The sequence below is a fragment of the Urocitellus parryii genome, chromosome 4, assembly GCF_045843805.1.
Source record: "Urocitellus parryii isolate mUroPar1 chromosome 4, mUroPar1.hap1, whole genome shotgun sequence".
NCBI lineage: Eukaryota > Metazoa > Chordata > Mammalia > Rodentia > Sciuridae > Urocitellus > Urocitellus parryii.
This window is the reverse complement of record NC_135534.1, coordinates 211,053,031-211,121,432: the sequence shown is the minus strand read 5'-3', so window position 1 is coordinate 211,121,432 and position 68,402 is coordinate 211,053,031. Positions and strand designations below refer to the sequence as shown.

General features: G+C 58.4%; 2 protein-coding genes across 3 annotated transcripts; one reads left to right on the top strand and one right to left on the bottom strand.

The window, feature by feature from the left end:
• The first annotated feature begins 7,671 nt into the window (after positions 1-7,671).
• Positions 7,672-26,608, top strand: Entpd8 (ectonucleoside triphosphate diphosphohydrolase 8). Of its 2 annotated transcripts, none has more exons than XM_077798054.1 (10): positions 7,672-7,720; positions 23,232-23,377; positions 23,462-23,579; positions 24,095-24,245; positions 24,346-24,505; positions 24,596-24,823; positions 24,891-25,154; positions 25,338-25,448; positions 25,779-25,910; positions 26,011-26,608. In XM_077798054.1, the coding sequence occupies exons 2-10, from the start codon at positions 23,252-23,254 to the stop codon at positions 26,200-26,202; spliced, it is 1,482 nt and encodes a 493-aa protein (XP_077654180.1). In that variant the 5' UTR covers positions 7,672-7,720; positions 23,232-23,251; the 3' UTR covers positions 26,203-26,608. The 2 variants fall into 2 exon arrangements, with proteins under 2 accessions (XP_077654180.1, XP_026270960.1); XM_026415175.2 differs by lacking the exon at positions 7,672-7,720 and adding an exon at positions 20,241-20,534.
• A 32-nt stretch (positions 26,609-26,640) lies between these two features.
• On the bottom strand, positions 26,641-34,954 carry Noxa1 (NADPH oxidase activator 1). The gene is made up of 14 exons (XM_026415176.1): positions 34,778-34,954; positions 33,139-33,221; positions 32,356-32,464; positions 31,136-31,270; positions 30,810-30,917; positions 29,451-29,504; positions 29,152-29,195; positions 28,600-28,747; positions 27,909-27,954; positions 27,695-27,753; positions 27,424-27,578; positions 27,069-27,183; positions 26,869-26,983; positions 26,641-26,780 (listed from the first exon to the last, which is right to left on the bottom strand). Exons 1-14 carry the CDS (start codon positions 34,952-34,954, stop codon positions 26,641-26,643), a joined length of 1,488 nt encoding a protein of 495 aa, XP_026270961.1.
• Between the last annotated feature and the right edge of the window lie 33,448 nt (positions 34,955-68,402).

Genomic DNA, 68,402 nt, shown 5'->3' with positions numbered 1-68,402 from the left:
AGTGTACACCCTGGAGAGGGCAAGCCTGGGTGGTCTGGGGTCAGCTGGTGGCTAGAGCATCGAGGGCTTGCTGAAGCGTGAAGAGCCTGTGGATGTGATGATGGTAGATGGTGGAGGTGCTGCCCCAGCTCACCAGCATCTGGGGGCAAAGAGAGCAGGCGTGACAGCTGCTTCTGCATGTGGCAGCAGGGCCTGGGGGCCCAGTCCCATCCCAGCAGCTATTGGCAAGTGGGTGGGCTCCTCTCCCACCACTGTGCTTTCTGCTACCACTACTTCCTGACTTGAGGAGTGGGAAGAAACTGCAAGGTGCCAGAGGACTACCTACAAAGCTGTATGAGCACCCATTCACCACAGGCTTGTGTGTGTCAGCCTACCTTGGCCCGAGCAGTGGGTCTGAGCCATTCCCAGGTCCACCCTGTGGTGTACACGTGTGTCCAGAGCACTGTGTCCCAAAGACAAGGAAAGGAACTGACCCTGAGCCCTTGACCCTGAACATGACCACTGAGACTGAAAAGCTGAGATACCAGTGCTCTCACAGAGTAGAAGACCCAATCTCCTACATAATATTCAGAATACTACTACAAATCAGAATTGCTTGGCACCTAAAGAACAATGAAAATCTTGACTGATGGGAAAAGTCAACTGCAGACCCCAAGGGTGAAAAGACGGGCATGAAACATACCTGAGGATGGCAAGTTCAAGGCCAGCCTCAGCAACTTATCAGATTCCGTCTTAAAAAATAAATTTTAAAAAAAGAGCCAGGTGTGGTGATGCACACTTGGAATCAGAGCAAATTGGGAGGCTTAGGCAAGAGGATTGCAAGTTCAAGGCCAGCCTCAGCAATTTAGCCCTAGTTAAGACCATGTCTCAAAAGAAAAAGGCTGAGGATGTAGCTCAGTCATAAAGTGCCCCTGGGGGTTCAATCCCCAGTACAAATAAAGACTGGGGATGTGTGTAACTCAGTGGTACAACTTCCTGGGTTCAATCCCCAGTGCCAAAAATAAAAAAATAAAATCCTTCCTCCAGGCACAGTGGTGCACGCCTATAATCCCAGCCAATCAAAGACTGAGGCAGAAGGATGGCATATCCCAGGTCAGCCTTGGCAACTTAGCAAGACCCTGACTCAAAACAGAAAGGGCTGGGGCTCAGCAGCAGAGGCTTGCCTAGCATGTGTGAGGCCCTGGGTTCCATCCCCAGCACCACAAAGTAATAAAAATAAAGCAGCCCTCTCTGGAATACACACACCCATGCACATGCACACAGATGCACACCTAGGGGAGAGACTAAGGGACCTGGGCCGCCTCCTTAATACCAGTCACTGGGTTTATCCGCAGCACCACAAAAGGAGAAAAATTAAAACAAAAAAACTCAAACGAGCCATTAGAAAGTACCAGCAAAAATTCCAGAACTAAAAAGCACAATAGCCAAAATTGAAAAAACAAACAAAACCACCCAAAACCAAAAACCTCACTGGACAGTCTCGATGGTGCCCGTGGAGAGGGAGAAGCCAGAGCTAGACTAAGCAGAGCGTGAAGGCAGCGATGCGACGACAGTGCCCCCGGAGCCCCCCCACAAGCGATGGGGAGGCCGGGCACGGAGGTGGAGGTGTGGAGGCGGGGCACGGAGGTGTGGAGGCAGGGCACGGAGGTGTGGAGGCGGGGCACGGAGGTGTGGAGGCGGGGCACGGAGGTGTGGAGGCGGGGCACGGAGGTGTGGAGGCGGGGCACGGAGGTGTGGAGGCGGGGCACGGAGGTGTGGAGGCGGGGCACGGAGGTGTGGAGGCGGGGCACGGAGGTGTGGAGGCGGGGCACGGAGGTGTGGAGGCGGGGCACGGAGGTGTGGAGGCGGGGCACGGAGGTGTGGAGGCGGGGCACGGAGGTGGAGGCGGGGCACGGAGGTGGAGGCGGGGCGGGGAGGTGGGGAGGTGGGGCACGGAGGTGGGGAGGTGGGGCACGGAGGTGGGGAGCCGGGACACGGAGGTGGGGAGGTGGGGCACGGAGGTGGGGAGCCGGGACACGGAGGTGGGGAGGCGGGGCACGGAGGTGGAGGTGGGGCACGGAGGTGGGGATGTGGGGCACGGAGGTAGGGATGTGGGTAAGGAGGATGGTATTTGAAGAAATGAGACTGAAATATCCCAAGTTCAGTGAAAGCTATGAACCTCCAGATTCAAGACGCTAAGTGAACCCTCGCTCCAGCACAGAGCTGTCCAAGACAAGGACAAAGGAGGAGCCCCAGGGCTGCTGGGGAAAGCAGTCCTTCCTGCCCAGAACAGTCCTGTGCTGGCTCCTCCAAGACCTCTCTCCTCCTGTGTCTTCTTGTGGCCATCCCTGTGTGTGTGTCCTCTTTTCCCCTTAGAGGGTCTCTTGTCACATTGGCCCACAGGTGGAGGGCCTGGTTCCCAAGGCTGTCCTCCTCAACTTCAGGAGCTAGCCTCAAACCCAGATAAGTTTCCTGTGCCTTTGACAGTCAGCTACAAATCAGGGGCCCTGCAGTCCCTTTCAGGTTTGGTTAGCCTGCTGGAGGCACAGAGCTCAGGGAAGTTCTTACTTGTGCTCCAGGGCAATGATATCCTTATTATAAAGGCTTTACAAAGCGAAGACAGAAGGCACGGTGGGGGAAGGGTGCACAGCATCCAGGTCCTCTCTGGGCACCTACCCCTGAGGAGCTGCCACCTGTTTGGCTATCCTGAAGCTTTCTGAATCCTGTCCTTTGGGTTTTAGGGAGAAAGTCCAGTTTCCATGTTCTGAGTTGGGGAGGAAGTTATGAGCCAGGAACCATAAGCAAAATGATGTGAGATATATATATTAATCTCATAATATCATAGAGCACCCCTGGCTTCTGAGCACAGATTCCTCACAGCAACATGATATCCAATTCAAAACACTGAAGCATTACTAGAACCCCATCACTCACTAATAATTAGTCACATCTATCATTATACTGGATGAATATGCTCCCAGGTGAGGCCTCTCGGGTTTGCTGCCCTCCGTTTGATCTTGCTAAGTCTAAAAGCACAAATGTTCTCAGCAAACACAGCCACACCCTTTCCAGGTATCTGGCATAACTGAGCAAAGCAGCAATGGTGTCTGTTTTGGGGCCTCTTCCCAGGTACTAATGTAGTGTTGGAGTTTCCTTCATTCATAACTTGTTTACCCATTTCTTTACTCCTAGTAACTATCATCATTTTCTCTACGAATAGCAAACTTTTCCACCTTGGAGGTGGCGGTAGGTTTGGCCACTGTGCTGGTCTGCTAGTCTAGCAGGTGCCCCCTTCTTCCATTCCCACTCCAACAGGTGAGGCACTCAGGTGCAGAGCCCAAGGCTGTGTCTGCTGCCAGGGTTTCCAGCTCCAGCCACATCGTGGTGCCAGAGGGTGGTGCAGGCACCCACCCCAGGGGTCCAGAGGTAGCTGTGCAAGTTGGAGACCTCATCTGTCTCTCTCCACTTTCTGCACTTTCAGCTCCAAGACCTGGGTTCCAAGATGGCTGCAGCAGAAGGGGAAGAAGGGGAGTGTTAGCACAATTCCAGTGTGTTGCTGCCCTGCAAGGTGGCAGGGCCATGGGGCACCCTCCCTCGCAGCTCCCCAGACCCAGCAGGAGAACCTGGTGGGAAGGTAAGCACTTGCCTCGCTTTCCAGAGGAAAGAAAGACCTCCAGCTGGGCAGGTGCTCCACCTGTGTGGCAGAGAAGCTCAGGAGTACATGTGGGCTGTCTTGCGTGATGAGAGCGTGGGAGGCTTCGGTTCTTTTCAAAGGGACTTTGCCGGTGGTGAGCAGAGCAGCTGGTGAGCCCCACCCTTTCACTGGCCCCTTGTGGTCTGCTCTTCACTGGAGTGCACACAACCCTACCATCAGTCTCTGGAGTGTGTTCCCCTGGGCTTTTCTTAGTCTAAAAAACACACTATGCTAGCAGCATACCTGGGCATTGGTCACCTGGATTCACAAAGCTCTGATACCTGCTCTTTCAAAGAATTCAGGCCTGGAGGAAAGCAGGCCTGGGAGAGAAGGCAAGGGTGCACGTGGAGCTTCTGAGTCACAGCAGTTCCTCTTCCCTCCCTTCTGTGTTCCTTTGTCTTCTCTCCCCGTCAGTCTCCTCCCCTTTCCATGCCAGGTCCGCTTCTCCCCCAGTGAAACTCCATGAATGATTTCTCTGCTCACAGACCAAGAACTGCCGTAACTCAGAAACCCCATGAGCACCCTCGCTTCTCTCCCAGGCTGGCTCACAGTTGGCTGTGCCGCCAGCTCCTTGTCGTTGAGTCTCTCCAGGGGAAGTGTGTCCAAATGACACTCAACCATCCGAATCCGTGTGGTAGCTCCTGCCTGGCTTCTCTGTAGCACACCAAGCACCTTCGTTTTCCATGGGCAAGCCAAGCCAGGAGATGAGGCTGTCATGTCCCCAGGGCCGCTAGCTTCTGGCATACTGGCTGGCTCTGTGCAGGGCCTTCCCCTAGGGACTCTGCCTCCCAGCTCTCTGCTGCCTGGGTCTCTGCCACAGGCAGACAGCTGTGCTGCAAGGGCCAGGAGGAGCAGGTCTAGACCCAGCCATCTTGGTGCAGTCTCCCATGCCCACCCATCCCATCACCCACACAGCCACCTGAACTGAGCACGGTGGGGACACCAGGCACCCCCAAGCCTGAAAGGGAGCCCTTCAGAGGCATATGTGGGTTCTGTACCATGTGCCCCTCCCTGCCTCAGGGCTGGTTCCCCATGGCGTCCCTTCTCTAGGCCAGCTTTCATTGTCCTTCTGCCCCACCAGGAGTCTGCCTGACCATGTCCAGGAGTCTGAAAAGCTCACCTGGCATTTACCCTGTTCCCTGCACTGCTGTGTTTAGACCTTCAGTGAGAGTTGCCTCCCGCCAAGTGCACAGAACACTATCCACAACCCAGCATTCTAGGTGGGTCAGTCGAGGGCTGTTTATGGTGCACTTTCCAGGTGGGTAGAACGCACAGCCTCATGCTGCCCCAGAGTCAGTCCCAAAGGAAAGGGGCTCCCTGCTCCTGAGTCCTGGCAGCGGATCCTGTGTAAAATATTTCCACTTCATCATGGAGCTCTTCTGTGCAGTGCTGCCCCATTAACGTGTTTCCCTGATGTCCCCCAAGACCCCGTGGTGCCTCAGGATGCAAGATTAGCCCTTCTTCTCTGAGGCAGTTTCAATGCCCCACAGCAGGGCAGCTGGTGCCTTTGTGGGGAGTTCTCTAATCTAGCCTCCTCGTCTGTCTTTCAGGAGATGCACCCAAGCCTTTGCTGGAGCCCCAGTGGCCCTCCACCAAGGGCTGTCCAGTGGAGACCTGTCCAGGCAAGCACTGCAGCTCATGCTCTGCCCTGTGTCTCCCATCACCTCCCTGGTTCTATTACAAGTCCCATGAACATTTCTGGATGGGTAGGTCCACATGCCTTCCACTTTCCACTCCAGTGAGATTCGATAACTGCCATGATAGTCACTCCACGGGAAGCATGTTCAAGTACACCAGCTCTGCTGTAAGCTCTGCCTTGATTCCACCAGCTCCACCCTCCCGATAGGGCCTGGCTAGGACTCTGCTCCATCAATGTTCATTTAGGCACCTGACTCTTTGTAGTGTAGTGCTGGAGGTAGAACCCAGGGCCTCTTGCAGGCCAGGCAAACACTCCACTGCTGAGCTATGTCCCCAGCCCTTTTCATTTTATTTTGGGACAGGGTATTGCCAAGCTGCCCAGGTTGGCCTGGAACTCGTGAGCTGCTGGGATTACAGGTCCCTCCTGCTGATACCCTGCGTTTCCTTTAGTCAATTTCTCAGCAACCATGAACATTCCCTCCTCCTCCTCAGAGTCCTACTCTCTCCCGCCCTTCTCATTCTCTTGCTACTGACCTAATGTTCTGTCAGCATCTGCTAACTCCAGGAGCTGCCTGAGGCCCAGGTTCCACATGGCTCCTGGAACTGTCCCTGAGGGTGCAGCAGTAAATCAAAGAGCTCCCTGTGACCTGGGTCCTGGTCATGGGGGAGCCAGCCCACAGAGTGGCTCACAGTTGACCAAACTTTGAGACCAAACAGTCTGGACTAAAGTGTTTATTCAGCTGCTGCTGCCATTGGTCAGAGAAGGCCAGGCCTGGAAAAAAGGTCCCACGACGTCCCCAGCGACTGAGTGGCAGCGGGTGGTCTGCCGGGCCTGGGCCAAGCGAGCTCTGATGGAGACTTGGGAAGGAAGACGTGAGGTGTGTACCTGCCACCCTCATGGCTGTAGATGGGGACAGGAGGGCTGTTGTGAGCGGTTGCTCCGCCTCTGAGGTGAGGCTTCCAGGGTCTCAGCACCTGGAGGGGCTGTTGGTGGTGGCTTGACTTCCCTGGCCTCTTCCCCCATTGGCCATTTCTGACCCCAAACTGGGTTTGTGGATTCCAATTATAAACCAAGAGCTGACTGAGCAGTGAGGGGGTTTGCTCTTGGCCCCAGAAGGAGGAGAAGCTGGGAGAAATGATGGCGGGTCAGCTTCCCATGGGAACAGCCGGTGGGGGTCCTCCTGGGGGGTGGGGAGAACTGGGCTCTGGTGAGTGAGTAGGAGGAGTACGGGGATCTTCCCAGGAAGTGCCGGGTCCCTCCTGAAGAGAGGACCACCTTCCTTCAAGTCTTATGTGAGCTGGTGGTGGCCAGGGCTGGAATGGGTCAGGCCAGATGGTACTGGCAGGTGGGGGTTTCCCTAGGGCATCTACTACAACAGGGTGGTCACAAGTCCAGGTGAACTGTGGCCCAGGTGGCTCCTCTGTGGCTGGAACTGGTTTTTCCCTGCATCAGCCGTGTCCCACTGTCCCCAAGGCTGGCTAGGTTGGTGTCTAGTCTGAGCAGAACCTGGTTAGCAAAAAGGTGTGTTTCTCAGGATTTGAGAGGGTTTTTCCTTGCCCTTTGGCCTTTGTAATTAAATTTAGGAAGCATGGGAATTTTCCAAACGTGGGGTGAGTCCGATGGTGCTGCTCATGGCCTCTGTAGGTGGCAAATAGGCCTAGTGGTGGCTCCTACTCATCATCTCCCCAGCTGCTCCTGGGAGCAGTCTCCTGCAGTGCTGAGAGGGCTCAGCCATCAGGCTCCTCTGGGCTGTGTGGACACCAAGATGCCACCCAGCCCAACTCTGCGTCCATATCAGCCAAGGCTCCGGAAGCTGGTAGGTCTTCTGTGACCAAGTCCTGCCCTTCAGGCAATGTCTGTCCTCCTGGTGTAGCCTCTCCTCTGTGGTGGCCTCGAGGCTGGTGGCTGGTTCACACCACCAATTGGGTTTGGCCCTGCCCCAGGGCCCCACCCAGAACTCACTCCTGTCTCATTTTAGTGTTCACAGATGGCAGAAACCAAGGGACAGTGCTTCCCTGTTTCTCGTCGTTTTGCAGTACCTTGTGCCTGGTGGAGCAGCCCCAGGCTCACCAGCTCTAGAGCCCACTGGTAGCTCACTGAAGCCTGTGACCACGGCCCATGAGGCTCCAAATCAAAGTTCCTGTCCCCTAGCCTATCATCCTTCCTCTTCCTGTGCCACACGTCCTGGGAGCCATGTTCTCCACGCCTCCCACTTCCCTGACCCCAAATCTGAAGATACAGAAGGAAACATCAGCTCAGACACTCACAGCACAAGCAGACTCTGTGGCCCCAGAGGTAGGAGTTGCTCCCCACCAGGAAGCAACAGGATGCTGCAGCCGACACCAGCGGGGGCCTCTGCTCCAGCGCAGCTCTGCAAGTGGAGGACGGCGTCACCAAAACTGCCCCAGGTACCAGCACAATCCCAGGTTGACCTACCTGTGCTCTGACCCCCCAGCTGTAAGTCTGTCCTCACGACCTCTGGTTGGGGTTGTTGATGTTACAGAGTGCTTCAAGGACTCAGGGGAAGTCCTGCCATCACTTGCATCTTCTGTTCTTTTCACACAGGATGCAGATAAAGAGCTGCAGAGTGAGTGTGGGCAGGGGCTGCTTCCACGTGCTCAGCCATCTAGGAGCGAGTTTTCTTTCTTCCTTCCTTTCTTTCTTTCTTCTTTCTTTCTTTCTTTCTTTCTTTCTTTCTTTCTTTCTTTCTTTCTTTCTTTCTTTCTTTCTTTCTTTCTTTCTTTCTTTCATCAGGGATTGAACTCAGGGGTGCTTAACCACTGAGCAACATTCCCAGCTCTTTTAATGTTTTCTTTAGAGTCAGGGTCTCACCGAGTTGCTTAGGGCCTTGCTAAGTTGCCAAACCTGGTTTTGAATTCGTGATCCTCCTGTCTCAGCCTTCTGAGCCACTGGGCCTCTGGGATTACAGGCATGCACCATTGCACCTGGGTCACATCTTTGTGAAGCTTATCTTCTTAGGTTTTCATGGAGACTGCATTGAACAGGTGACTGGAGCATGGGCAACTAGGTTGGACACCAAAGGCTTGCTGCTGTGGACTGAGGGAACCCAGCAAGCGTCAGTGTAGCACTCCTTCCTCCAGGCATGGGGCAGGATCCTTCTGGAGTGAGGGCCGTGTGATCCAGTGCCAGGTAGAGTAGGGCGGAGAAGTGCTTTGCAGCCAGCTCCTACACTGAAGGCCAGGCAACTTAGAGTCTCCGTGGCAAGCCTTGGAGGGAGTTCTGAGCCTTGCCTCATAACACCTAGGGCACGAGGTAGGTGCCGGCAAACCTCTGGCACTGAGCCTTGTCGGGGGTCAGTGCAAAACCTTGCACTGTGTATCCATGTCAGAGCACACTGTGGACTGATCCTGAGCTCCCGGCACCTAACTCATGCCAGTGAAGTCCTCCAGCTCACCTGTCCTCCATGGGCGGCATGACCTCACTTCTGGCAGAGGCTTGGGTGTTGCACACAGGGCAGTCGCCCAGAAGAAGCACAACACGTGAAACAGACCCTGCACAGGCCCAGAAGGACACCCGTCTGAGTCTGAGTAGATTGGGATGGCGAGCACTGGGAATATGCGCATTGGCCACTCAGATGTTCCTGCTCTAGACAAGTCCCTGGGGGACTAGAAGGTACTGAAGTGTGGGCTGGAAGGCCTCCACGGACGTGGGTCAGACCAGGAGGACAGAGCAGAGACAGCACAGTTCAGATCCAGGAAGTAGGCTGGCCCAGCACCCATCAGTCCTTCGGCTGAGAGTCCAGAGAAACCACGACCAGAGACCACTGTTTCAACTGAGGAATGAAAAGTGTGTTAGAGACACAGCTGACTCAGGATGGTCACTCCTCGGCGTACCAGGAGCAGAACTTCACCCCCGGAGGCCAGTGCCTCACCCAGCGGTAGCCTGGAAGACTGCCCTGACACGAGGCAGCAGAGACGCCAATTCCTTCTGCGTCCACCCAGAGTGCCAGGAGCCCTCACCAGGGCAGGAAGCAGGGGTAGAAACCAAGGCAGGCAGGTTGCAGAGGGGCAAAGGAGCCCTTCCTATTTCTAGAAAATGTGGTGTCTATGTCAGAAGCTCAGGCCACACACCCGACTCCTAGAACTAGTTGTGAGCTTAGGGAGGCTGTTAGACCAGGACGCAAGAAAAGACCACTGACTCCAATTAAAATCAAATTAAAGCAAGCTTATTATTTCGACCGGCCGGGCTGCCTTGCCCCTCAAATCGTGGGAGCCAAGGACAGCCCCGAGGCTTCTTTGTGGCCCAGTTTTATAGCCCAAAAAGTTACACAAAGGGGGGGGGGGTTACAGATAACAACGCTCTGAGGAGCATAACACAAGTTTACATTTTTGCTGGCCCCGGCATCAGAATTTATGGAGATCTTAGAGACTCAGAGAGGGTCATTGTCCGGCCAGGGAAGGCCAGAATTTATGAGGCGTCACTAAGGTTTAGGAAAGGGTTGTTATATGGTCAGGGAAAACCGGACCTGGGTGAGTTCAGGGCACGGGCAGGCATTCCAAGTAGGTTCAGAATTTGCAGTAATTTATAGTAAAGCCGAAATTATCTTTTCATGGTTTTATGGCGAGATGCCCAATTTTAAGAAAGGTTGGGTCTATCATTCCCCCCTTTTCTTATGTGTCCCTTTCAAATCTTTGATACGGTAGGGGAAGAGCACTGAGGGAATTTTAATCCCTCAGGTAACAGTCTCTAAATTTTTAGAACTCACCCAAAACCGGTCTCCCTGATTTTACCTGACTTAATTAATTACTTATATTGATAGTCTATTTATTTTTGGCTCCATTGTTGTAAGAAGAGAGGCGTCACTCATTTTGGCTTCTTCTGAGCTGAGAGAGGGTGATGTGAGGGGGCACGGCGTGAGGGACATGAGTTTCCTTTTAGAAGTCAGTTCGGTTTGAAGTCTGGTTGGGGAAGAACAGGTTGTAAAGTCACATCTGGGGATGGGTGCTTCTTTTATGGGAGTCATTCCTGGGGAAACTTCTCAGTTCTGCTAGTGCCATTTGCGCTAGGATGGGTCTAGGTCTTGCTTGACCATGTGGCTTCCCTCAGAAGCACCAGGGATGTCTCCCTTCTCTGATGACTCTCCTCTTCATAGCAAATGCACTGATTGGCTTCTGTTCTCCAGTGGTCTCATTAGTCTCCCTGATCGGGAGGTTATGTGGCCCAGAGTTGCAAAGCTCTTTAGAGAAGTCCCCTGTTCCCTGGATTCAGACTGACTCAGAGGGCAAGAGCCAAATATTAGTTTTTCTGGCCCTTTTAATTTAACTTTAATTTAAAAACTTAATCTTAAACATCCAGCAAATAAATTTTAACAGCCTTATATTAAGGGTACTGGGCTTTAATGTCTATAACTTTATAATTATTTATCTTTTTATTAATTGGGATCTGTATTATCCTATCTGTCTTGTAGGTGATGGCTTATTATCTCGAACTAACCCATGTTGTGTTCTTAAAGCAACACTTCTGTAAAACACTAACAGGGAATCTTTAGATCACTTATAAGGAAATTACAAAATAAAATTAACAAGAGTAAAAACAGTTTGTGTAACAGCTACCCTGAATTTTTGGCTGAGTTATACATTATATCCCCTGTTTGAGATCCTAGTAATCTTGACAGAAAAAAAACAACAAAAAAACAAACTTTTGAACATAAATTTAAATGAACTAAAATCTGGCCTACTGTTTTCATAGTCATTCTCACATGTAGTAAGATGGGACACAGAGCCTCATCTCAGGTAAGGCAGGGCTCTTTATAAATCTTAAGTGTTTTAGTTCTAAAGCTGATCTTTGTATTTTTAATTATCATTTTACAAAGTTTACATAAATTGTTTGAGGTCACATGAACATTAGCTAACACCATATGATATCACATTTAAAACATGAATTAAAGAAAGGCTGAAAGTTTTTAACCTTTACATAGATTAGGCTCTCATTAACTTAAGAATACATTCAAATTGTTCCCCAATGTAAGAAGTAACAAAACTTTACATATCTTATTGATAACAGGTAAATAAATCCCCAATATATTTTTTACCATACAACTTCTGAACACCAGCTTGATATAATGCTCTTTCAAAGTTTCTACCTTACAGACTTGTATACCTGGAAAATATGAGCACATTAATAGCATCACAATTACATTGATGTTTCTACATTAACCAAGTTTAACTTTTAAAGAAATGGCAGTACAGTGCTCTAAAATAACAGTTCTTATTTAACCAGTTGTTTAATTTTTATGGTTGCTTGCTCTAGGAAAAAAATAAAACAATAAACACAATGTTATTGGTAAACTTATGTTTTAACAAATTTTTGTCTCTTTAACACATGACTGATTTTTACAATCTTATACAGACCTTAGTACAATCTTATACAGACCTTAGTAAATCAATCAGATATCTAACAAAAGTACTCATGAATGAGTAATCCCATATCAAATTTACTTTACTTATTTTATCAAAATATTAGACAAATGTATTGAACCGTGTAAACCATTTTTTTTGTTGAAGGAAAAGTCCTAGAACCAAGGCATATTAGACATTTTATAGACATTAATATTTTATGAGTTTTTTTGAACACCTAGAAAAACTTGTAAGCTTAAATTTTAAAGACATTTATTTTTATCTGTTTATCCAATTTAAATTGAACCATTTAAATCACATGAATTAAAGATCTTTGGATCCATTTTTTTAATTTGTTTTTATGAGCGCTCCTTATATATGTTAATTTATATATCATATATATGATATACGGACATATGTATATATAGACATACAACACATAACAAAAGTGTGCACACATAACAATAGTAAAGGCCTTAGTAGCTTTTCGCAGGTGAAATCTCCATTGCAATGTTTCAAAAACTCCACAGTTGGTCAAAGATAGGACTGATCAGAAAAACATTAACCTAGGTCTGTAGGGTCAAAATCATGAGCTCAAAAAAAAAAAAATACAGAATCTAAGGAAAAAAACAAGAGTCCTAGTAAAAATGACTGGCCAGTAATTAGTAAATACCATACAATTTACTTTTTTTTTCCTTAGGTCTCAGATCAGTCTCCTACTGAGCTTGCAGGCTTCTTTCATTTGCATTTCAACATAAGTCCTGGCTGAGGTCTGGAAGGAGCAGGGAAAAACTGCTATTCTGAGCAGACACCTCAGGCCTAAGGCATTTTAACTATAAGTCATAATTTTCAGGTTCGAATGTTGAAAATTATGATACAAGTTTAAGATACAATTCACAAAATTTAATATCTTTACATCTTGTTTTGTCAACAGATACCATACTATGATTTACTATCCTTGTCCAAATTAATGCACTGGTACACACAGTAGCATTTTCCCAGGCTACCCAATTCGAAATTGGTGAAAAAAAAAGACTGAATGATTAGGAAGTTACTTGCCAACTTGGAAGTAGAGTTCTTTAGTTTTCCATCCTAAGTATTTAAGTTCTCTGGCATGAATTATCTGAAATCATAAACTAAACAATTACCTAAACCCAACTTTTAACTGCAGCATTGTGCAATGCATCAAAAACCCATTCAGATACCACATTGTTACAATAAAACATCATCTTTTAGACACACATTTAGCCAAGATCATTCCCAAGAAACAATTTATAATATCAACACACTATTGCACATGTCTTAAAGGGTCAGAAACAAAGACACAGGACAGACACAGAGGAGCTCCAGACTATGGCTGGCAGACAGAAACCATTTAAAACAGAGCAGATAAGAGAAAAATCTCCTACACCAGTGGCACCATAGATGTCCCCACAAGGGGACCAGATGTTTTCACAGAGGGGCAACCTGAAATATAAAATCAAGGGTCTCCGTGGCGACTTTACTACATTAAGTGTCTCCTTTTTCTTTTTCTCTTTTCAAGAAGACAGAGGTGGCATAATCCTTACAGTACAGGGAAGGAAGGAGGGAATCCCCGAAGCAACAGAGCTTCGGCAGCTGCTGGGAGTCCCTCAGTCCCTCCTTTTACTTACAGGATTCCACCTCAAGCACACTCCATCTCTTAACATTTCAGTAGTCAGTTCTCAAAAAGTTCCGGGGGGGGGCGGTGGTATCAAAATTTGTAACTGAGAGTTCGATTCCTGACCTTAGAGCCAATTAATGCCAATTTAATAATGAGGACAGGGTTTTGAGAAAAAGAAAAAGGGAGTTTTATTGCTTTGCTAACAAAGGAGAAACACCAGGGACTCTGCCCTAAGGTTGTGACTCTCTTGATCTGGAGGGACAAGGGGTTTTAAAGGAGGTTAACTTGTTAACCTGGGAGATACTCAGTTCTTAGATCCCCAGCAGGCATTGCCCTCTGCAGTGGGTGTGCTCCAGGCAGCCAGCTAGGGGCTTCTCTCCTCCTGCTTAACAAAGGGGGGTAAAGTTCATCGCAGTTCCTTAAAACACAGTTTAAAACACAGTCCAAAGGGGTGTCAGGCTGATTTGCTTTATTACCCATTTTCACATCCAATATCCTTAAGTTTTTACCACAGAAATCACACAACAAAATGCACAAAAACAAACAAACAAAAAACATATAGAACACAGAACAAAACACAAGAAAACAGAAACCCGGCGCCGAAACAGAAAAACAGAAGAGCAATGCAACGTCTTGCCAAAGCTCCGGGGTAGGAGCGCGTGCGTGCCCGTCAGCACCTCTCTACCCTTCCAGAGGAATTCCCTACAGAACAGAACAGAAGACAGAACGATTTCTCGTTACTGTCCGGACAGGAGTATATGTGAGCCTCGCCAGGCCACCTCTCTGTCATCAGAAGAGATCTCCCTTAACCGGATACCAGATGTTATAAAGGCGCCACTTACCTATGGAGGCCTCCTCCCCAGGTGCTTGCTGATAGTTTAGTGCGGCAGTTCACTGCAGTGCTCTGGGACCGAAGGCTCACTCCGAGGCCTTGGAACGTCTCAAGTTGCGCACCCCCTAGAGTGGCTCTCCAGCCCGGAGCCCTGGAGCGAAGGCCGGCTTCAGAATTTCCAGCAGTCTGCTCTTGTGGTCTGGCCGGGCAGGGTCATCTCGCTGGGGAACTCCAAAATGTTAGACCAGTGTTACCGCTGTTGACCGGTGACGAGTTCTTGCTCCCCGATGTTGAAGAATAACACCAAAGAAGCACGCCGAGGCAAGGTCAGAGTAGAAATTAGAAATTTATTAAAGGACAGAAGAAAAGACTTCTCCCGGAGGAAGAAGGGGACCCAAAAGGTGGAATCCAGTTAGCGGGCAATGTGTTCCCCTTTTTATAGGTTTGGTGAAGGAATGTAGGTGGGAAGGGTTTGGGACAAAGGAGTAATCTGGTCATTTCCGAGTCAAGTTTGCTGTTCATTAACATTTCTTTGGGATGAGCTACCTCCAAATCTGTTGGGGGCTGTATCCTGGGCTTCATTAACATTTCTTTGGGATGGGCTGTCTTCAAGTCTGTTGGGGGATGTTCATTAACATTTCTTCCAGGTGGACTTTGGCCTAGGGCCTTTTCGGAACTTTATTAACACTCCATGAGTTGTCCTGTTTTCCCTGAGTCATTCCCAGCATGGCCTCCATTTTAGATTTCACTCGGTATTAGACCCGATTTACCTAACTACACTGACTACCTAACTTTAAATCTGGCTTCATTCCCCCCTCTAATTTGGGGAGCTCCTTACTGCTGTAAGGAATGGGGGCGAAGACCGTTCTGGCTTCTTCAGGCTGACAAAAGGGGCGATGTTGGGGCAAGCAGTTTGGAGTCCCCTTTTAAAAATCGGGTCTATCGAGTGGTCCATGATAGGCTGGAGGGCCATTTGAGTGATGGGCGGTCTATAAGAGAAACAAGAATTTATTAATATTGGAACCATATTAATGCAGCAATAAATACCACAGCACAGGAATATGCCAATAAGTATGATACCAAAGACAGAGACTAACAATGTTTTCCACCAGGAAGTACCAAGAACCAGAAGCTAAGATATTGTTTCCATGACAAAGTTGCTGAGGACATGACTTATATCTGAGCATGTAAATCTTTAAGGATATTTGTTACATTGTCAGAAATGTCAGGGATGTAAACACAACATTTAACTTTTAGGGTTACAGTTGTCCTTCCCTTAAGATATAGTTTAATAATTTAATATCATCTGATCTTGTAAAATCCTTTTACTAGTTTGACCTCTGTGTCTAATAGAGAAATCTTTAATTCTGTTACTTAGGGCTGGATACTCATATTAGCAAACACCAAGCCTGCCTGTGTAGGTTAGGAATATCTGTGGGCCTTAAACTAAAACTACTCTAATAGTCCCTTTGATAGTTATCAGGCATTTCTGTCTAAGAATTTCTTTTGTAGCCTTCAGTCTACTTATTTTTGGAAGTTACATTTAACTATTATTATCATTTAAAATGTCCAGGAATAGCTGTGTTTTGGCTCTTTAACTGTCTTTGCTAAGTGTTTAAGATGAAGTAAGTCAAACTGACTTTTGTTACTACCTATTTAATAGTCAGCTGAATCTCTCCTGGGAGTCCTCGGGAACTTCATAGCAGCTTTTTAGTTCTGCTAGTGCCATTTGCGCTAGGATGGGTCCAGGCCTTGCTTGACCATGTGGCTTCCCTCGGAAGCATCAGGGATGTCTCCCTCTCTGATGACCCTCCTCTTCACAGCAAATGCACTGATTGGCTTCTGTCCTCCACTGGTCTCATTAATCTCCCTAATCAGGAGGTTATGTGGCCTAGAGTTGCAGAGCTCTTTTTCCTTTTTTTTTCCTCTATATCTCTATTGTAGAAAACCAAAGTAGCAATTTGGAGGATGTTATCTAGAGATTGATCAGGGCCATATGCCAATTTTTGTAATTTCCTCCGGATGTCTGGGGCTGACTGAGTGATAAATTTGTCCTTTAAAAGTAGTTGGCCCTCTGTGGATTCAGGATCCACGGTGGTATGTTTTCTTATTGCCTCTTTGAGTTTCTCCATGAAAAGAGCAGGGCTTTCCTGGGGGCCCTGAATAATTTCTGAAATATTAGAATAGTTAATGGGCCTTTGTTTGATTCTCCTAAGGGCTTCAAGGATCAATACCTGAAAATATCTAATTTTCCAAGCGTCTTGCTCATCATTTGGGTCCCACTCAGGATCACTTCTGGGAACTGCCTGTGCTCCAGTTGGGTAATTAGGTCTTATGGCAGATACCATGGCTAAGTCTACTTTACACTGTTGGCATAATTTAGGATTTTCCCTTAGAGCAAAGAAAACCTGAACATATGGCACCTCACACCATTTTTTTTTCTTTTTGCAAAATTTATCAAGTTGTAAAATAGTATTAAAATTGATACTTCCCTCTGGTGGCCAGGTTTTTCCATCAGGGAGTTTGTATTGAGGCCAGACCTGGCGGCAGAAGAAAATGAGGCGCTTTTTCTTGAGTGTTTGAGGGTCAAATTTATCCCAATTTTTCAATACGCAGGCAAGTGGCGTACCTGACGTATTAGAGAGTGAGGCTCCCATCTGAGTGTGGAGAGAAAAAAACAGAACTCAGGCGCCCGCGCCGGAGAAAACTGTTGATCTCCCTAATACTTGAGCCTCCTAAACGGTCCAGAAAACCCGTCTCTCACCTGGCTTTGCCAAGGGGTTTCTGGTCCCCTTTAGCAAAGTGCTAGGGTCTCAGTTTTGCCCTGTGCCAGAGACCCTGGGAGGATTCAGACTTAAGGGCCTTACTGCTTTCCTCCCGACCACTAAAATCCTTTGTGTGCTCTTTTGTCATCCTTGCTCTGTAGACTAGCAGATTACCGGAGGAGTTGATTCTAAAAAAATGCCTCTCTTGGTAGCTTAAGGAACACAGCTCATTTTAAACATTGGGCGGTAAAACAGACTAGTGATAGTTACCTATGCACCTTAGGGAACCTGGGCAGATCTTACTAATTATCCTATGCCTTTCTCTCAGCCTTACAACCTGAATTGCTAACGTCTCTGACCCATGAAGGAAGGGGAGCATCCAGGAGGGATTGGATGCGGGGTTGGGAGTGTTGCATGGCCCATACGGAGGCAAATGTGATTGGGGCTTTCCCTCAATGCCGTTCATCTACCGATCACCTTAGATACCCCTGGGGGCTGTCGGAAGGGGGCTCAAGAGAAAGGAACCTTAAGAATTCGTCTGAGAGTAGCCCAGACCGGAATTCCTCAGTTGTTCCAAACTCCTTCCTCCACCTCCACGCATCCGAGGCAGATCGGGATTCCGGACACTGTGTACTCACGCCAATTGCTCTCCAGGCCCAGACAGAAAAGTTGGAAGCGGCTTTGGCAGAACCCAACATGCCTGCTCTGTACCGAACAGGTGATTGAGAGCTGCCTAGGCCGAGAAACCTCTCACCCGAGTCTTGTAGAGTGGCGGCTGCACTAGTTGCGTTTAAGTAGCCGACGGGTGCCCACCTTACCCTCCAGAAAGAAAGAGAGAAAGATGCACCTCAAACAGACATGGGGTGCGTGCACTTACCTCGGTGTAGAATCTCGGTGGGACCTCCAATATGTTACCGCTGTTGACCGGTGACGAGTTCTTGCTCCCCGATGTTGAAGAATAACACCAAAGAAGCACGCCGAGGCAAGGTCAGAGTAGAAATTAGAAATTTATTAAAGGACAGAAGAAAAGACTTCTCCCGGAGGAAGAAGGGGACCCAAAAGGTGGAATCCAGTTAGCGGGCAATGTGTTCCCCTTTTTATAGGTTTGGTGAAGGAATGTAGGTGGGAAGGGTTTGGGACAAAGGAGTAATCTGGTCATTTCCGAGTCAAGTTTGCTGTTCATTAACATTTCTTTGGGATGAGCTACCTCCAAATCTGTTGGGGGCTGTATCCTGGGCTTCATTAACATTTCTTTGGGATGGGCTGTCTTCAAGTCTGTTGGGGGATGTTCATTAACATTTCTTCCAGGTGGACTTTGGCCTAGGGCCTTTTCGGAACTTTATTAACACTCCATGAGTTGTCCTGTTTTCCCTGAGTCATTCCCAGCATGGCCTCCATTTTAGATTTCACTCGGTATTAGACCCGATTTACCTAACTACACTGACTACCTAACTTTAAATCTGGCTTCACCAGGACGCAAGAAAAGACCACTGACTCCAATTAAAATCAAATTAAAGCAAGCTTATTATTTCGACCGGCCGGGCTGCCTTGCCCCTCAAATCGTGGGAGCCAAGGACAGCCCCGAGGCTTCTTTGTGGCCCAGTTTTATAGCCCAAAAAGTTACACAAAGGGGGGGGGGGTTACAGATAACAACGCTCTGAGGAGCATAACACAAGTTTACATTTTTGCTGGCCCCGGCATCAGAATGTATGGAGATCTTAGAGACTCAGAGAGGGTCATTGTCCGGCCAGGGAAGGCCAGAATTTATGAGGCGTCACTAAGGTTTAGGAAAGGGTTGTTATCTGGTCAGGGAAAACCGGACCTGGGTGAGTTCAGGGCACGGGCAGGCATTCCAAGTAGGTTCAGAATTTGCAGTAATTTATAGTAAAGCCGAAATTATCTTTTCATGGTTTTATGGCGAGATGCCCAATTTTAAGAAAGGTTGGGTCTATCAAGGCCTCAGCGTACAGGCCGCACAGAAACCAGCCTTGCTGTGCACCTCTGAGGAGCAGCCAGCACGGAGTGAGGGGCAGGGCTGCTGCAGCGTCTTCCCCAAGCGAAGCACTCTGGTCAGGTGTCCGTATAAGGGGACGTGCATTGGATCTGCTGAGAGCCGGAGGATGAGGGCAGAGTGCTGAAGGCCTGAGCCCTGAAGGAGCAGAGAGACAAAGACTGTGCCAGTGATTGGAAGGCGGTTCTCCTTGGGAGCATCTACTCAGCACCATAAAGCCCTCAGGACCGAGCTCTTCAGACACTCAGGCTGGCGGAAGGGCAGCAGCTGCAATAGAGAAGTGATCCACAGGATGGAGGCGGAGGACTGCGCCGTGACTGTGGAGGAGACAGACCCACACCGTCCGGATGCTCCATCTCCTGCAGGGCTGCTGAGGGGTCTGTGGAGGAGCGGCAGAGCAGGTGGCCCAGGGAAGAGGGATGGACGTGGTCCAGACCTCCCTGGCCTCCCAGAGACAGATTCAACAGTGCAACACAACAGCACAAACCCCCGGGAAAGAAATCAGGACCTGCAGGAAGCAGAGGCCTGCCACAAAGTGGAAAGGACGTCCATAAATAATAGACGGTAAATCAGATTTCGCCAGGAACTTCAAAATGTGTGCTGTGAAACTCACAGTTAGAGCAAGGAGCAGCTGAGCAACAGATGGGGAGAAGCTGTCCTCCAGCCCTGGCCAGTGTGCTACGTAAGGGCCCGCTAAGCTGAATGTCAGGGAAGGTGCCCAGCTGAGGGCTCTCCAGCAGGCGCTGTGGGCACATGCAGGCTGGCAGCCAGCAGCCTCGGTCCTGGGGAATGCTCCGCAGCAAGGCCAGAGGAGCCCACTGGCCAGAAGTAAGAACTGGCACCAGGCACTGGCTAGGGTGCAGCCAGCTTGGACCCCCCCAGGGGACACGGGTCGCAGTTTGTGTCAGGTCAGACACACGTCACCTCACATACCCAAATCCCTTTCCTGGTGTTCACCCAAGAGGCGCAGGTGGGTGTGCAGGGGAGAGTCCCGCAAGAGCAGCTGCGGCAGGCAGCCAGGAAGTGCAGGCCAAGGCCATCCATCAGCCCCTCTAGGCCTTGTCCACAGGCCAGAGGCCAGGGGCTGGCTATGGGGAAGGGGAAGACCCTGGAGGGTGCCCCAGGCCCCACTTGTAGGAAAGAGGCAACTGTAAGAGTGACTGAAAACAGCCAGCACAGGCCAGGGGAAGGCCTCCTGGGGCTCCCTGCCTCTGGCCTCCTGGTCACCTGACTCTGCCCTGGCCTGGTCCCTACAGGCGGGGCAGAGAGCAAAGTCCACTGCCTCGGGGCGTGGGGTTTTCCCCCAGACCTGCCCTCCCACCTGTCCCTAGGGCAGCTCTCAAGTCCTTCTAAGACTGGGGTGTTGCCCTTCCTCCCTGCCCTTGGGCCCAAGGCCCAGGTGGGCACTGCCAGTCAGCGTCCAGCATAGCTGGAGGGCCCCTGGCTGCAGTCCATTCTTTGCATGCTGGGGGCAGATTCGCCCCACCCCATTACCACCCCAGGGCCAGGCCGGTATAGACAAGGGGTGGAGGACAGCAGGTGTGCAAGAGGACGGCCAGTTGCACCCAGGTACACTGCTTCCTTCACCTGCTTCTGCAAGGTGGCTGCCAGCCCAGGTGAGGGTCCCATGGGCTGTCCTGGGTGGGGGCTGTGCTGGTTATGGGGGCTGTCCTGGTTATGGGGGCTGTCCTGGTTATGGGGGCTGTCCTGGGTGGGGGCTGTGCTGGTTATGGGGGCTGTCCTGGGTGGGGGCTGTCCTGGTTATGGGGGCTGTCCTGGGTGGGGGCTGTCCTGGTTATGGGGGCTGTCCTGGTTATGGGGGCTGTCCTGGGCAGGGGCTGTCCTGGTTATGGGGGCTGTCCTGGTTATGGGGGCTGTCCTGGTTATGGGGGCTGTCCTGGGCAGGGGCTGTCCTGGTTATGGGGGCTGTCCTGGTTATGGGGGCTGTCCTGGGCAGGGGCTGTCCTGGTTATGGGGGCTGTCCTGGTTATGGGGGCTGTCCTGGTTATGGGGGCTGTCCTGGGCAGGGGCTGTCCTGGTTATGGGGGCTGTCCTGGTTATGGGGGCTGTCCTGGGTGGGGGCTGTCCTGGTTATGGGGGCTGTCCTGGTTATGGGGGCTGTCCTGGTTATGGGGGCTGTCCTGGGTGGGGGCTGTCCTGGTTATGGGGGCTGTCCTGGGCGGGGGCTGTCCTGGGCAGGGGCTGTCCTGGTTATGGGGGCTGTCCTGGTTATGGGGGCTGTCCTGGTTATGGGGGCTGTCCTGGGTGGGGGCTGCCCTGGTTATGGGGGCTCCTGGTTATGGGGGCTGTCCTGGGCAGGGGCTGTCCTGGTTATGGGGGCTGTCCTGGGAAGGGGCTGTCCTGGTTATGGGGGCTGTCCTGGTTATGGGGGCTGTCCTGGTTATGGGGGCTGTCCTGGGTGGGGACTGTCCTGGTTATGGGGGCTGTCCTGGTTATGGGGGCTGTCCTGGTTATGGGGGCTGTCCTGGGTGGGGGCTGTCCTGGTTATGGGGGCTGTCCTGGGTGGGGGCTGTCCTGGTTATGGGGGCTCTCCTGGTTATGGGGGCTGTCCTGGTTATGGGGGCTGTCCTGGGTGGGGGCTGTCCTGGTTATGGGGGCTGTCCTGGGTGGGGGCTGTCCTGGTTATGGGGGCTGTCCTGGTTATGGGGGCTGTCCTGGTTATGGGGGCTGTCCTGGGTGGGGGCTGTCCTGGTTATGGGGGCTGTCCTGGTTATGGGGGCTGTCCTGGGTGGGGGCTGTCCTGGTTATGGGGGCTGTCCTGGTTATGGGGGCTGTCCTGGTTATGGGGGCTGTCCTGGGTGGGGGCTGTCCTGGTTATGGGGGCTGTCCTGGGTGGGGGCTGTCCTGGTTATGGGGGCTGTCCTGGTTATGGGGGCTGTCCTGGGAAGGGGCTGTCCTGGTTATGGGGGCTGTCCTGGTTATGGGGGCTGTCCTGGGTGGGGGCTGTGCTGGTTATGGGGGCTGTCCTGATTATGGGGGCTGTCCTGGGCAGGGGCTGTGCTGGTTATGGGGGCTCCTGGTTATGGGGGCTGTCCTGGGCAGGGGCTGTCCTGGTTATGGGGGCTGTCCTGGTTATGGGGGCTGTCCTGGGTGGGGGCTGTCCTGGTTATGGGGGCTGTCCTGGTTATGGGGGCTGTCCTGGTTATGGGGGCTGTCCTGGGCAGGGGCCATCCTGGGCAGGGGCTGGCTTGGGCAGGGCCATCCTGGGCAGGGGCTGTCCAGGGGAGACTGTCCTTTCTTCCTCCTCACTGGGCTCAGACGTAGAACCTAAGCTTCTACATTTCTGGAGGTGGAATCTCTGTGTCCTTGGCCCTTGCCTGTGGCCTCTTTAGGCCTGTGAGGTGGCTGGGGGTGCTGGTTTTGGACGCTGGACCTGGACTGGTTACCTGTCCTCTCCTGCCTCGGGTCAGAACATACAGCCAGCCCTGCCTGCCACTCCTCTTGATGAAGCACCTGGGACATTGGTCTTCCCGAGGGACCAGGATAGGTTACAGGGTGTCGGGTCCTGACCTACCCAAGTCTCAAAGTGCATTTCTGGCTGTAGCTAGTCCGAGGGCAGCGGTGCCCACTGTGCTCAGAAGCAGGCCTGGCCAGGGCAGCCTGTAAGCCCTGTGCACAGGGTTGCATTGTGTAGCTTGGGGACTGAGACCCTATTGTGCCCTGAGGGCAGAGGAGGGCTGTGAATGTCCAGGCCTCATGGTCACTCTTGGTCAGTTGCCTAGAGGCCCTCTGGGGCCAACCAAAAAGTCTCAGATTCACATTCCAAGGCTGGGTTTCCAAAAAGAAAGATGTCTGTTAAGCCACCCAGGATAACACCTGGCCTCACCAGGTCAGCAGGGCCACCAGCCCTCACCTGCTCAGGCCTAACCTCAGTTCCAGGAGAGACTCTGCCTGGGGCTGGGTTTAGTCCAGAGCTGGGCTCCTCCTGTGGTGACGAGGGACCAGGGTCCTGAGGGGGGAAGAGTGGGCTGCCCGATCTGGAGGGGGCTCTGCCAGTCCCATCTGTGGGCCCACAGCGCCTGCCTTGGCCCTGAGGGTGCCATCAGACAAAGCCAACTGCTGCTGGCCACAGGCCCTCTGAGTGGTGGCCTCCCCCGGCTCGGTGCGTGGCGGTGGCCCTGCTCATGGTGCCCCGGCCGCTGCTCCGGCCGAGGTAGGTTATCTGAGGCTCAGGAAGAGTCCAGGACGGCAGCCTCTGGAGGGAGATTGGGAGAGTGAAGACCCTGCCTCTGGAGGCCAGGGTGAGGGCAGCAGGCAGAGTCCAGGTGTCCACTGCTGCTCCCGCCCTGCAGACGCCAGCCCCATAGCTGCCATGGCGCTGTCCTGGAAGGAGCGAGTTTTCATGGCCCTGCTGGGGACCGCAACAGCCTCGGGCCTCACTGTGCTGGTCCTCATCCTGGTGGAGGCCACCAACATCCTGCTGCCCGCAGACACAAAGGTGCCTGGACTGGGCGGGGAGGAGGAGGCTGGAGGGCAAGGCCATCAGCCTGCCCCACCCTCCTGACCCGAGTCTTGCCTGCAGTTTGGGATTGTGTTCGACGCGGGCTCTTCCCACACCTCTCTCTTTGTGTACCAGTGGCCAGCAGACAAGGAGAAGGACACGGGTTTGGTCAGCCAGGCCCTGGCTTGCCAGGTGGAAGGTCGGTGGGGTCACTACCTGGTGTTGGACTTGCTGGGGCTGACTGGCTGGGACTCCCAGTTGGGGGGAGGCGCAGGCCTGCGCTGATCCGCCCGAGGAGAGGGACTCAGAGAGGAAGTGGCTGACACAAGGTCCCACAGATGGGCAGTGGGACGGGAGGGACCCGCACAGCCCTGCTGCCCCGCCCCCCATGCCAGCCTGGCCGGCCCAGCAGGGCCTGTTCTGACGCAGCCTAGATGCTGCAAGGGGCTCCCATCCCGGCCTCCACTCTCCAGCTCTAGCCCTCTCGAGCCCCCAGTGTCACCACGGCCACCAGCTGGGGCCTGCCCTCCAGGACCCTGCAAGGGAAAAGCTACTTCTCCAAGTGAGAGGCCAGAAAGCTCAGGGCATGTCACTCAGAGCCTCAGAAGGGCCTCCACGGGCTCCAGCTCTGTCACATGTGGTCAGACCTTTGGGGCCACCACGCATCCCACCCGCCTTCGGGGCTGCAGCTTGTCTTGGGGTGCTATGTTTCAGGGCCTGGAATCTCCTCCTACACCTCTGACCCCACACAGGCTGGCGAGAGCCTGAAGGGCTGCCTGGAGGAGGCGCTGGCACTCATCCCAGAGAACCAGTACCAGGGAACACCCCTGTTCCTGGGGGCCACGGCCGGCATGAGGCTGCTCAGGTAAACCAGGCTCAAAAGCCAGGGCTCAGAGCCCTGGGGCAGGGTGGGCAGGGGCTGGGCCAGGCTTCCTGCCACCTGGCCCCTGGTTTCCACTGCCCAGCCAGAAGAACAGCTCGCAGGCAGGGGACATCCTTGCAGCGGTGTCTGGGGTCCTGGGCCAGTCTCCTCTGGACTTCTGGGGTGCTGAGGTCCTGGCTGGCCAGGATGAAGGTGCTTTTGCTTGGATCACCATCAACTATGTCCTGGACAGGCTGGTCAAGGTGCTGTGGGCAGCCCGAGGGTGGGGCTGGCTGGCCAGGGCCTGGGCGGGGTGTGGCTGGCCAGGGCTGAGTGGCCCTGTCTGTGGCTAGTACTCCTCTGGAGAGTGGATCCAGCCTGCAGAGGGGACGCTGGTGGGTGCCCTGGACTTGGGGGGAGCCTCCACCCAGATCAGCTTCCTGCCCCGCGGCCCCATCCTGGACGAGAGCACCCGGGCGACCTTCCGTCTGTACGGCGCCGACTACAGCATCTACACTCACAGCTACCTCTGCTTTGGGCGGGACCAGATGCTCAACAGGCTGCTGGCTGCGCTGGTGCAGGTCAGGCTGGCCCAGGGAGGGCGGGAGGCAAGGCAGGCTGCAGCTCAAGCCCCCTGTGACCCTGCAGAGCCGCCCCGGGGCCCTCCTGCGTCACCCATGCTACCTCAGCGGTTTCCAGACCACGCTGCCCTTGGCCTCCCTCTATGAGTCGCCCTGTGTCCACATGGCAGCCCAGCTGGACCTCACCCAGAACCTCACTGTTGAGGGCACAGGCAACCCGGGGGCCTGCCTGGCCGCCATCCGGGAGCTCTTCAACTTCTCCAGCTGCCAGGGCCCAGGAGACTGTGCCTTCAACGGGGTCTACCAGCCCCCAGTGCAGGGCCAGTTCTACGTGAGTTCCGCTCGCTGCCCCCACCCAGGATGGCTTCCTCAGAGCCCTAGGAGGCTGCCTGGCCCCAGAAGGAACAGGAGCACCCTGGGCTGGGGGGCAGTGGGAAGGAAGAGCCAGGGCTGGCTCTGGGGAGTGGGTCCCTGGGACGGCCTGGCTGGTCATGGCCTCTCCCTCTGCCCCCAGGCCTTCTCCAACTTCTACTACACCTTCCACTTCCTGAACCTCACCTCCAGGCAGCCACTCCGCACCGTGAACGCCACCATCTGGGAGTTCTGCCAGAGGCCCTGGAGGCTGGTGGGTAGGAGCCTGTGGGCAGGCAGGGCCTCAGGGTCTCTGAAACTCCATCAGATGGGAGCTGGCGGTGGAGCCCTCTGGGCAGCAGGCAGCAGGCTGGCGGGCGTGGGAAGGGAGGGCGCCCCTGGGCCGTCCTGCTCCTGGTGGAGGCCGGCCCGGGGTCCCAGGGTGACCAGCCTCTGGTTGTGACGAGGTGTATGGCCCAGGGGGCAAGGGAAGGGCTTTGGCAGGACCTGCCATGGTCAGAGGCTCACCCAGCTGGGTGGGCTGGCCCCCCGGGCTGGGAGTGTGGGAGGCCCTGGGCCTCACAGCCCCTGGCCCTGGGCCCAGGTGGAAGACAGCTACCCAGGGCAGGAGCGCTGGCTACGGGACTACTGCGCTTCCGGCCTGTACATCCTCACGCTGCTGGAGGCCTTTGGGTTCAGGGAGGAGACCTGGGCCAACATCGAGTTTCAGAAGCAGGTGACCACCTCCCAGCCACGGCCCATCTGCCCCAGGGATGGGGGACTCTGGGGCAGCTACTAGGCCGCCCCACAGCCCTCAGCTGCCTTGTACCCTGCAGGCTGGTGGCACTGACATCGGCTGGACACTGGGCTACATGCTGAACCTGACGGGCATGATCCCGGCCGAGGCGCCAGCCCAGTGGCGGGCACAGAGCTATGGCGTCTGGGTGGCCGGCGTGGTGTTTGTGGTGCTGACCCTCACAGCCATTCTGGGGGCTGCTGCGGTGCAGCTCCTCTGGGTCCAGGACTAGGCGGGGCCCAGAGAGCCAGACGTCCAACAGGATGCCCTCAGGGCTCAGCTGGGAGCCATCGCCAGGTCCTTGATGTCCAGGAGCCGTCCCTTGGACAGCAAGCCGGACTCCACACAGGACTGGGTGGCCAAGTCCGGCACAGCCACCGCCTCCCGGAAGCCAGGCCTCCTGTCCCCCACCTCATGTCACCCAGTTGTGCTGGCCGGTGTGTGGCTCCCCAGACAGCGGGCCTCTCTGCACAAACCCAGGTGGTGCCCGGCAGCACCCAGGCTGTGTGGGGGTGATCATGGGAGGGAGGCTGGACTCCCTGGGTCCCCATTTGCCTGGGGAGGGAGGGGGCTGTGGCTGCCCACTGTGATCCAAAGAGGGGCCAGTTCCCATCCCCCACACCCTCTGCTGGCCTATCCAAAACACAGACCACGTGGTAGGGACAGTTTATTAAAGTCTTTCCTGGTCGGCTTGGGCCTGGGGTCTGGGGCCGGGTGGGGGCTCCTCACAGGCGCTGTCTGCCACCACGAAGCACTTGGGGAAAATGCCAATGCGGCCATCCAGGTGGCCCTCCAGCCACGCCTCGTCCACTGTGAGACACGTGGGTGACACTCAGCCCAGCAGCACCCTGTGCCTGGGCAGCCCCCACAGTGCCAGGGAAGGGCTGTGCCCGACTACCTTCACACAGGACGTCCACCACATCCCCGCGACGGAGGTCCAGGTCCTCTGGCCCCTGGGCCAGGTAGTCATGCTGGGCCACCACCTGGCGGAGGACTGGACGGCCCCCAGCCCCCTGTGGCAGGAGAGTGGGCTAGGGGTGGCTCAGGAGGAGGGTGCCCCATGCTGCCCGCGGCCACCCACACTCTGCCCCGCCTCACCCGGCACTGGAGCTGCAGCCCTCGGGGCCCCAAGGCCGCGTCCCTCCAGGCACTCTGCAGCTGCTCCTCCCCAGGGAGGGGGGTCCACGGTCCAGCATCGTTGGGGGCTCGGTAACTGCAAAATGTCCCCAGGGTGGGCCAAGAGGGTGACCCTGGGCAGGGCCTAGATATGCCCTGGGGAGCTGACCCCTGCGGCCAGTTCCCTCTCTACCTTCCAGGACCCAAGACCTGGACTGGGGAAGCCAGTTTGGTCCCTGCCTTGACCGGAGGGTGCCCCACCTACTCCTCAGCTCAGGACCCACCCCACACCCATCCTGTCCCTTCCAGTTCGCATCACGGGGCCTTTCTGGCTGACCTGAACTGCCCCTGCTGGGCCTGGTGCGGGAGGGCCTGAGCCAGCAGTGCCCGCAGGTGGGACAGATCAGCTCCTCTTGGGGCCTTCAGGGCCACTGTGAAGGCACACTGCACGGTGACAGTCACAGAGGACTCAGGGCCTTCTGCACCTGCTTCCTGAGGCCAGGAGAAGTGGCATCAGGCCTGGCCAGGGTGGGCTTCAGGCCCAAGGGTGAGGGCAGAGACTGGGGGCTGGGTGAGGCCTGGGAGGGGCAGGCAGCTTTATCTCTTACCCCAGCACCCAAGGGGTCCTCACAGGCACTGGGACCAGGCCCCCCAGATACTGGTGGCCCTGTGGAATAAAGCAGGGCTCGTGTGGCCATCTGTTCCCAATGGAGACATCTTGGGGTAGAGGACTGGCTAGTGGGCAGGTGGGCAGCTTGCCTTGCAGGACAAAGGCCAGGCCCGGCTCTGTCCACTGAGCGCCTTGCACTCAGGACCCCCTACCTGTGGGTGCAGGTGTCTTATTGCCCCTTGGCTCCACCTGGTGCCCCTGCAAGGGAAGTCACAGGCTGGGGTTCTGGGCTGGGGGGCCCTGGCCTTGAGGTGGCTCTCCCTGCCTGGGGCTTGTCAGGGCCCTGGGCTCTGTCCTGGTCAGCCAGTGTGATAGTGTGGCCTGAGAGCAGGGCTGCTGGCAGCAGGCCACAAGTCAAACCCTCGAGGATGAATTCAGGGCACTGACCACCAGCTCTGGGACCTCCTGAGACCCACCAAGCCACTAGGAAGGGCCAGGTCAGGGCATCGGGCATGAGGCCCAGTGAGTGAACTTAGGTGCAGTTCTAAGCACTGAAGCGGCTGAGTGCAGCTGTTAAGAGGGACACTGAGCCGAGGCTGAATGAATAGGACACTGACGAGAAAGCGAGGGTGGCCGCTCTCAGGACACCCAGGCACAGGCTCCACCAGGCCCTGCTCCTGGCTTCTGGCTGCTGTGCCTTCCTCCACCCACCCCACCCAGGCCTGGGGCTGGGAGCCTGAGAGCCAGGGAGCCAGCCGGAGTGATGCCTGTCCAGGGGAGGGCAGGAGCCCGTGCCCTCCAGGCTGCCTGCCTCCGACTGCGCCCAGGCTGCACTCCTGGGGGCCCACAGGGAGATTCCTACCACATCCCTGGCCCAGCCAGTGAGGAGGCTGCCCCACGCACCCCGGGCTCACGCGCTGGCTCGCAGCTGATGCCTGGCACGAAGAGCTCAGCCTGCGGCGCCTGGTCCGAAGCCACCTCCTGGTCCAAAGTCTCTGCAGGGTCAGGACTGCGGTGGGCGCCAGCTCTCTGGCGGTCTAAGCCTCGGGCCCTGGGCAGGGGGCCACAACTCAGGCCTAGCCGGTGTGGGCTTACAGCCCTGCCCTCCCAGAGCCCAGGACCTTTCTGTCATCGTCTCAGCAGCCCCTTCTGTCAAATGCAGTACAAGCCCTGCCCCAGGCAAGTCATGTCACTGAGTCCCCTCCCTGGACAGCTCAGTCCTGACCCTCATCCCGCCTCCCTTGCTGCGCCTGGAGTCACAGTGACTCGGTGAGTCTCGGCCTCCCCCCGTGTGCCCACCTCTCCAAGGGGGAGTTTTGTGGCAGGAGACAGGGTAGGCTGAGGGAGGCCGGGGCCCCTTTTCTGGCACCCAGGCATCTAGCCAGTTTCAATCTATAAACAGGTGGGGACAGTCCTGTCCCTGGGCAGGAATGGCCACGCCCAGCCCCTTCCTACCATGGTGCAGTCTCCAGACCAGCTTTGCTGTCAGCTCTCCATCCCTGTGGGCACAAAGGGACATCCTCACCTGGCCTGGCCAAGAATGGGAGACAAACAGGCGGCTCCTCTGCCCCAAACCTCAAGACTGCATGTCCTTACAGGTCCTCATGCCAGTGGGACGGCCACTCCCACCTCCCACTAGGGGAGGCTGGGGGCCCCGGGCAGGGGGACAGAGCAGAACCGTGGTCCCGCCGCAGTGTTCTCTCCTTACCAAAAGCCAGGCAAATGCAGGCCTGGCCTGCTGGATGGTCACTCACCTGCTGAGGCTGGAGACCTGAGTGCTGGTCACTGGGGATGGCAGACACTACCACCTGGGGGCGACAGGGGCACACTCAGACCCACTGGGGTCTGCACCTCCAGCACCTCCCAGCTGGGGGCTGCCCAGGCCTGGCTTTAGACTGCTGGACCACTACCGCGGGGGAAAAAAGAGACATTTCTGTGCTGATGATTTCTTTATGGTGCTGGGGATTGAACCCAGTGGTGCTCTACCACTGAGCTACACCCCAGCTCTTTTTATTTTGAGATAGGGTCTTGCTAAGTTGCTGAGGCTGGCCTTGAACTTATTTTTTTTTTTTTATATTTAGTTTTTAGTTGTAGTTGAACACAACCTTTATTTTATTTATTTTTATGTGGTGCTGAGGATCGAACCCAGGGCCTCGCACATGCTAGGTGAACGCCCTGCCGCTGAGCCACAATCCCAGCCCTAAGGCTTTGCTCCTGGCTTCTGGCTGCTGTGCCTTCCTCCACCCACCCCACCCAGGCCTGGGGCTGGGAGCCTGGGAGCCAGGGAGCAAGCCGGAGTGATGCCTGTCCAGGGGAGGGCAGGAGCCCGTGCCCTCCAGCCCCAAGGCCTTGAACTTATGATCCTCCTGCCTCAGCCTCCCAAGGTGCTGGGGTTACAGGCATGTGCCACCATGTCCAGCAGCCATGCTGATCATTTTAATATTTTTAGTACAAGTTTCAAAATATTTTTTGTTTCTTGTGACAGTCCTGTATTGTGGAAGGAGGACTGCAAATGGCTGCTTGGACACAGCCCCTTCTCCCTGCCCTGGCCTGCCCCAGGGACGTCTGTGGGTGGCACATGCCATGTGCAGCTGCACAGTAGTGTACTGGCTGAGTGCTGCTGTAAGTGACCACAGGTACACGCCAGTCTAAGGGCCACCAGTGCAAAAGCAAGGTGCTCTTCTTTGTGATGCTGGGAAATGCCATCGCCCCAAATCCCTCTTCCTGCCTTCAGAGGGGAACCTCTCCCAGTACCCTGTGATCTGGAGTCGCTGCTGGCCCCCGACCCAGGGAGGGGATATGGTACAGCCCAGGACAGCCATCTGGGTCCCACCCTACCCTCCTGTGTATGGCAGACAGAGGCAGGGGCAAGGCGTGGCCGCTGCCGGCCTCCTCCACAGCGGGCTTCCTGGGTCCTGGCTCCAGGCCCACAGCCCCACTGGGGATGCCATCCCCTAACACTCAAGTCAGTTTGAGGGCCTTCCAGTGGCCTTGACTGGACCCCAGGTGTCCCCAGGCATACAGCTGCGGCTCAGTGCAGGAGCGCAGCCGCACTAGAGCTCAGCGGGCCCTGGTCCGAGCCCAGGCTGGGGAGGGGCCTGCACACACTCTACCTTGGCCGTGCCCAGGAAGTCCACTGGCTGCAGATGCTCCAGGTGCCGCCGGGGGGGCCGGAACACCTCGCCCCTGGGAACCTGTCGGGGCTGTAGGGTAGCCTGTTTCTGGGATAGAGTCATTGCAGACCTTAGTGGCTGGCCAGCAGCAGGGGCAGGAGCCACTTAGACCCTGCCTGTCCCACAGCCACCTCCCTGAAGAGCTTCTTCTTGTCACACAGTAGCCCTCAAGGGGCTGAGCTGTCAACACCAGCCCCAGCTGTAGGCCACAGGTGGCCTGTCCAGGGCCAGCACCCTCACCTCTCTTCCACACCTGACCTCCTCACCTGCACTTGGTTCAAAGCAGTGTCCAGGCCGTCTTGGGCCCTCTCTGGCCACTTGGAGATGGCCTCCACCAGGGTGTCAGCAGCCTGGGTCCACAGCCCTAGTTGGCACTGTGCAGATGCCACATTGAACAGCACCTGGGAGTGAGGGTGAGGGATGGCAGGGGCCAGATCCTACCCCTGAACCCTCTGGCCCACCCACTCCCCACATGGGCTCCCCAGCCACAGCAGCTGAGGGTGCTTCTGGTGCCCAGCTGACATGGGGACTGTGGCCAGAGACCAGGTTGCCTGTGGCCACCCAGCCCAGTCATGGACAGTCAGGTGGCCCTGCCCTGTACCCAGCTCAGCCTCTGGCAATACCCTACTTTGCTCTGGGGCATCATCTTCTGCTTTGGACATTAGAGCTTCTCTCCCTGGACTGTGCCCGGCCTGCACACCCTCCCATGCCCTGTTCCCTGTACCTGCAAGTCTGAGGAAGGTCCTGCAGGGGCCGAGGGGACTCTCAGAACCCATTTTGCAATGGACAGGATGGGTTGGGTCAGGCTGCCCACAGCATCAGGGATACACCAAGTTCCATGGTACTCTGGGCCCCTTGCCCCTGGCCTCCACAGCAGAGTGCCTAGTCAACCTGGCTGCTTCAACGGGGAAATCCACTGGCCCTTCCAGTGGTCCTCTGTCCCCAAGACTGCCAGGTGGAACCTGAGTTCCTGCAGCTGGTGTCTGTCCTCTGGGCCCAGGAGGACCACCACCCAGCACCACGTAGTGCTCTGGGCTTTGGACCCTGGCTTCTGGACCCACACCGGCTGGGCTGCCCCATGATGACTTTGTCATGACTCACGTTGTCCCCACAGACCTCCAAGCAGGGACTCCTGGGAACCATGGGGCTCTGCTAAGTGCCCTTCCCTGTGCCAGCCCTGATCCTGGCAACCAGGATCAGGATCAAGCAGAGCCTTGGCTCTGGGACACCCTGCCCCAATCCACACCGGGCCTCCGAGCTTGCACCCGTCCCCAGCCCTTCCCTGCCTTGTGTGTGCCCAAGGCCTGGAGTGGTCCGTCCACATCACCACCAGCCCTCCTCAGGGCCTTAGGCCTCAGGGCTCACCGTCCACGGCCCACCAAGACAGGAGCACCACCCGCAGCAGCCCAGGCCCACAGACAGCACCTGCAGAGCCCAAGATGGCAGCCTGGGCAGCCACACCCCACACAACCCTGTGCCCGCTCACCTCCCAAGCCTGCAGCCTGAAGCGCAGGCCCAGCTGTGTGTAGTCGATGACAGTGTTGCCCCTCAGCTGTGCCAGGGCCAGCTGGAAGTCGGACAGGGCCCCCTGGAACCTGGGGGGAGCAGGGCCCCTCAGCAGCTGCAAGGTTAAGCCTGTGAGGGACGTCTGGGGGCACTGGCCCTGCTGTGGCTTGGGAAGACCTCATGCCTTGGGCACTCGGGGCCAGGCAAACAGCTCAAGGGATGGGTGCACCAAGGTGCCAGGAAGATGAGGTGGGGCTGCAGCCTGACTTTGCTGCTCAGCTCTGCTCACCTTTCTGCAGGCCTGTGGGTCGCTACCATGCACAGTGCTCAGGCACACACCCTGGGGCCTTCCCCCTCCAAATTTCGGATTTCCAGCTCCTGCTGGGAGATCCCCCAGCCCCACCAGACATCCCACCTCCCCCCGGCCAGCTTTCCAGGCTGATCAAAGCCTGCAGCCTGAAGGCCACCCTCCCTGGTTTCTCCTCTAGGAAGGACATGGTACAAAGTCGTGTGGCCACAAATATCCTGGATCAAGCCCTCATTTTCCACCTCTGAGAAATGGGCACAATCAGAAGGTCCTGCTTCTACAGATGTGATGAGGAGAGAACCAAAGGGTTGGGAAAGTGCCTGTGAGTCACGGCAGAGAAGGGTCGTGTGGGCCTGCTGTGCATCTCCGCAAGACCACAGAGTCCCTCCCCAGGCTGGGGACCAGGGGACAGAGGAGGAAGAACAGACTGGGCTTACTCAAGGGGCCTGGGCTCACCTCTCCAGCTGGAAGTTGGCCACTCCTCGCTGGAGAAACCCAACAGCCATGCAGGGGTCCTTCGTCACTGCTTGGTCAAATGCCTGGAATCAAAATGCACAAGAATGCCAAGGCCCAGAACCCAGTGCTTCTGATGGACGTGGGATTCCACTGGCCCCAGAGCCGTCAGCAGGCCCCTCCCACCTGCCTATGCCTTCAGGGTTGCTGCCACCCGACACCAGACTGAGACAGGGCAGGGCCCCCCAGGTATGTTGAAAGCCCACCATGAGCACAGAGAGAAGCTAGGAGGAACGCTCCAGTGCCAGTAACAGCTGCCTCGGTGGAGGGGACATGAGAATCTTGTCTTGTTAAAACGCTTTTTTGGTAGTTCACAAACGAGGTCATACTAGGTATCAATCACAGTCAGAACAATGAAGTGTCAGCATGAGAGGCTGATCATGTGGGAAGCACAGCTCTTCCTCAAACCAGTCTCCGAAATAACCCTACGTTCCCAAGGGGACAGCAGCCATCAGTTAAATACAGGCAGTAAAAGGGTTGTTTCTCATTCCAGCAATCTGTACCAGAGAAGAGCCTGTTGTTTCACTGGGTTTGACCTGGGTTTGCAGGTGGGGTGGCTGTTCATGTTTGCTATCCCACCACACCCAGCAGCCAAAGCAAACATTGTGCAAGTTTCACACCAACGGGCAGCAGTTCAGCTACACCCTGGTCAACTGTCCCCCTCCCAGAAGGTTTTACTCACGGTGGAGGCTCCTTCTACTTTTTTTCACACCTCTAACTAGCATGCCTGTGCTGTTGCATCCTATTTTGCTGGCTTTAGACAGGACCCTGTCCTCTCACGGTGGAGGACTTACAGCCTGACGCCCTCCACCTGTTCATGAAGGAAGCCTGGCTTAGCCCAACGTCACTCGAGGCCCTCCCACCAGTAGCCAGGGCTAAACTCCCTTGCTTGAATGGCACCTGGAAATGGGACTGTTTGTTACTGGGACAGCCAGGGGTGCAGATGCAGGTGGAGGAAGTAACGGGGATTCTACTCTTGGCCCTGCCTCTGGGCAGGTGCTCTGTGGGGGCAGTGGGCGCCCTCACCCACCCTGTCTGGTTCTTTCTGCTTCCTGCCTGCAGTGCATCCAGGCAGGTGCCACTGCTCATCCCAACAACTGTGGAAACCTGTCATCTGAGTGGTGGGCAGAGTGCGGCTGGCCTTTGTCACACATCCAAGAGCAGGCCCCACTGTGACAGTGACCAACATGAAGCGTTTACAAAGTAGAGGGAGCCAGGGAGCCTGCAGCCTCCTGAGGCGGGTGTGAGCTATGGCACCCTGAGCTCGGGCTCCCTCCACAGGCGGCAGGCAGTCCCCACGTCCCACCCTGGGCCTGAGCCCAGAGCCAGTGCTGGCCCTGGCTTTTCAGGATGACTGCTGTGGCTGGCCTGGGGCAGGACAGGCACCCCATTCTGGTTTTGACGGCTCAGGGGTCCCTGGAACACACAGCTCCCTGCTGCCTTAGGCATTCCCTCAGGAGGAGCACTGGGAGGGAGAACCCCCATGTTAGCCTCAGGGAGGAAGGGTAGGGAACCCCCAGGGGGCCACCCCTCATGGACCTCCCCAGGGACAGGTCTCTGCCACCAGTCCTGGGGCGCTCACCCGCAGCGCGGCCTCGGGGTCCCCGGCCAGCAGATGCACGCAGCCCATGTTGAAGCAAATCCTAGCGGGCTGCTCTGAGATGCCCGAGAAGAGGCGCAGCGCACTGCTCCAGTCCCCGCGCGCCACAGCCTGTGCGCCCAGGTGCCAGTCGCGCACCTGGTCCCCAAGCGAACGCATGGCGGCGAGGACACCGGCTGGCGCTGGTGGGGTCGGGCTCTGCCGTGACTGGGCCGGGTTTGACCAGCGGCAGGGCCCTCCTAATCCCAGAGGCCTGACCACGCCCCACGCCCGACCACAGACCCGGCCACGCCCTCCCGCAGCCCCTGCCACGCCCCCGTCCGTAGACCCGGCCACGCCTCCCCCACACCCCGGCCACGCCCCTCCGGCCCGTTGCGGGGTGGCCGGGTCCTCTCCCGACCCAACAGGCCTCTGTGCCTACAGACCGGCGAGGATTTTCAGGAGCCGGCATGAGGCCATGGGCCTGGCCAGTGTGCACCCTGCAGGCCAGCCGACAGGGGCACTCGCGGAGGACTGCACTTGACTCCCAGGGCCTCTGCAGGTGGAATCCCATCCTGGTCCCCGCCTCTGCCTTTCTCTTTGGGGGGCCTTCAACAGATTGGATGAGACCCACCCACGTGGGGGATCTTTGGCTTTACTGCACAGCTACTGATTGAAATATTGACCTTCACTGTCCAGGCCGGGGCTGCCTCGCACGTGTGCCATGCTGGGTTCCAGCCTCAGCGCCACATAAAACTAAATAAAAGTATTGTGTCCGTCTACAATTAAAAAAAAAAAAAAACTTCACTGAGACATGTGACAGGCCACATCTCTGGGCACCAGACCTAGCCAAGGTGACACATGAGATTGACCATCACAGCACCCAACTCAAGGAGCCAGATTTAGTTGTAACAGAGACTGACTCACCTTCCTGCCAGGCTGCCTTCCTTCCTGGGCTGGGCTGGGCCCTGTGGGACCATTGGACCTGTGATCTGAGGCCACTTTACTTAGATTTATGGTTGATACTCCCACCTGTGTGACCCAAGGGCTTCTACTTAACCTCCCTGAGCCTGCATCTTCACTTGCAAAATGGACTTTGGAGAATTCAAGGAAATCATGCCAACTGTGGGTGTATACCTGAACTGCGTGCCACCTCCCCTTCCTGGAGGGAGTCCTCCCTCGCCCATGTTCCATGGGTGCTCACCTTGTAAGTCAGGGGCCAGCACCACAAAGGACAAGAATACCCCTTGGCCTCCGCTCACAGTGGACAGCAGCCCCAGGGCTTGATGTGTGCTGCCCCCGAACCAGGGTCTTTGCAGGCCATGTGCCTTGTCCTCAGCACAGGGATGCGCTTGAGCCAGCTGCGCCTGAAGCCATCACCACACATCCACCTTGCCTGTGCTCACCCTGACTTCATTTCCCTCCGTCCTCGGCAGGTCAAAAAACCCCAGTGTCTGGCATCAAGGAGAAGCGACTGCTGCTTGGTGTGGGGCTCATCACTTTTCGGGTGATGTTTCGGTCAGATTTTTCGCCGCTGTGACCAAAAGACCTGACGAGAACAACTTTAGAGGAGGAAAGGTTAATTTGGCTCACGTTTCCGAGGTCACTGTTGCTCCGGGCCCAGGTGCGGCAGAACATCATGGCACAAGGGTGTGCCAGGAGAAAGCAGCTCAGGACACGGCCACCAGGAAGCAGACGCTAAGCTTGACTCACCAGGGACAAAGAATAAACCCCAAAGGCACACCCAGGTGACCCGTGGCCACCTGCACACGGCTACCACACAGTGCATTCAAGTGGACTGACTGGTTGATTAGGGCAGTGTCAGAACGCAGGACCAGACCAGTCAGGGTCACTTAGGGGAACTGGGCTGCACAAAGTCCTCCCACAGAGACAGAGAAGTGGGCTCTGGATGGCTCCTTGTCCCAGCTCCCACAAAGGAAGCCAGGCGGCAAGAAAGAGCCCGCCTCAGCCCGGGCCTCACTGGGGGAGGCTGTCCATGGACATCCTGTCCCCCAAAGGGCAAAGGGCCAGCCACCGGGCGACGCCCTCTCCTGGCGCAGGCCTCATCGTCCAGGCGGAAGTAAAGCCCAAGCTACTGGGGGGCAGAACCCCAGTGCATCAGGACTTAAAGGCCTCGGCAGAAGGGCAGCTCCTGACAGGCCGGGGCTCCCGCAGGCTGCCGTTTCTCCTCTGGACGTCCTTGCACTGTCTCTCGCATGAGCTTTTGGGAGACGGCTCCCATCCAAACCCTAACGGGGGACAGGGAGGTTCTGTGGTTAGACGGTGGCAATGGTGGCACACGTGGGCTCTCTGGGCAGCCAGCCGCACAAGTGCGAGGCGTGTGAGTCAGGGCTTGTGTCCAGGGCCTGCGTCCCTGCCAGGACCCAGCAGTGTGCTGGCTGGCCCCTGCCCCCTTCTCCTGGCTGCACCTGCCTCTCTGGGGCCCAGGGATGGGGTCTCTGGCAGGTCTGCCCACTCGGCTTGGGACTCGGGGCTGAGATAGGAATCTGGGCGTAAGGAGAGAAATATCTCTGAACAACTGAGACGCACAGAGCACCCAGGACCTCCTGGGTCTGCCCACGCCGGGCTCCACCCGTTCCACTCACACCCAGCCCCCAGCTCTGGCCCTCTACAAAATCGTAAATACTAACAGGAATGGAGACTCTGGCCCTTTGTCCCTCCTACCAATTCGGGGGCCATCTTGAAGGGTCCCGAGGCACTCCACCCTGCCTCCTGCACCCCTCCAGGTGACACCCCCAGAGAGCAGGGTGCACCTGGAGGCCCCGCTGGCCCTTCCCCCTGGGAGGGGCTTGGGAGTCTTTGTTTGGCTGTTCACTGCAGCGTAGACCAGGGCCTCTGTGTCCTGTGGCCATGAGAATCCCCAGCCTGTCCTCCGTGCAGCCTCAGGAGCGCAGGGAGCTGGCCCTGGGGAGGTGCAGATGGAGGACAGATGCTGGCACCTGGTGCCACTGGCCACTCCTGACCCTTGGCCAGCAGTGTGCTTGGTTTCTTGGATGCCCTGTAAGCAATGCCTGGTGGGGGTCATTTGAAGGTGGCCCTGGGTCAGGAGGCATCCGAGCTGGCTAGCATCCTCCCAGATTGAGGGAGACACTCCAGGAGCCTTCCACATCCTGGGCCCTGGGCATCTCCCTGGGGAGGCTGCTCTGCTTAGGCCAGGAGTAGGGTCCTCTGTGTTTGGGGCCAGGTGTCTGAGAGGCCAGTGCCGAGGCACCCTCAGCCCCCTGAGCCAGCTGGCCCCGGGGTGCAGGGTCTGTGGCTTCTTGACGTTCCCTCCCATGAAGGAGGGAGCCCTCAAGGTTCCCCAACTTGGCAGGGTAGGTGGCCAGGAAAGGTGCCTGAGAGCTACCTCTGCTGCCCACCCCTCGGTTGTCCTGAGGTTGCTGGACACTGCCCAGGGCCACACACTGGCTGGGGGCCAGGATCCCACTCCAGAATCTCCTGAAGTAGACCCAAGCAGGCCATGCCCAGCACCCACCGGAGGGCAGCAAGGGCCACCCTGGCACAGACTCAAGACCAGGAGCAAGGCCTCTGAGCCAGGGGCCCCATAGGCCCAGGGTGGGCAGGCGGCCCCTGCCCTGCCCTGCAACCACCTTTGCAGGCTCCCTCCCTCCCACAGGGCACAGCTGCAGCCCTGTAGGCCCACTGTGCAGCCCTGCCCACTGTGGGGGGCCAGGGCCTGGGGGCTGCTGCTGTGCCCAGGGGGCCCGCTGCCGGGCCAGGTGTGGCCAAGTGCCTCCCGAGCCAGAGGTCCTAGTGGGGTGGAGGCTCACCAGGCCGAGTGCAGTCAGGAAACTCTGTGATGCTGCTTGTGCTGGCTGTGGCTGGTGGACACCCCCTGGCAGGGGGCAGGAGCGTGGGCACCTGGCTTCCCGCAGAGGTCAGTGTGCAAAGCGAGTGTTGGTGGCATGGACTTGAGGCTGTCCCCACCCTGACTCTGGCCGGGCAGTGTGGACCCCTCCCCAGCCGGAGCTCCAGCAGCAGTGAAGCAAGGGCCTTGGGGAGGACTGGGTGGGGTCTCCACAGGCCTGCCCCTTCCCTGCCTGGCTGCCTGGCGAGGACCCCACCCTCCAGGGAAGGGGGAGGCCTCCCTGCCAGGAACTCACCTCCCTCCTGTGGCCACGGGCCTGGAGAAAGGCAGGGACACTGGTGGGCACAGCTTGGGTGGCCCCATGGGCTCACACCTGCCCCTCGTGCCCTCAGCATTGGGTCAGCCTAGGGGACCCCGGGGGGCCTTTGGACAGACAGGCAGGTGGACCAGGGCTCTGCTTGGGCAGTGGGAGTGCAGCCCTCGGACCGACAAGCCCCTGGACCACAAGTGCCACCCTAGCAGGGTGCTGAGCTCTGGGGGTGCTGCCAGGTTCGGCCAGCGGAGGGCCCCAGAGACCAGCTCCTGGCGGCCAGGCCCTGGTGGGTGTGAGCCCAGAATCTGCCTGCTGTGGGCCACTGGCAGGGGTGGCTCTGGGGGCCTCCGTGTCCCCCAGCCTCGGTGCATCCCGCAATGGGCACCATCCTGCTGGCGGGACTGTGCTCTCTGCCTGGTTTGTGGACAGGTGGGCAGGCCGTGGGGGGCTGGGGGGCTGGGGAGCTGGGAAGTTTCCGGCAGCAGCAGGAGTGCTGTGGGGTGGTGGCTGCCCTGGCCACCCCCTGCTGCCTGCCCAGATCTTCACCACCTCCTGTCCGCCCACCCCTCAGCAGCCCTGAGGCGGCTGTTCTGGGGTGGAAGGTGCATCCTGGGAGCTGGCAGCAGGGGCGCTGGGCCAGCCCTCACGGTGCCGTCACTGGAGCACGGCAGGCGGTTCTGGGGTTTCTGGCTTTTCCCCTCACCCAGGTGCCTGCCGCCTCCCCGCAGAAGCTGGCCGGGCCCTGGGTGCTGGACCCTGGGCAGGTGCTGTGTGGCGGTGCAGCAGGCTCAGTGGGGCTCTGGGAGCACACACCCCTCCCCAGCGCTGGGCCAGCGAAGGCGCGAGGTGGACCACAAGCTCACAGAGAGATGAACAGGCCAAGAGGTGGGTGGCAGAGCTGGCGGGGTCCGGGGCCAGAGGGGGCCGGGCTGCATTTGTCGATAGGAAGTACTCCAGAAGCGAGCGAGAGCCGGTGGCGCCTTGGAAAGCTCCAGAACAGTCGCTGGCTGTGCGCCCTCACTCTCTTGCCGTGATGGGGCAGTGTTTGCCCAGCTCTGAGTCCCCGGGGCACTCAGGTCTGCCCACAGGGTGTGGGAGCCTCTGCCGGGAAGGAGAAAGTCCTGTGAGTGTCTGACACGGCTGGATCCTGTCCCCCCAGGCGAGGGCACTTAAGGAGGCCATCGGGGCCAATGGGTTTGAGAGCCCTGGTTGGAGGCCAGAACCAGGCACATGGAGAGGGCTTCAAGGAGTGGGGCGTGTGGGCCGCCCACCTGCGGCTCTGAGGGCCTCTGAGCAGACCCCTGCGCTCACCGGGCAGGACTGATGGGGTGGGGACATAAGTGCTCCTTAGGGACACCTGCCATCTGCAGGTCTGTCACTCGCTCCATGTCCTGGTGGAAGGTCCAGGCTGGTGGTGATGGGAGGACCCTCAGGACTGAGGATGGTGGGACAGCCTGCCCAGCCCCACGTGGCCACGGACCCCATCTTACTTGAAGCCCTGAGAGGAGACGGGGAGGGGCCAGAGCAGGGGAGCGACGGGGAGGCTGAGCCCTGGCCTCAGAGCAGAGCTGAGGTCAGTCCCTGGAGATCAGAGCCGGGCCTTGGGGCTTTGGGAGGCAAGGGGCCACGTGGCAGGAACCCCGGCTTCAGTCCAGTGTGGACGGGTGGCAAACTGGAGGTAGGGAGGCTAGGAGGCCTCCGGGCAGTCCCCAGCCTGCTGGGGACCCTGGGCAAGGGGCAGGGCACTGTGGGGCTAGAGCTGAGGGGGGAGGTGGCCTGGTCCTGGCTGCACTGTGGCAAGGACACGGTGGTCTTCCTGGATGGGGCCACCCTGACCCCACGGGGACTGCCCACGGAAGTCCTGTGTGGGGTCCAGCACTGACCTGTGCCCTCTCAGGTGAGGACAGCGGCCCCAGACACTGAGAAGAGCTCCTGAGAGTGGCCTTGATGCAGCCAGCCTCCGCTGGAGGTCGTGGGGAGGAGGCACCCAGAGAGGCTGCTGAGGGCCTCAGGGACGGGCCCTGGGCTGTTGCTGAGAGCAACAGACGCTGGAAAAGATGGGCTCAATGAAAGGCTGGTGGCAAACCCCGGAGGCCAGGTGGGTAGCACTCAGGAGGCTGAGGCAGGAGGTGTCGTCCCCCCCCCACCCCCCCACCCCCGCAGACGCAGCCTGTTTAATCCATCCTGCAGGGAGGGGAGAGGAGGGGTGGGGCCTGTCTGGAAACAAGACAGCCCAGCTGGGCGCGGGTGGCCACGCCTGTCATCCTCCAGAGCCAGGGCCAGGAGGATGGCGAGTTCAGAGCCACCTCAGCTTCCGCAAGGCACCGAGCACCTCAGTGAGACCTGTCTCTAATAAAGTACAAAACAGGCTGGGGACGTGGGAGCGAGCCCCTGAGTCCAATCCCCGGTACCCTCCTCTCCCCAGAAAACAAGACTGCCCAGGCCCCGAGGGGCTGTCTCCTGCCCTTGGTGCCCTGTCCTGGCACTGCACCTGGCCCTGGGTCCTGCCCCAGCCAGAGGACTCTGCCAGGGGTCACTTTCACTCTGGGTGTGAGAGCTGTTCTCTGGTGTCCCCTTGGGAACTGGCAGGGGAACCCCAGTGTGCCTCCTCTTTTCTGGTAGCCACGGTCTCCAGATGTTCCCAAGGTGGCCTCTAGGCTCGGTCCCTGCTTTGGGGGAACTGGCTCTGGCCATCAGGCTAGGCCAGAGACAGGAAAGGAGACCCAGGGCCCAGCGGCAGAGAGGCCGGGAGGTGCTCCTGGAAGACAAGGGCACTTCAGCCCCCATCTCCAAGCCCACCCTGGCCAGTGGGCTTGCCATCCTTGCACGTGGGGTTTGGCCCAGCTGAGAGGTCCAGGCCAAGTCGACCGTCCCCCTTGGGCACCTCCATATCAGGGGCTGGTCAGTCCTTTCCTGATGCACCCCAGCCCTTCTGCTAAACAGCCCGGGGTGGACACCTGCCTGCTTCCCCTGGTCACTGAGCAGGACCCTGCTCCTGACGCCAGGCCAGCATGTGCTGGACTTTCCAGGCAGTGTCTCCTCAGCCCCCAAGGAATGTCCACTCAGCCACCTCTGACTCTCGGGAAAGGCGTCTTCACTCCTGGCAGGAGAGCAGCCAGGGACCAGCAGTGGGCAGCGAGGACTGAACTCCCCTCCCTCGGCCAAGCAGCCCCCCAAGGCCAGGGGGGCTCAGGACGGTTTCCTCCTGAAAACCTGGCCTTCGCTGAGCGCGTGAGGCTGACGTCCGGGGCAGGCGGAGCCCCCCACGCTGGCTCCAGGCCACAGGGGACCTTCCTCGGGAAGCTGGGGAGCACCGCAGGCGAGGGGTAGGAGCACCTGGACAGGTGTGGGATGTTGGAGGAGCCGCAGGCTGCAGGGCCCTGCCTTCTCCCACTGTTCTGCACCCTGCACCCCCCTTATCCTGGAGGTTGGGGCAGATCTGCCTTGGGGACCTGGGGACGGTTTGTCCAGAGGGGGCGGTTTGGGTCCCAGGGAATGAGAACACCCGTGCCTCCAGGAGTCTCTGCCGCGCCACCTCCAGACCCACCCCCATGCTGACGGGACCCCTCCCCGCACCCCAGCTCCTCTGGACTCCACTGCCCCACGCCGGCCTCGGGGCTCCCCAGCCTCCCTCTCTTTTGGCTGTCCCACGTGAGGACCAGGTTTGCCTGGCCAGCTCCTGCCCAGGCCCTGCTGCTGGGGGTTGGGCCTTCATCAAACTCTGACCCAGTCACAGGGCCCTGCTAGGGAAGGGGGCTCCTGGGCCTGCTGTGTAGCCTAGGGCAGGTGACCTGACCTCTCTGACACTGGTTGTTATACCAGGACTGGGCTCAGTGTCTCTGTGAGCAGTGGACCAGTCGTCTGTGTAGAGCTGCCCAGCACTCGGCGCCGTCCTGAGCCTCGGTGCAGATGGGGTTCTTCTGCACTCTGAGGGTCAGGTCCTTTTCCCCTCGAGGACAAAGGCAGTGTCCCAGTGAGCCACAAGACTCTCCATCCCCGCAAGTCCCGGTGGCTCTGTCTGTCCACAGGACCATGCTGCTTTACAGGCTGGCCTCGTGGCTCTGTCCACAGGACCACGCTGCTTTACAGGCTGGCCTCGAGGCTCTATCCATGGGACCACACTGCTTTACGGGCTGGCCCTGTGGCTCCGTCCACGGGACCATGCTGCTTTACGGGCTGGCCTGTGGCGTCTCAGCACCTGCACTTTGGAATGCTTCACTGTCTCTCGTTGGTCTCGGCTGGTTTCTCCCAGTGAGCACAGAACCAGTGTGGCAGGGCCCTGGGACCTCCGTCATCCTCCCTGGATTTGGCTCTTTGTAGCTGAGCCTGGGCTCCGTGGCCTCCTGGTGGCCAGCTCCCCGGGGAGTTCCTCCCTCTGTGAGGTGGAGCCTGACCCGTCCCTCGCTGTGCCTCCTTACTCTTCTCATGGGCAGTGCCCTCAAGGGATGCTGCAGGTACTGGCCAAGGCCAGGAAGGGCATGAGGTCCCGCCTACCTCTCCCTATGGCCACTGCTTGGGGACAGGGCACCATGACAGGAGGAGCCCAAACCAGCCAGTGTCCTATAGGTGGCCAGTCCAGCCTTCAGTGTTCCTGAGCCCCTCTCATGGGGGACACCGCCACCCCAAGTGTCATCAGTGGACAGTGTGTTCTGGTGACAGTGATGCAGACGAGGACGTTGCCTGTCAACTTGGTGGAGTGTGCCACTCTGAAGGGACCTGGCCTCTCTGAGGCCCTCTGTAGCCCCCCCTTCGGTGCTCTGCAGGCCTCCCAGGGGCTCCCTGCAGGGTGGGACCAAGCCACTCCGGCGTCTCTCAGGGAACGACCCTCCTCTCGGGCGTCCATGCCCCTTTTCCTTCCTTAGCCGTGTGTGCAGCGAGCAGGGTGCCACCCAGCGACCCTGGTGCTGGCGCAGGCTCGGCGGGCACAGGCAGCCCTGGCAGGCTTGGCTAAGGGACAAAGCCCGTCAGCAAGCAGGGCAAGAGCCAGCAGAGGGGCCAAGGCAGGCGAGCGCAGGAGGGACGGGCGCTGCCCACTGCACTTGGTGTCATGGACACCTTCCCCTGCCTCTGCCCTGCTCTGCCACCTCCGAACAGGAAGGATGGAGCCCTGTGGTCTGCGCAAGTTGGACATGGACAGCACATGGACCAGACGGGCAGCCCCGGCCTGCAGAGAAACCAGCATCCCCTGCCCAGGGAGGAGGCCAGGCGAGGCCAGGACAGAACTGGCTCCCGTAGGGAGGAGACCTGCTGTGGCCCAAGGAGCTGAGGGCTCAGAGACTCCTGCACACCGTCCTCAGGCCTGTCCACTGCCTGCAGGGCTGCCCACGGCAGGGGGACCCAGGAGAGATAGAAGTGCCGGGTCCACAGAGGCCCAGGCTGAGGACAGGAGGCGAGGGACAGCCCTGGGTCCATAGAAGCCTGGGGTGCCGACTCCTGAGGGGCCGTCAGTGCCCCCTGCCAGGCCGCCATCTTTCTGGCAGCCGTGAGCGGTGTCTGTCCCGAGGTCGGTTGGCACACAGAGAGCAGGTGTGGTGCAGTGCAGCCGGAGGGCGGAGTCTCTGGACATGCTGTGCCTGGTCCAGCAGGCCTCAGCCACACTGTGTGGCTATATCTGATTCCTGGTCCTGCCCAGCATCCTGTGACCAAGTCGTCCACTGGCCATCTCAGTATCGTGCCATGCCTCCCCATTCTGTGATGCCTTTTGGTAAAGCCTGAGTCCTGCTGGGGCAGCTCCGTGGCAGGCCCACCCCAGGTGCCCCTGGGCAGTCCCTAGTCCCAGGTCCCCTCTAAGCTACGTTGGGGAGGCTGTCCCGGGGCCCTGTGCTGGGTTCTCCCTGGGTGGGCGTGGGAACCTGGACGGTGTTCTGCAGTCCCGGACCCATTGTCAAGCTTCAGTTCCGTGTCCTCTGGATGGCCGCTGCCCCTCCTCTCCTCAGTAGCTCCTGGGGAGTGGGGCCTGTGGTCAGTGGTCAGGCTCTGGCCAGAGGCCATCTGTCTTGCTCTCCCAGTCCTGCCATCTGGCTTCCTCGCAGCATTAGCTGTGAATTCATGCCTGGCCCCCACCCGGAGGGAGGCAAAGGGCCAGCGGCCATAACAGAGCCTGGACAAAGCCCCCAAAGCCAGTCTGGGAAGGCGAGTTGCAGGGCAGGAAGGACACAGGCAGCCGAGCCTGCTCCCCTCCACTGAGGCCTCCTGCATGATGTCTCTGTCCCTTGGCGTCCCCAGCCTGTGCCAAGCCTGGGGCTCTGCCGCGTGGCAGGCTTATCTCTCTGGTTCAGACGGTGCCACAGCGTCCTGCCTCTCGGGCGCAGGCAGGAAGCCAGGCAGTGTTTCCCCTGTGCGTCAGCATGACCAGCAGTGGTGTGCCCTCGTGGTGTCCGGCACAGAGCCCCCCCCTGCCACCTGCTGCCGCTCACCCTCCAGCCTTGCCCTTGGTGACTGGAGGTCCCTGGGGTCTCTGCCATCACATCCACAGAGCCCAGTGACGACTGGTGGTCACACATCATGGCCAGGTGGTCACCCCCCGGGAGCTCACAGCAGCAGGAGAGACCCCCAGGGAAAGGCTGGGAGGGAGATAAAACTGGTGGCCAGGCAGGGAGTGGTCGCCATGAGGGAGGTGCCTGGTCAGCGTGCTTGGGAGGCTGCCCTCAGCCCGTGAAGCTGGGGTGCCTGTGACGGAAGGTGTGGCTGGGCAGTGGTGGGCTTGGCTTTGACTCTGGAGGCTGGGCCGTGGGAGCTAACCTGGCCGACCTTGGTGCTGGGTTTCCTGTGGGCCCTGGGAGAGCTGCAGAGACCAAGGTTGGGTGAGGACAGGCAGGGACGGCAGATGGGCAGAGCATGGTGGGCCTGTGGGTGGAGGGTGAGTGGGGGGAGCAGAGACAGCCAGCTCCTCCAGGACACCGGAAGGCCACCTCCCACGGGTGGTCAGGAGTGCCCCCGATGCGCTCCCCCACCAGGGTTGCTGCCCACTTGGCAGTCCCCCCACAGGCCACCAGGCACCTCTGAGCACCCTTGTGAGCTGTGCCAGGACAGCCCCGTCCAGGGAGGGCCTGGCACTCCACAGAGTCCTGCGGTCTCGCCCCTGCCCCCCACGTGGCGGCCGGGCACCCGTACTCACCAGACTCAGCCCTGCAGCCTTGAGTCTGCAGAGTGTGCCCTGGCCTGGTCACTCCTGGGTCCTGTGGCTGCCCACCCTTGCCCAGGGTCCTGGTGGCAGCTTCTTTCTGGTCCCAGGGGTCTATCTGCCAGGCCATCGTGGTCCGCCTGGCCGCTGCGCAGGGTGGGGGCAGCCAGGTTTCCTAAGGGTGCAGTTCCCCACGTGCTGCAGACCACCAGGTCATGCCCGGGGCTCTGGTGGGCAGCCTGGGCTGCACGTCCTGCTCTGCTGCGGAGCCTGTGCCCCCCGCCCACCACTGTGGCTCTGTGTGACTGTGTGCCCTCCTGTCTGCATTCAGTCACCTGCCAGATGCACACAGGCCTGCACACGCTCACGTGGCTATGGTCCTGCTGACGGAAACTATGAGGGCTCCGTCCCTTCGCTCAGAGTTGACAACTTCCTGGACCATGTGCTCTGGCCTTTCTCCACTTGGAAGCTGTATGTTTTCTGCACATGGGTTTACCCCAAGGACACTGAGGGTGCTGTTGGTGTAAGTGAAGGTTTCCGCTCTGCTCTTGTGTGGTGGTGGGGAACGGTGGTTTTCAGTACTGGCCTCGGTCGAGCACCTGCTCTGGCCGCCTCGATTCCCCCTCTGCCCTGGTTCTTCTCAGCTTTCCCCTCTTGGTCACACTCTCGGTGACTCTTGATGTCGGTCCTTTCCCTCCTAGCTGGAGGCCTGGTTTCCCTGTCTGTCGGCCTTGGGCTCTGCCTGGCTGAGGGTTTCTGGAGGCCCCTGTATCCAGCCCAGGGGCCCTCTGTCCCTGGCTGGCGGAGTTCCTCCCATGTCACCAGCAGCAGTGGTCTCTGGGCTGCTGTGCCGCCCGCCCCGAGGCCACAGGCTGTCTCCCCGACCCCCTGGGGGCTGGGTTCATGGTGGGCTCCACCTGCTAACTCGGCCTGGCCTTCTGGAATGACACCCCTGCCCCACGCAGCTGTGTCTCCCTGGCCCCTGCCACCATCCTGCAGTGGGCTGCTCCCCAGGCCTGGCCAGCTCCTGCACCTCAGGGGAGGGCTGGTGCCTCCCTCATCCTGCCCCCAGAGACCCAGTGCCTTGTCCTCGGGGCCCTCAGCTGAGCTGGCTACGAAGCCTCCAGCTCCTGGGCCCTGGCCCTAGTGGAGGAGTCCCTGCCTGCCCACCCTGGACGTGCAGTGGTCTCCCAGCTCCATGCCACTCCATGACGGGGTCTTTTCTGGACGTCCCCTCTGGGTCCGGCTGCCATGGCTTCTCACCCCTGCTGGAAAGGGCAAGGGTTTGAGAAGGGCACTGGCCCTCAGGACTTGTGGTGGAGTCTGTACGGTGAGGAGGGTCCAGGGCCGGGGGCCATCCTGAGGTCCCCTCCTGTAGAATTAGCTGAAGAGACTCACAGACCTGGGGGTGAAGAGGACGGCAGGGAGCCTCCTCCGTGTCTGGAAGCAAGGCCTGGCCAGAGCAGGTGGAGCCCAGTGGCCGAGAGGGGCCTGGTCAGCACGGGAGATCTGGCTCTGCCGGACAGCCAGCCCAGGACTTGGGAAGGCACTGTCTCCAGCTCCAGACAGAACCTGCAGGATGGGCGGGGGTGCTGGGGTGCTGCTGGTGCCATGCCTCTGTGGGGCGGGGTGGTGTGTTCGGGGGCAGCTCCCACTAGGGGCCAGAAAAGCCTGGGAAGGAGCAAGCCCTGTGTGACCCCCATGGCCTTCACGTTGTCCCCACAGCCAGCCCCATTCCTGAAGGCCCCGCTGAGGCTGCCTCCCTAAGAGCCAGGCTGGTGTGTGCGGACCCTGTTGCCTGGAGAGACAGCCATGGGCAGGTGACCCTGTGATACGTCATGTGGGACATGGGTTAGAGAAAAAAGAGCTTGTGACCCTGGCTCACTGCATCCAGGTGACTCACAAGGATTCGGTGACCTGGCACTGCTGAGAGGGAACCTGATACTCCATGAATCCTGAATTGGGAGACACGGAACTCTGTGGTCAGCACAGTGGCTTCAACATCTGTGGGTCTCCCTCACCTGGTGCCTCCAACTCACCCAAGATCTAAGCCCAGGTCTATAGTTGAATGGCCTTACAGCCAACAGAGAGGTCAGGTATTGTGCTTCCTCACCTCCACCTCTCTGTGAGTTGATTTGTGTGGGCATCTCCTATGACCAAAGTCACCCACAAGGCAGGGCATTCCCAAAAGGTAGCTAAGCTGCTTCCAGAAAGAGGTCTGTCTCCCTGCCTGTCTGGATGAGCAAGGACCCTGCCCAGAGTGGGTCTGTCTCACTCCCTCCCTGGCTGTGACAGGTCCCTCCCCACAGTGGGTCTGTGTCACTCCCTCCCTGGCTGTGACACCTCCTTCCCCACAGTGGGTCTGACTCACTCCCTCCCTGGCTGTGACACCTCCCTCCCCACAGTGGGTCTGTCTCACTCCCTCCCTGGCTGTGAAAGGTCCCTCCCCACAGTGGGTCTGTGTCACTCCCTCCCTGGCTGTGACAGGTCCCTCCCCACAGTGGGTCTGTCTCAATCCCTCCCTGGCTGTGACAGGACCCTCCCCACAGTGGGTCTGTCTCACTCCCTCCCTGGCTGTGACAGGTCCCTCCCCACAGTGGGTCTGTCTCACTCCCTCCCAGGCTGTGACACCTCCCTCCCCACAGTGGGTCTGTGTCACTCCCTCCCTGGCTGTGACACCTCCCTCACCACAGTGGGTCTGTCTCACTCCCTCCCTGGCTGTGACACCTCCCTCCCCACAGTGGGTCTGTCTCACTCCCTCCCTGGCTGTGACACCTCCCTCCCCACAGTGGGTCTGTGTCACTCCCTCCCTGGCTGTGACACCCAGCTCCCCACAGTGGGTCTGTGTCACTCCCTCCCAGGCTGTGACACCTCCCTCCCCACAGTGGGTCTGTCTCACTTCCTCCCTGGATGTGGCACCTCCCTCCCCACAGTGGGTCTGTGTCACTCCCTCCCTGGCTGTGACACCTCCCTCCCCACAGTGGGTCTGTCTCACTCCCTCCCTGGATGGGACAGGTACCTCCCCACAGTGGGTCTGTGTCACTCCCTCCCTGGCTGTGACACCTCCCTCCCCACAGTGGGTCTGTCTCACTCCCTCCCTGGCTGTGACACCTCCCTCCCCACAGTGGGTCTGTGTCACTCCCTCCCTGGCTGTGACACCTCCCTCCCCACAGTGGGTCTGTCTCACTCCCTCCCTGGCTGTGACACCTCCATCCCCACAGGGGGTCTGTCTCACTCCCTCCCTGGCTGTGACACCTCCCTCCCCACAGTGGGTCTGTCTCACTTCCTCCCTGGATGTGGGACCTCCCTCCCCAGAGTGGGTCTGTCTCACTCCCTCCCAGGCTGTGACACCTCCCTCCCCACAGTGGGTCTGTCTCACTCCCTCCCTGGCTGTGACAGGTCCCTCCCCACAGTGAGTCTGTCTCACTCCCTCCCTGGTTGTGACACCTCCCTCCCCACAGTGGGTCTGTCTCACTCCCTCCCTGGCTGTGACACCTCCCTCCCCACAGTGGGTCTGTGTCACTCCCTCCCTGGCTGTGACACCTCACTCCCCACAGTGGGTCTGTCTCACTCCCTCCCAGGCTGTGACACCTCCCTCCCCACAGTGGGTCTGTCTCACTCCCTCCCTGGCTGTGACACCTCCCTCCCCACAGTGGGTCTGTCTCACTCCCTCCCTGGCTGTGACACCTCCCTCCCCACAGTGGGTCTGTCTCACTCCCTCCCTGGCTGTGACACCTCCCTCCCCACAGTGGGTCTGTCTCACTCCCTCCCTGCCTGTGACAGGTCCCTCCCCACAGTGGGTCTGTCTCACTCCCTCCCTGGATGTGGCACCTCCCTCCCCAGAGTGGGTCTGTCTCACTCCCTCCCAGGCTGTGACACCTCCCTCCCCACAGTGGGTCTGTGTCACTCCCTCCCTGGCTGTGACACCTCCCTCCCAACAGTGGGTCTGTCTCACTCCCTCCCTGGCTGTGACAGGTCCCTCCCCACAGTGGGTCGGTCTCACTCCCTCCCTGGCTGTGACAGGTCCCTCCCCACAGTGGGTCTGTCTCACTCCCTCCCTGGCTGTGACACCTCCATCCCCACAGTGGCTCTGTCTCACTCCCTCCCTGGCTGTGACACCTCCCTCCCCACAGTGGGTCTGTCTCACTCCCTCCCTGGCTGTGACACCTCCCTTCCCACAGTGGGTCTGTCTCACTCCCTACCTGGCTGTGACACCTCCCTCCCCACAGTGGGTCTGTGTCACTCCCTCCCTGGCTGTGACACCTCCATCCCCACAGTGGCTCTGTGTCACTCCCTCCCTGGCTGTGACACCTCCCTCCCCACAGTTGGTCTGTCTCACTCCCTCCCTGGCTGTGACCTCCCTCCCCACAGTGGCTCTGTCTCACTCCCTCCCTGGCTGTGACACCTCCCTCCCCACAGTGGGTCTGTCTCACTCCCTCCCTGGCTGTGACACCTCCCTCCCCACAGTGGGTCTGTGTCACTCCCTCCCTGGCTGTGACACATCCCTCTCCACAGTAGGTCTGTGTCACTGCCTCCGTGGCTGTGACACCTCCCTCCCCACAGTGGGTCTGTCTCACTCCCTCCCTGGCTGTGACACCTCCCTCCCCACAGTGGGTCTGTCTCACTCCCTCCCTGGCTGTGACACCACCCTCCCCACAGTGGGTCTGTCTCACTCCCTCCCTGGCTGTGGCACCTCCCTCCCCACAGTGGGTCTGTGTCACTCCCTCCCTGGCTGTGACACCTCCCTCCCCAGAGTGGGTCTGTCTCACTCCCTCCCTGGCTGTGGCACCTCCCTCCCCACAGTGGGTCTGTCTCACTCCCTCCCTGGCTGTGAAACCTCCCACACCACAGTGGGTCTGTCTCACTCCCTCCCTGGCTGTGACACCTCCCTCCCCACAGTGGGTCTGTATCACTCCCTCCGTGGCTGTGACACCTCCCTCCCCACAGTGGGTCTGTCTCACTTCCTCCCTGGATGTGGCACCTCCCTCCCCAGAGTGAGTCTGTGTCACTCCCTCCATGGCTGTGACACCTCCCTCCCCACAGTGGGTCTGTCTCACTCCCTCCCTGTCTGTGACACCTCCCTCCCCACAGTGGGTCTGTCTCACTCCCTCCCTGGCTGTGACACATCCCTCTCCACAGTTGGTCTGTGTCACTGCCTCCCTGGCTGTGACACCTCCCTCCCCACAGTGGGTCTGTCTCACTCCCTCCCTGGCTGTGACACCTCCATCCCCACAGTGGGTCTGTCTCACTCCCTCCCTGGCTGTGACACCACCCTCCCCACAGTGGGTCTGTCTCACTCCCTCCCTGGCTGTGGCACCTCCCTCCCCACAGTGGGTCTGTGTCACTCCCTCCCTGGCTGTGACACCTCCCTCCCCACAGTGGGTCTCTCTCATTCCCTCCCTGGCTGTGACACCTCCCTCCCCACAGTGGGTCTGTCTCACTCCCTCCCTGGCTGTGACACCTCCATCCCCACAGTGGGTCTGTCTCACTCCCTCCCTGGCTGTGACACCTCCCTCCCCACAGTGGGTCTGTCTCACTCCCTCCCTGGCTGTGACACCTCCCTCCCCACAGTGGGTCTGTATCACTCCCTCCCTGGCTGTGACACCTCCCTCCCCACAGTGGGTCTCTCTCACTCCCTCCCTGGCTGTGACACCTCCCTCCCCACAGTGGCTCTGTCTCACTCCCTCCCTGGCTGTGACACCTCCCTCCCCACAGTGGGTCTGTCTCACTCCCTCCCTGCCTGTGACAGGTCCCTCCCCACAGTGGGTCTTCTCACTCCCTCCCTGGCTGTGACACCTCCCTCCCCAGAGAGGATCTGTGTCACTCCCTCCCTGGCTGTGACACCTCCCTCCCAACAGTGGGTCTGTCTCACTCCCTCCCTGGCTGTGACAGGTCCCTCCCCACAGTGGGTCTGTCTCACTCCCTCCCTGGCTGTGACAGGTCCCTCCCCACAGTGGGTCTGTCTCACTCCCTCCCTGGCTGTGACACCTCCATCCCCACAGTGGCTCTGTCTCACTCCCTCCCTGGCTGTGACACCTCCCTCCCCACAGTGGGTCTGTCTCACTCCCTCCCTGGCTGTGACACCTCCCTTCCCACAGTGGGTCTGTCTCACTCCCTCCCTGGCTGTGACACCTCCCTCCCCACAGTGGGTCTGTGTCACTCCCTCCCTGGCTGTGACACCTCCCTCCACACAGTGGCTCTGTGTCACTCCCTCCCTGGCTGTGACACCTCCCTCCCCACAGTTGGTCTGTCTCACTCCCTCCCTGGCTGTGACCTCCCTCCCCACAGTGGCTCTGTCTCACTCCCTCCCTGGCTGAGACACCTCCCTCCCCACAGTGGGTCTGTCTCACTCCCTCCCTGGCTGTGACACCTCCCTCCCCACAGTGGGTCTGTGTCACTCCCTCCCTGGCTGTGACACATCCCTCTCCACAGTAGGTCTGTGTCACTGCCTCCATGGCTGTGACACCTCCCTCCCCACAGTGGGTCTGTCTCACTCCCTCCCTGGCTGTGACACCTCCCTCCCCACAGTGGGTCTGTCTCACTCCCTCCCTGGCTGTGACACCACCCTCCCCACAGTGGGTCTGTCTCACTCCCTCCCTGGCTGTGACACCTCCCTCCCCACAGTGGGTCTGTCTCACTCCCTCCCTGGCTGTGACACCTCCATCCCCACAGTGGGTCTGTCTCACTCCCTCCCTGGCTGTGACACCTCCCTCCCCACAGTGGGTCTGTCTCACTCCCTCCCTGCCTGGGACAGGTCCCTCCCCACAGTGGGTCTGTATCACTCCCTCCCTGGCTGTGACACCTCCCTCCCCACAGTGGGTCTCTCTCACTCCCTCCCTGGCTGTGACACCTCCCTCCCCACAGTGGCTCTGTCTCACTCCCTCCCTGGCTGTGACACCTCCCTCCCCACAGTGGGTCTGTCTCACTCCCTCCCTGGCTGTGGCACCTCCCTCCCCAGAGTGGATCTGTGTCACTCCCTCCCTGGCTGTGACACCTCCCTCCCCACAGTGGGTCTGTCTCACTCCCTCCCTGGCTGTGACACCTCCCTCCCCAGAGTGGATCTGTGTCACTCCCTCCCTGGCTGTGACACCTCCCTCCCCACAGTGGGTCTGTCTCACTCCCTCCCTGGCTGTGACAGGTCCCTCCCCACAGTGGGTCTTCTCACTCCCTCCCTGGCTGTGACACCTCCCTCCCCAGAGTGGATCTGTGTCACTCCCTCCCTGGCTGTGACACCTCCCTCCCCACAGTGGGTCTGTCTCACTCCCTCCCTGGCTGTGACAGGTCCCTCCCCACAGTGGGTCTGTCTCACTCCCTCCCTGGCTGTGACACCTCCCTCCCCACAGTTGGTCTGTCTCACTCCCTCCCTGGCTGTGACACCTCCCTCCCCACAGTGGGTCTGTCTCACTCCCTCCCTGGCTGTGACACCTCCATCCCCACAGTGGGTCTGTCTCACTCCCTCCCTGGCTGTGACACCTCCATCCCCACAGTGGCTCTGTCTCACTCCCTCCCTGGCTGTGACACCTCCCTCCCCACAGTGGGTCTGTCTCACTCCCTCCCTGGCTGTGACACCTCCCTTCCCACAGTGGGTCTGTCTCACTCCCTCCCTGGCTGTGACACCTCCCTCCCCACAGTGGGTCTGTGTCACTCCCTCCCTGGCTGTGACACCTCCCTCCACACAGTGGCTCTGTGTCACTCCCTCCCTGGCTGTGACACCTCCCTCCCCACAGTTGGTCTGTCTCACTCCCTCCCTGGCTGTGACCTCCCTCCCCACAGTGGCTCTGTCTCACTCCCTCCCTGGCTGAGACACCTCCCTCCCCACAGTGGGTCTGTCTCACTCCCTACCTGGCTGTGACACCTCCCTCCCCACAGTGGGTCTGTGTCACTCCCTCCCTGGCTGTGACACATCCCTCTCCACAGTAGGTCTGTGTCACTGCCTCCGTGGCTGTGACACCTCCCTCCCCACAGTGGGTCTGTCTCACTCCCTCCCTGGCTGTGACACCTCCCTACCCACAGTGGGTCTGTCTCACTCCCTCCCTGGCTGTGACACCACCCTCCCCACAGTGGGTCTGTCTCACTCCCTCCCTGACTGTGACAGGTCCCTCCCCACAGTGGGTCTGTCTCACTCCCTCCCTGGCTGTGACACCTCAATCCCCATGGTGGGTCTGTGTCACTCCCTCCCTGGCTGTGACACCTCCCTCCCCACAGTGGGTCTGTCTCACTCCCTCCCTGGCTGTGATACCTCCCTCCCCACAGTGGGTCTGTCTCACTCCCTCCCTGGCTGTGACACCTCCCTCCCCACAGTGGGTCTGTGTCACTCCCTCCCTGGCTGTGACACCTCCCTCCCCACAGTGGGTCTGTCTCACTCCCTCCCTGGCTGTGACACCTCCCTCCCCACAGTGGGTCTGTCTCACTCCCTCCCTGGCTGTGACACCTCCCTCCCCACAGTGGGTCTGTCTCACTCCCTCCCTGGCTCTGACACCTCTCTCTCCACAGTGGGTCTGTCTCACTCCCTCCCTGGCTGTGACAGGTCCCTCCCCACAGTGGGTCTGTCTCACTCCCTCCCTGGCTGTGACACCTCCCTCCCCACAGTGGGTCTGTGTCACTCCCTCCCTGGCTGTGACACCTCCCTCCCCACAGTGGGTCTGTCTCACTCCCTCCCTGGCTGTGACACCTCCCTCCCCACAGTGGGTCTGTGTCACTCCCTCCCTGGTTGTGACACCTCCCTCCCCACAGTGGGTCTGTGTCACTCCCTCCCTGACTGTGACACCTCCCTCCCCACAGTGGGTCTGTCTCACTCCCTCCCTGGCTGTGACAGGTCCCTCTCCACAGTGGGTCTGTCTCACTCCCTCCCTGGCTGTGACACCTCCCTCCCCACAGTGGGTCTGTCTCACTTCCTCCCTGGCTGTGACACCTCCCTCCCCACAGTGGGTCTGTCTCACTCCCTCCCTGGCTGTGACACCTCCCTCCCCACAGTGGGTCTGTGTCACTCCCTCCCTGGCTGTGAAACCTCCCTCCCCACAGTGGGTCTGTGTCACTCCCTCCCTGGCTGTGAAACCTCCCTCCCCACAGTGGGTCTGTCTCACTCCCTCCCTGGCTGTGACACCTCCCTCCCCACAGTGGGTCTGTCTCACTTCCTCCCTGGCTGTGACACCTCCCTCCCCACTGTGGGTCTGTCTCACTCCCTCCCTGGCTGTGACACCTCCCTCCCCACAGTGGGTCTGTCTCACTCCCTGTCTGGTTTGGGCAGGTCCCTCAGCTCTGCATGTGTCTCACTGCTGGCAGTGCCTTGGCAGGTCCCTCATGTGTACTTGGTGGTCAGTTTGTTTCTAGGACTTCTCTGGTCGTGGCTTCATGTAGCAGAGCTTGTTGTGGCCCAGCAGGGTCACTGGTGTCTTCGTGGGTGACTGAAGGACCTTTTCTCCCAGATCCAGGGCTTGCAGACAGTGTAGGCTCTGAAGGGCTCTGAGCTACTGGTGAAGCTCCCTGGCCACATGCTGAGAGTTTTGGCCCCAAAAAGTGGCAGGTCGTGTGGTTTGTGCGGAGTAATCAAATTGTGTTTCCATCACTGTGGTGTCCCTGTCACCAGTCCTGGGCTGGTCCAGGGCGGGGTCACTGCTTCTGGTGCAAAGCTCAAGCCTCATGGCGGTTGTGAAGCACCTGAGCCAGTATGAGCTGGCTGTCAGGCCCTGCTGGGGACTGGAGTCCCGAGGATGGGGTCTTGGGCCATTGTGTTGGGCCTGAGGTGGGCAGGAGTCTCAGGGCAGCAGCTAGCGGGACCCTAGGCAGGCAATGGAGAGCGCCCAGGAGAGGTGGAGGAAGCGGAGGCGGGGTCCTGGGCAGGTGGCCACCCTTGGGCAGGAGAGGGCAGGTCCAGAGCCAGGCTGGGTAGGCCTGGAAGGATGTCTCGTGGTGGGCTCGGCCCTGGTGACCTGCAGCCTGGGCTCTGCTACTCCTGATCCTCACTGTCCCTGTGCAGGTCTGTGATCCCACTGCCTTCTCAGTCTCAGGGCCCTTCTGGGTCACCATCTGGGTCAGGGCTGGGGTTAAGGTAGGGTTCAGTTGAGTCATTCGTCATTTAGGTTAGGATTATGTATCGGGTTCGTTCTGGCTCAGGTTTAGGTAAGGTTAGTGTTCGGGTTAGTTTAGGCTAGGGAACCGTTAGGTCTGGGTCAGGGTTACTATTAGGTCACTTTCGGGTTTGCTCTTAGCATGGGATTAGGGTTAGAAGTTGGAGTTAGGTTTAGGTTAGGTTGGGTGTGTTTTATCTTTGGCTTAGGTTAGGGTTAATGTTAGGTTAGGCTGAGGTTTCGGTTAGTTTAGGGTTTGGGTTAGGTTTGATAGGGTTATTGTTATGTCTAGGTCAGGGTTTGGATTAGGTTACATTAAGGTTAGGTATTAGTCACATTAGGGTTAGGGTTTGGTCATATTTTAGTTAGGTTTATATTAGTTTAGCACAGGTATTTTTACTTTTTAGGTAGAGTTAGGTTAAGTTTGGGTTTGGGTTAGTGTGGTTGGAGTTACAGTTTGGTCCATGTCAGGGTTAGGTTTATGCTACCTTAGCATTAATTTTGGAGTTAGGGTTAGAGTTGAATTAAATCAGAGTTAGATTTAGGTCAGGTGTGTCGAGGTGAGGTTGTGATTAGGTTAGTCTTGAGTAGGTTTGTGGTTAGGTGAGGTTTGGCTTATGATTAGTTTTAAGTTAGGGTTAGAGTTAGTTCTGCTAAATTAGGTTTAGGGAGGGTGAGGTTAATGTTAGAGTTAGGGTTGGATAAGTGAGGTGAGGTCAAGGTTATGTTCAGCATTAGGGTTAGGTGTAGGTTGGGGTTTGGTTGCTGTTAGGCTAAGTGAGGGTCATGTTCAGGTTTTGTTAGGGTTGGTAGGTAGTAGAGCAGGGATAGGCTGGGTTCAGGGAGGGGACAGTTTTTTTTGTTGGGTGCTCTGGGGTAGTTTATACTGCTTCTCCTCTGCAACACCCCTTGAGGGTGGAATTGAGTCATTGACATGGGGAGAGACCTGGTCATGGACCCGCATCCTGGCTGGCCACAGAGATGGGTTCGGTGGGCTCTTGTGCATGAGTGTTGGTGTTCACGTGGTGGAGGGATGTCTCGGCCTGTGACCTGCAGCCTGGGCTGTGCTAGTTCTGATCCTCACTGTCCCCTGGAGGTCTATGATCCCTTCCCTTCTCAGTCTCTGTGCCCATCTGGGTACTTCAGCCTTCCTGGGCCCACCCAACCTAGCTTGGTACTGCCCTGCCCTGCTGGGCCCTGCCTGGTCTCTATCTGGGCCCTGCCTGGGCCCAGTAGGAGTATTGATTTTTCTTTTGGATGGTGAGCCAGGAATGTGTCATTGAGCAGGTGGGTCTGGTGACCCCCAGGTGGCTGGGAGCAGTGAGGAGAGAGGGGCTGTGTGGGCTTCAGAGTCCAGAGCCCACAGATCTTCAGGGCTATGCTCTGACCACCAGGAAAGAGACAGCAGCTAAAATCTTCCCACATGAGGGTCTAGTGTGTGATTCCACGCTGGGGTCAGTGTGAGGCTTGTGGGGTGTCCTGAGGAGGTAGGTCTTGGGGTAAGTGCCAGGAAAGGGCTGTGTGGATAAACAGGACACAGGGGTCCACTCAGGAGGCCGAAGCTCTGTGCTGGGGAGGAGCACAGGCCATAAGGACTAATCCTGTTCGTGCTGACTCCATGGCAGTGAGCAATCCGCATTCCCGTGTCCGCAGCCCCTGCCCACCTCTGCCTCCATGGAGTCCCCTGCTCTGGACTGGGCACCTAACTGCAGCCACCTGAGTGCCTGGTACCTGGCTCCGCTCCAGGGGCCCCTTGCTGGGAGCGCCACAGCTCTGGTTCCCAGGGTCTGTGCGACTCCTCCACTCACCAGCAGGTGGACCTTCAGGTCAGTTCTGCCATCTGCCAATTTCAAATGAGTTCCTCTGATTGTCCGCGCTCAGGTAGCAAATTCCTGGGGACCTGCCTGGAGCCGCACTGCTGGACCCAGGCAGACAGCTCCCTGGCATCTGAAGGTCCTTCTGCTCCTTCTCTGACCCTCCTGCTGTGGGCTGAGCCTGCCCTGTGCTGCCCCTGGTCCCAGATGCCTCCTCTTTGCTCACTTCTCCCTTCACGGTCCACACCTGCTGTCTACATCCTTAGTGCTCCGTCAGCCCATTGTGGTAGTCACCTGGGTGGTCCCTTTCCTACAGCAGAGTCCATCAGCCTCACTCCAGCCATCCCCCTGCCCTGTGTTCTGAGTGACTTGGCCAAGAGCACCCAGCAGCCAGGGTTGAGGGCCTTGACCTTCTTGGGAAAGACCCCCTGCCCTTCTGAGCCTGGGTGACAGTGTCTGCCTGTAGCATCTACAGCTGCCCTGTGGGGGTGTCCACTTCCTGGAGCTCAGAGGGGTGCTGGTCCCCTCCAGCTGTTCCTAGCCTTCTGGGGGAGCGGGCAGTGCCGAGGCCCAACCCAGCCAGTAGCAGCCAGAGACTGTCTCCAGGTCCTGGCCCGGGGTTCCTGCCAGCTGGAGGTCACAGCATAACACAGCTCCCCTCTGTGGGGGGTTCCTGGGGGTCCCTCCCCCATACCCCTGGGCCCATGTCCAGCTGCACTCCTCTGCGTGGACATCTTGGGGACTGCAGTTCACCTCTTCGCGAAGACCACCCAGGAGGACAAGGTGCGTGCCTTCCTGGACTCTGTCTCTCAGATGAGACAGGAAGGGAGGAAGTCTTTTCCACCCTGGGGACTGAATCCAGGGGTGCTCTACTGAGCCACACCCCAGCCCTTTATGTCTTTATTTCAAGACAGGGTCTCGCTAAGTTGCCCGGGCTGGCTTTGAACCTGCGGTACTCTGGCCTCAGTCTCCTGAGACTCTGGGATCACAGGTGTGCGCGTCACCACACCAGCATGGGAGGAAGGATCTTATCAGACGTGTTCCCAGATTCTGCAACATGGAGGCCTGTCTTTTGGACATTCAGGGTGGGGTCCTGGGCCACAGAGGGGACCACACACAAGTAGGCAGGGGGTGTCCAGACAGGCCAGAGGAGCACCTTCCACACTTCCGTCCTGGGAACTGTGTTTCTTGCCATCTTCCTAAAGGGCTGGAGAAGGCCCGCAGTGCGGCCAGTGCCTGCAGACACAGGGTGGAGCCTGGGTGGGCAGAAGGCAGGCTCCTTCCTGGCGCTAAGCCGAAGGCATGTCCCCACTGGTGCACCTCTCAGTCCCACCTGGGCGGCCACCTGCAGGACGTCGCCACGGCTCAGGACAGAGGTTCAGTGGCAGGTGTCCACACTGGCAAAGCTGTCGCAGCAGGGGCTGCCTGGGACGGCCCTGTTGACGGTGACACTAGCTGGTTTTTATCTGCAGGTGGCAGCCGTGGGAGCCGGAGACCAACGTGGGTTCTCTGATTTTCTCTTCCAGCTCCTGTGTCCTGCATCTTCAGCTCAGGGACTGGAAAGTAACGAGACACATTTTCCGGTTTGGGTTCTTTCATCTGCTGCTTGTTGGACAGAGATGGCTGGGCTACCATGTGCCCAGATCCTGTCCAGCAGAGATGGTGGGCCTGCCACTGGGCTGAGCTGCTCTGCGGGTGAAGGCACTTTGTCTGGCCTGTAGAACGAGCCCCATCTTATGACCACTGCCGACCTTGGGGCACAGCAGAGCAGGGGCGACTCTCAGCAGCACTCCGTCTCAGGAGGCGCGTCCAGTGGCTGCACAGTGACAGTGACTTTCTGAATAGACTAGATTCCAACCCTCTGTGTGGTTGGGGAAGGCTTCCTGGGGGCTTTGAGAGGGGGACAGAATGACAATGAGGGTTTGTGTCTCTGCAGTTCCAGGAGGAATCTGGCAGGGGCTCACCGCCATGGACAACCCAGTGGCTGGACTCCTGGTCAGCCGGAGGACAGGTGGGAGGGACAGGGGAGGGGCTTTCCTGGAGCCAAGGGGTCCTTTAAACTGTAGCACTGTCTGCAGGCGCAGCCCTGCCCAGGGCCAGCCCAGGCAAACCTGTGCATCTCGAGGCACCCTGCCCAGCTCAGGGACTCCACGCCACCTGACCAGGCCTCTGTGGCTCCCAGGCTTGCCCAGGTGGGTGGGGGAGGACACCTGGCCAAGTCTCTGCCGGTGCATGTGACTCTCACCCTCCAGCTTACCCTGAATATCCACCTTCAGGCATGGGCTGCCCAAGTCAATCACGTGCCCTGGTGTAAGGATGGCCTTAACTGAACACGTGCCTTGGCCTAAGTAACTCCATTTTAAAATAAAACTGCAGTCCTCACTGGGCACAGCCCACGGAGCCCTCCAATACTGTCATCAGGCACAGCCTGATGACACAAGCCACTTTCCACAACCCTGATAAAACTCAGAGTGAAGTCACTGACATCTGCCTTCACCCTGATAAAGGCAGAGGTGAGAGACGAGGACGGAGACCACCTGACCAGACGTCCCGACCCCAGAATGAAAGCTGTCCCTGAGAGACCGGTGATGGCTGATAGGGATTGGAGGGGCAAGTAGAAACCCCAAAATTCAGCATAAATGATGGGGCAACTGAACAGAGGCTCAGCCAGCCCACACTGATGCCCACATGCGGAGAGCCTGGTGAGGACCTGGACTGACAGCCCAGCTCTCCCATCACCTGCCTGATGCGGTGCAGCGTCCTCTCCGCTCTCCAACTCCACAGCCACATCTTGGCCCCGACAAGAGCGGTGCCAGCTCCACACCAGGAGAGGCCTCTATGGGTTCCTGACCTGATCGCTGTGGTCTCAGTGGGTGGGCATCTGCTGGACTTAAGGCCTAAGACTCGAGGACGGCACTTGAGTTTAGCGAGCAGAGGGAATGTCTGCCGTGGCCTGTCATGATCAGGTGTTTGCAGTGCTTAGAATTAACTTAGAATGTTTTTGCCTTGAATTGATTATGTCTGTTGCAGTGCCCAGCATTAAGGATTCCTATTTTCTTGATTAAGAACCTACAGAGTGGAATTGTACTGAGTGATCTGAGTGAATAAAGCCTTGAAAGGACAGAAGCACGTGGACTTTCTTTATTTCTCTCCTCGAAGGCATGCGTCGCACCTTGGGTTGGTCCACCAGGTCCTGGGTTCTGTGCGGGCCTGTCGTGTCCCTGGCTTGAGCTTGGCCTGCACATGCCAGCAACTTCCCCAGCTGGACACGCTCTCAGGATGGGCCATGAGGAGGCTATGGGAGGCCAACGAGGGACCCACTGCCCCTGAGGGACACCTTCCCAGGCCACTGCCCCTGTGGGACCCTTTCCTTGACCCCTTCCTGCAGCAAGAGCTCAGGACATGGTCTGGCACCTGGGAGACCCCAGGAAAGGGGATGCAGGCACCCAGGGTGTGAAGTGCATGTCCCTCTGCCCCTCCTCAGAGTCTGAGTGCTGAGGCTGTGGGGAGGCCTGGGTCAGAAGCTGCCTCTGCAGATGCCGAAGGCCGGGTGAGAACTTGGGACTTTTGGAATCTCTGTGGGTGCTGAGTCTCCTGGGTAAGCCCAGAAGTTTCTGAGAGGAAGACTGGTTCCTGAAGTCATGGCCTGGGCTGTCCCGAGCCCTGCCTGCAGCCCCTGGCTGGAGCAGTCTGTGGGAGCACTGGGAGCAGTGGGGCCTGTGGTGTGGGAAGAGGCTGTGAGCCCAGGTGGCTGCAGGAGGCCTGGGGCTTCCAGGTGCCTTGAGCTGTGCAGGTCCCCATGGGCAGCCAGAGGCACCATGAGGTCAGGGTCCAGCTCCGGGCACACCTGCCCTGTGTAGGGAGACCTGCCCTCCACCATCGCAGGGTCCGAGGCTGAGCCCACTTCAGGGACAGAGCTGCCTATGGCCCTGCCCTCCCACTGGGGCTGAGGCCTCAGGGGTCACCTTGCCCTCCCCGACCTGGCCGACCGCCTGGCCTCTTGTGGCTGGGGAGGGTGCTGAGGAACTGGGGCAGCTGAACTAGGGACACTGCGGGCTGCAGGGTCCGCTGCCCCTGTGGCACGAGGCCATCCTGGAGTTGCAAGGGCGGCCGGCCTGCGGGCGCAGGAGGCAGAAGGCGGCTTGCCTCTCGGCCTTCTGTTGCAGTCCAGCCTTTCAAAGAGTGTCTGCGCTGCTGAATGCGCCTCCCTCACTTGGAGGCAGGCGTCCGGACACAAAGGGAGCTCTGTCCCGCACAGGCCCCTTCTGCGAAGAAAAGCCATTGTCCCGTGGGCCGCCCGGCAGGCGGTGCATGGTCCACTGCCCACCACCGAGGCCGAGGGGCCGCATTCAGCCTGTCCGCTCGGATTAGCAGGGCCTGCAACTCAGGGCTGCGATATTTCATGTCGAAGGCGGGGTGGCTCTGGGCAGGGTGAATGCCTGCTCTTGTCTGCTGAGTTATTTTATTGACATTTTTTAAACAGCTTATCAAGGTAAAAAGATAGCTTTGCTTAAAAAAAAAAAAAGAAAGAAAGAAAGAAAAGAAAAGAAAAAACAGCTCCCCTTGGCCCTAGGCCCAATGCAGAAGTAGAGGCTGGGAGGGTGCTGAGGTCCTCGGCCAGCCTAGGCACCTGCCCAGCCCTCCTGGCCCTTGGGGTAGGTCCCAGGGGCTGCAGTAGGCTATCCCTAAGAGCCACCACCCAGGCCTCTTTGGGTTTTCTTGCTTGTTTTCCCCAAAACCGCAGCTTGGGCCTGACAGCGGTTCCTGGCCCCACCCTGCCCCGCTGTGGGATAGCCTGGCATCCCTTTTAGTAGATGTGGCCCATGCTTTGGGGCAGCAGGGGTCAGGAAAGCCCCATTTGTCCCAGGCCTGAGCTCTCTCCTCTTTGGTGTCTGGAGCCCCTCCCTCCCTCCCTCCCAATGGGTCTGTTCCCGGGGCCAGGTACAGGGCCACTCGCCTGCCTTCCTGCACCCTCTGGCCTGCTGGTCCCCCTCATGTCCAAGCAGCCTGGCCTGCTGTGAACTCAGAAGGTCTGGCAGAAGTGACCAGAGACCCATTCTGAGCCAGTCCTGACAATGGCGAGAGGCCACCCAGAGCCCCCCAAACCTGGAGCCGACACAGCCAATGGGCGTCCCTGGAGGAGGTGCTGCTGCTGCCCATCTCACGCAGGACACTCAGGCTGCCCAATGAAGCAAGGGCACCTAGGCACGGCTGGATTGGCTGGGCAGGCTCCTTCCTCACCTGGCTGCTGGGTTCTAGAAACCCTGGGGCTGCGGCCACAAGATGTAGCAGAATGGGTTGGTCCCCAGGCAGGCCAGCCACAGTCCATTAAGGCCACCTGGCCGCCAGAGGGCACCCTAGTGCATGGAGAGCTCCTGCCCAGCCCCACCAGAAAGGTGGGAAACCTGGCCAACTGTGCTCCGAGGGTCCACAGAGAAGGAGGGAAGCTGCGCACCTCCAGGCCCCAGGACAAAGTCCCTGGGTGGCCAGCCTCTCAGCCCACTGACTGGCATGGCCTGAGGCACTCTGGCCATCCCCCAGCTCAGGGGACAGTACTTGTAACAGGTGGAGCAGTGGGGGGCCCCCAGGCCCCAGGCCTCTGGCCCTCCCCTGTACCCAGTCCTGAGGGTGTAGGGCCCCTGCCTCTACTCCCCCTGACCCTGACAGCCTAGTCAGGGAGCTGCCCTCTGACCATGGCCTGTGAGGGGCTACTGATCCAGGAGAGAAGCCCCCCCACCCACGGTGAAGCTGCAGGTGAGGCTACTGGCCCTGTGCCCTCCCCCACCGACCCCTCCCCACATCCCCTCCCACGCCCTGCGCCCTGCAGGGCCTGGCCAGCCCAAGGCTCCTGGACCCAGGCCAGCCTGGAGGCGCTGGGTCAGAGCAGAGTGGAGCCCCCAGCCTGGAGCCCCCACCCCCTGCGCCCAGGCTGGAGGCTGAAGCAGCTTTTCCCAGGCCGCTATTTTGGTCCCTTCTGAGAGCCGCGGGGGGCAGGCCGAGCTGCTGCCGTTGGCTGGCTATTTTCGCTCATAATGGGAGCCCGATATGTGGGAATTATTAATAGCAGCTCGGGCCTGCAGTACGTGCTGCAGGGCAGGGCCCGGGTCTGCCGTGGGGAGGTCTGAACGCCCAGCAACCACAGCAGGAAGCCCACCAGGTTTGGGGGGCTGCCTCTCATGTACCCCTCCCCGTGTGAGGTCGCCTTGGGTGCAGGTAGATTCTCCACCTCCCTCCAGCCGCTCCTCCTGCTGGGCTGGCCTCTGGCACAGGAAAGTGCCCAGAGGGGCCTGGGTTCCCTGTCGTGGCCCTGTCCCTGGGCCCCTCCCAGCCCCTGGTAATCTCCCCTGGGTGTTGCCAGGCAACCTTGGGGGTGGGATGCTGCCCCAGAACTTGACACTGAAGGTAAAGGTCTTTCTCATGCAGCCTGTTAGGTCCACATCTGGATAAAGCCCAGGTCCCCCAGCACGTCTGATGGGGCTGGGGGAGGGGGGCCTGGAGGAGGCCTGGAGCCCTGTGGGCGCTCAGCGTGACCTGCAGTGGACCATCAGCCTCTGGCCCAGCTGCGCCACCCTCAGGTGCAGCAGGGCATGCAGGGCCCTTGAGGCCTGTTCCAGAAGACCCAGAACTTCAGGTGGGCTGGGCACCCTGCCCTGGAACAGGGTGCCAGGTGCTTCACTGGACCCCACCCATGTGCTCCTGGGGCCTCCCCTTCCCACACATCCCATCCCTGGGGGAGCAGGAAAGACAGTCCCTCCCCCACAGTCTCACGGGGAACCTGAGGAGAGATGAAGACCTTGAGGCCATCAGGACCAGTGTCCACGGGGATTGCAGATCCATCCTGGCCTGCACCAGGGTGGAGACTGAGGGCTGCAGTAGCCAGAGACTCTGGGGTCAGGGGCTGGGGCTCTTCGGCCTGGTCCTGCCCTGCAGACGGCCCCAGCCGGATTGGGCTTTGCGTAGCCTGTGTGTGGCCATCTTGGGGAGTGTGAGGATGGCCTGAGGCCTGAGCCTAAGCCACTCCATTTTACAACTCCAGTTTGGAACCTGCCTCTCACCAGGCGCCTAGGAGCCCTCCAGGATGGCCCTCAGGCACAAACAAGTCACCTCTTCCACCCCGACAGGCCCAGAGTAAGTCTCTGTCATGTTGAGGGGGAGAAGCAAGAAAATCAGGGTGAGGACCACCAGACCAGATGCTTTAACCTCAGGATGAATGACGTCACTGAGAGACCCGGTGGCAGCTGATAGGGATTGAAAGGGGGGTCAGAAGCCCCAAAATTTTGTATAAACGATAGAGCAAATGAACAGACACCCAGCCACCGACACTGACGCCCACAAGCCTGAGAGCCTGATGAGGACCTGGACTGACATCCCATCACCTGTCATTGTTTGCTGATCCTCTGCATCTTCCTCACCGCTCTCCAACTCTACAGCCATATCTTGACCCTGGTGAGAGCAGTAACTTCTCCCTAGACCCCCTCCTCAGCCAGCGGCCTGCTCTGCCCCAGGAGAAGCCTGCCTTGGTTCCTGACCTGATCACTGCTGAGTGAGTGGGCATCTGTGGACTTAGAGCCTAAGGCTTGAGACTTTAGACCTGGCACTTGAGCTTAATATGTAGAGGGAATGTCTGTCATTAGCCTGTCATGATTAAGTGTGTTTGCAGGCTTAGAATTAATTAATCTAGGATTGTTTGCTGTGAATTAATTACTCTAGGATTCTCTGCTGTGGATTGATTATGTCTATTGCAGTGCCCAGCATTAAGGATTGCCGTTTTCTTGATTAAGAACCTACAGAGTGAAATTGTATTGAGCCAGTTGAGTGATTAAAGCCTTGACTAGGGCAGAAGCGCGTGGACATTCTTTATTTCTCCCCCTGGACTGCATAAGTCACACCTTTTGCCCATCGCGACCGGGAGGGGGCAAAAATGGGTCTCCTGTAGGACCCTGGGAGGGCTCTGTTGAGGTGGCTCTTGCTGGGGAGCGTCCCAGCCTCCCAGGGCTGCGTGTGCATGCTGTGATGTGAGCACATGTGTTGGTGCTCCTCACAGTGCGAGGGACATGTGTTGGCCACCAGGCCACTGAGGGGTTGTTGGTGAGCACGGTGGCTGGCAGCTCCACTCTTGGGACCTTTGTTGTGGGGATGAGCTTGACCACAGGGCCTGCTGGGGACCAGGCTGGGAGTGCTGGCTGGGGACAGGTTGGTGAAGGGTGGCCGGCTGTGGGCTGTCCTGGACCTTCTTTCTCAGGCTCCATGTGCAGGGTGACTCAGTCCTGGCTGTGGTCCTAGCACCCACTGCTGCCCCAAGACAAGTCAAAGGGTGCGGTGCTGAGTGGCCAGCTTCCGGGGCCTCCAGAGGAGGCTACTGGCCTTCATGCACTCTGCCTGCCCTTGAGACCAGTGAGTCCCACAGAGTGCCCAGGATCCAGGCAGGACCTTGGCAGGGCCGGTGGCAGCTGCCCCAGGGGCTCTTGGTGTCTGGCTAGGGCTGCCACCACTGCGGCAGGAGGACCTTGCAGGGGGTAGTGTGCAGCTCTCCCGCGGCTGCTTCCCGACAGCCCCAGAGCTTATCTCTTCCTCTTCCTTCCTTCCCTCCTTCAGTCACCTGATAAGCTCCCAGAGCACCTCCTGGTGGGATCTGGCCAGATGTTCCAGAGAAAGAGCAAAGAGGGAAGCCGCGGAGCCAGGGAAGCCGCGGGAGAGGTGGCATGGGTTTAGTTGTGCTCTGACAAGGCCTGGGTCAGTGCTGCCCGCTGTGACTGACAGCGAGCCCAGAGCTGGGGGTAGGGGGCACCAAGCACAGAAACATCCCTGCTGGGAGCATTACCTGGGCTGAGAACTCAGGGCCCAAAGGTGCTCGTGGGAAGCAGGGACTTCACGGTGTGCCTAGCCAGCCAAGGGAAGGGGGTGATGGGGTTTCAAGTCACCCAAGGAAGTGACTGACTCCCTCACAGATCATCAGAAAGGCTAAGGAAGACAAAGTCCAGACTGCCAGTGTCGGCAGGGGCCTGCCAGGGGTGCCAGGAAGACACTGGTCTTTTGCGGGTGAGACACCATTTACTAGAACTGACGCTTGGAAAAGGAAAATCTGAACAGTCCTGTGTCGACGACACGTTGAATCCAGAGACGGAAACTGCTGGGGCTGGGGACACAGCTCAGCTGGTGGAGGGCTTGCCTGGCATGCACAAGGCCCTGGGCTCCGTCCCAGCACCACACACACACACACACACACACACACCAAAAAAAACAACAACAACAACAAAAAAAACTTTGCCCACCATAAAGCAAACCTCAAACCCAGGTGGCTCCGCTGGTGAGCTCAAGCGTCACAGGAGCCCCACAGGGAAGGCAAGAAGAGGCGCCTGCCCCACTGCATCCCGCTCACCCTGCGGCCAGCCTCTGGGAAGGGATGCCAAAGCCCAGCACACTCAGGGACAGACGGGCGAATACCACCCGCCAGACACACTCCAGGGCAAGCTTAGATGGGGCACACTTGAAGACAGTCTCATAAAGGACGATGACTCCAAATGCCCGGGATCTCTTAAAACACACCAGGGTGAACCACCAGTTTAACCCTGGGCAGAAGGTCTGAGCCGACACCTCACCAGGGGACAAGAGCGCACCTGTCAGAGCCGCAGACACCTAGCACGGCCCCAGTCCCTGGAAGGAGGGAGCAGGGGGCGGAAGGGGCCCGGGACAGACTGCTCCCAGGAGGCACATCCAGGGCGGCTCAGAGGTTCCCTCCTAACCTCCCCAGACAAGAGGACGGACCCACCATGAAGTCAGGGCCCTCCTGGTCCAGTCCCCTCAGCGGGCTGCCCTGGGGACCAGGCTCTCAGCCCACCAGCCTGTGGGGGACATTCCATACCCAGACTGTAGCGTCTCCAACTTTGCTACTTTTTTTTAAGTAGTTTTGGTTATTTTAGACCCTTTGCATTTTGATATAAGGGTCAGAATCAGCTTATTAATTTTTACCTCAAAACAAAGTCTTCTGGGGGCTGGGGCTGGGGCTCAGAGGTGGAGCACTCACCGGCACCTACCCAGTGTGAGGCCTGGGCTCAATCCCCAGCTCCACAAAAAATAAATAGTAAAATAAAGGCTGCAAACAGCCTCCCGGGCAGACGTGGAGGCTCACCCAGCAACTCCAGGGGCTGAGGCAGGAGGATCACAAGTCTGAGGCCAACCGGGCAGCTTAGGGACACTGTGTCTTAAAATGAAAACAGCTGGGGTGTGGCTCAGTGGTAGAGCACCCTGGGTTCGATCCCTGGTACCAAGGAAAAAAAGTCACCTCCTGGGATACTCTCTGCATGGCGTTGAGGTGCGGATGGACTTGGGGGGCAGCGGCGGCCCCACAGCCCCGCCCCGGAGCCCCCGTGTGGTGCTCCTCCTTCCCACAGCACTGAGCTCCGGCCCTGGGGGCCTCCTGCCTTGGCACCTGCACCTTAAGCCCTTCACCCCTGGTGCCTCGGGTAGTGTGGGGACGGCCCA

Bases quoted from the DNA above. Each gene is read 5' to 3' on its own strand.
- Entpd8 (XM_026415175.2), top strand. From the start codon at position 20,381: ATGCTGGGGGCAGATTCGCCCCACCCCATTACCACCCCAGGGCCAGGC. The intron at 23,378-23,461 runs GTGCCTGGACTG...TCTTGCCTGCAG, and splicing joins TGCTGCCCGCAGACACAAAG to TTTGGGATTGTGTTCGACGC. The intron at 23,580-24,094 runs GTCGGTGGGGTC...GCTATGTTTCAG, and splicing joins CCTGGCTTGCCAGGTGGAAG to GGCCTGGAATCTCCTCCTAC.
- Noxa1 (XM_026415176.1), bottom strand. From the start codon at position 34,954: ATGCGTTCGCTTGGGGACCAGGTGCGCGACTGGCACCTGGGCGCACAG. The intron at 33,222-34,777 runs GTGAGCGCCCCA...TTTTGATTCCAG, and splicing joins ACCCCGAGGCCGCGCTGCGG to GCATTTGACCAAGCAGTGAC. The intron at 26,781-26,868 runs GTAGTCGGGCAC...CGTGTCTCACAG, and splicing joins GGTGGACGTCCTGTGTGAAG to TGGACGAGGCGTGGCTGGAG.